General features: G+C 43.5%; 1 protein-coding gene across 1 annotated transcript; it reads left to right on the top strand.

The window, feature by feature from the left end:
• Positions 1–12,088: 12,088 nt before the first annotated feature.
• On the top strand, positions 12,089–45,541 carry LOC126259814 (uncharacterized). Its single transcript, XM_049956852.1, has 4 exons — positions 12,089–12,210; positions 21,782–21,959; positions 38,849–39,488; positions 45,416–45,541. Exons 1-3 carry the CDS (start codon positions 12,114–12,116, stop codon positions 39,483–39,485), a joined length of 912 nt encoding a protein of 303 aa, XP_049812809.1. The 5' UTR covers positions 12,089–12,113; the 3' UTR covers positions 39,486–39,488; positions 45,416–45,541.
• Positions 45,542–72,089: the final 26,548 nt, after the last annotated feature.

Genomic DNA, 72,089 nt, shown 5'->3' with positions numbered 1-72,089 from the left:
TGATGTAAAGTTAGTAACATTTTCATGGATGCAATTATTCCATTTCTTTTTCTAAGCAATTCTAAGTAAAGAAAGTAAGGCAGAAGCCATACAGATAATACAGTTTTTCTATCAGTAGATTTTAAGTTTTGTGCAAATGCAATGATTTGTAGTACGAAATAATTTTCTGTTTATGCATAGCATGTAGTTTGCAAACATAAACAGCAAGCTACTGTTGGTCATGTTTTTAAAGTGAAGTGATAAAACTATTGAGATTTTAGTCCGATAGTAGTGAAATGGCAACATTGGTCATAAGCAGATTCGTATTCTGCAGTAATTCTCGCGACTAATTTGAACGGTACACACCAGATTGTGTAAGGTAAACACAGTCAGTAATGTCCTTAGTTCCACTAGTAATGACTAAATTCGCATTACATACTGGAAAAAAACACTGTAAAGCTAGGCTTCACTACCGCAAACAGGCACGCAATGAAATTAATGTCACGAAGAACTATAAGACGAAAAGATTAGTAAGTTATAGAACATAAACACTATGTAGATCATACAGTTAGTACCTACAACAGAGTACATAAACTGTGGGATTTTTCTTTGAGCACATTTGTAAGTAACATGACACGTACCGGCAGAGGCTGAATCGTAATTTTGTCGATGGCAAACAGAACTCTCAGTGGTGAAGTAGTGCACGAAAATTTGCATTTCACGGGAGGACTCTTTATACAAGAGTAAAGAGAAATATGTGTTATCAAGAGACGTTATACGCGTGATAATACCATTTCGCCTGGTGAAATAAATACAAACACTTTGGACTAATGTCGAATATGGACAGTACTCTCAGTGGCAAGTGAACTTAATTTGTGTACTCACTCAGACGACAGCACTGAAGTGATGTGATGATCCGCTGAAGTGGAACACAGTGAAGTTTTACTTGAAACACGGATGGTGTCTATCGCGCATAAACTGTGGAACAGACTGTAGCGCTGGAACTTGATGGATGTGACGTTACGTGTGACTATTACACGCCGACGCGAAGCTAAGCGGTTAAGAAACGAAAACTTTGATAAAAACTTTGCAAACATGTGTAATGTACGGTATTCTGAGGACACTAATGGATGTGTGGAAATCGAAACTAACATGAACGTGTTTGTGCATTAACGGTGTTGATGTCGACAGACAGTAAAGAACATGGACAAAAACTATACATTAGACCCTTTTGTATCACAACGCTAACATGTACACTATGTAACCCACAGCTATGGCCGAACAAACTGATGTAAATTAGTGTTGCAAGTGATTACAACTACTTACTAATCAAAATTCTTTTTAGGGGTTGTGTATTAAAAATTGTGTTACTGGCCCCAATCTACGAATGTTTCATGCAGTTCCTGTATCCTGAGCTGACTGTATCCCGTCGGGCACAACCGGTCCAGATCTCCGCAATCTTCTTGCTCCATCGCAGATCGCCGTGGCTTACACAGATCTGTCAACATCGCGAGCACGCCACCCTGACCGCTCTACACAACAGCAACGGCGAATGCTGCAGCACGACTGACTTCGCCTACAATGCGTCGCTGTTACAACCGTCGAGCAAGAATGAGCAATGTTCAGCTGAGTGGTTATTGTAAACTGTTTAAAAAAGCACACGTATTTATGTAACGAAACCCATACGTTGATTCTTAAGTGTTTAATGTCAACATTTCAAAACTCGAACTAAAATCACAAGGACAAATAAGTGTCAAAACAGCTAATTTCCTACCTTAATGTTTTTATTTTTTAACCATGTAATTTGTTCATCCTCGTTACGTGTTCTAAAAGATCTGATTTTGTCAATGTGTAATGAGAAAAGATTACAAGCCAAAAAAGGAACTGGATGCCTATGCCTTTCCTTTAGTTTCGCCAGGTTCCGGCAAGATCGCACCCGAACGGGAAGGCAAATTACATTCCTGGCAAAGCTAAAACAGGCTCCAGCTCAAACGAATAAAATGATGAAAAAAAGGACAATCTAAAAACCAAAAAGTAATGAAGCGATGTAAATTTTAAAACTTTTTACAAAGACTTTTGACAAACTTTTAAAAATTTAGGGGGCTGTGTAATATTCCCCCAAGTGTTAGCGGATTTCACGACTGTGTGTTTTCGCGCAGTAGCGCTGACGCGATTTTATCGCAATAAACACAGCGATTACAATGAATTTAATATCTCTGTAATTATATTATCTATATGATTTTAAGCGAACAAGGACTCACAATCTTTTGTTCTCTCTCTTCCTGGTCAGGCATTGTCTGGTAAGATCATAAAAATTTTACGTGGTTTATGTTACGTAGAGATTTTTTTATTTGTGCTCATTTTGCATAATAATTATTTAATTTCATTGTGTTTGTTATTACGACTAATCATACCTTTTTTCCTCGGCTTTTTTCATGAATTTGATAATTAAATGTGGCTTACTTTGTGTGGGGATGTCTGTTAGTGAATGATCGCGTATTAACGGCACCAATCAGTGCAATACGTTTTATTTGCTTTCAGAATAGAACTTGCATCTAAAGTTTCACTTTTCACAAAACGAAGTCCGATAGCTTTTAGGCGTAAATCACGTCCCAAAATTATATTCGCCAGCAGTCAATCCCGGTAGGGAAGCCTAGCTAAAAAACAGAATGGACCGTGATGGTGGTAACTAAATTCCAATTTCAATGTTTAAAAAACATTTTTACCTGATTTTTCAAGTACATAATTTTTCTTGATTCAGACTTGTATTTCAGTTCAAACATTTTAAAGCCAGAATAATATAAAATTAAATAGTTTCAAAACCCAATAAATAATAAAAAACCACGATTAAAACGTTCTTGTTTTCCACTGTTCAAGAGCAATTCGGGGATGGCGATTGCATCTTTCAACACGATCAAGCACCTGTTCATAATGCATGGCCTGTGGAGGAGTGGATACACGACAATAACATCCATGTAATGGTCTTGTCTGCACAAAGTCCTGACCTGAATCCTATAGACACATTTTGGATGTTTTGGAACGCACCTACCGACATCGATACCTCTCCTCAGTGCAGCACTCCGTGAAGAATGGGTTGCTGTTCCCCAAGAAACCATCCAGCAACTGATTGAACGTATGCTTGCGAGAGTGGAAGCTGTCATCAAGGCTAAGAGTGAGCTAACACCATATTGAATTCCAGCATTACCGATGGAGGGCGCCACGAAATTGTACGTCATTTTCAGCCACAAGTCCGGATACTTCTGATCAGATAGTGCATTAAAAGATCTGCGCCACGAAGCATACGACGACTACTACCGTCACGCCTTAGCAAAAGATGTAGAGAACCCGATAATATTCTGATCCTATGTAATATCGCTAAGCTGATGTAAAGCGTCCATTCAGTCTCTTATTGAACTGTCTTCTGCGGCAGTTGAAAACAGCCAAACGAAAGGGAAAGTTGTAAATTTCACTTTCAAGAAATCGTTCACACACGAGAATCGCCCAAACATACCCCCATTTGACCACGAGACAGACTCTCGTATGGACTACATAGTAAGAAGCATCCCTTGTGTAGAGAAAGAACTGAAATATTTTAAAGCAAATAAATCACCAGGTCCGGCTGGAATCCGAATTCGGTTTTACAAAGACTATTCTGCGGCATTGGCCCTTTACCTAGCCTGCATTTATCGTTAATCTCTCTCCCACCACACAGTTCCAAGTGACTGGAAAAAAAGCGCATGTGACTCCAGTATGTAAGAAGGGCAAATGAAACGACCTGCAAAATTAAAGACCAATATCCCTAACTTCAGTTTGCCCCAGAATTCTTGAGCATATTCTCAGTTCGAGTATATTAAACTTTCATGAGACTCAGAAGCTCTTGTCCACGAATCAGCCTGATTTTAGCAAGCATCGCTCGAATTAACAAATTAATTTTTCTTATTTGCGTCTTACTTTAATGCCTCTTAGCTCTAATCTGCTCCCACTGATGTCAAAAGCATGTTTGTACGGAAATAAATTTTAAAGACACGCTCTATTTTCTTGCCTATTCGCGAGTTGCGTCTTCTACATTTTTCTGACGGGTGTCCTCAGGTCTTTTGTACAGTGCCTCCGTCTCGACACAGATATCGTAGCGAAAAGGGTTTTAAGATTATATGTTTGACATTATGTCAACAACTCTGAAGTATCAGGAATGCCAAGATTGCTTGTAAGTCATTTATTGAATACCGATTTCCGTAAATATGAGCTGTCTACATCGGATCTTGTAACATATTTACAGAAATTCATAATCTTCACAAATTTCCAAGTCACATAGTGAAGCATCATTATTATGTGACTTGAAAATTCGTAAAGGTCTCTTATGTTTGAAGATACGATGATGACAGTACAGATCTGTGGAAACTGGTAATCAATAAAAGATTTAAAAGCGGTCTTAGCGTACCTGATACTTATGCCTGTCTGTTGCAGTAATTATGCTGAGATGAAGAGTGCTGCACAAAATATACTAGCGTTGAGAGGTGCCTCAAATCAGTCTTAAGATTGACGGTCACAACAGCGTACGTAAAAGACTAACGTCGTAGGAACATCATCATGATATTTAATTTAATGTCCCCTGTGAACATTAACATTATATAGTAACAATGTTCAACAATAATTAATACAAAAGTATCTCAATAATTTTGGCGAAGGCGTCAGGGACCATGTTAGTACTCGCACTACTGGGTATCACACTTAATGTAGAAAAGTGTCAGTAGGAAGCTTATAAGCGTGTAATCTCTTTTGCTCTACCTCCGAAGGCAAATTATTTTGAGAGAGGACAGTATTTCACACGCACGTATTTCATTCCACCTCCATCTCTTGCAGTAATTTCATAGAAATCAAATGCCAAAAATTTTCGTTCTGTGTAACCACAGTCCACGGAATGGAAGCAAAGTACATAAGAAATGGACTTTGGCAAGAACTGTGTCTTACTATGCGTAAGAATCTCTGTAACGTAGTTAGAAAATGAATGGACTTTCTCTTGACGTGTTGGATGAGACTACAGAAAAGTATTATTTCCCTTTGTACTCTTAGTCACACAATACACAGTTCAGCAGAACTCTCTGGTCAGTGCATAGGACTCCTCACGATTTGATGGAGTGCACTGTAGAAGGAAGCGGTGTGCCCCGTATGTTCTCTTACTTCCAACTCAAATCTTTTGGATTGTTACGTAGCGGAATCTCACGGTTCGATGAGAAATCCACATTTATTTTACCTGCTGCACTAGTCTGCACCTGTTTTAATTAAATTGACGTCCAACACTCTGAATATATGCGGTTTTCCTTAAAAGATACTAATACCGTGTTTAGTTATGATAATATGTTAATTTTCTATTAGGAAGAACGTGCCTGCAACAGTCAGTGTTCGAGAAAATGTTGGGCGTAAATAAGAAAATAAATATGTAAATAAACAGAACTAAACTCAGTTTCCTTGGAAGTTTACTGTCAGTCTTTGAAGAGCTTCGGAAATTTTGTAAACAGTTTATCAAGGCGTATGGATTCTGAATACAAGCTTAAAAAGCTTTAACTGCCGGTAATGCACTGCAATCTTCCATGGAACGCCTTCAGTATTTTCATGCGGGTTGAGATTGTGAGTACAGCCAAGGGTCTAAGGATAATAAAGCACTCGCCACATATCATTGTACATGCTGCTACGCCTTTTAAGAGAAGCATTTTATTTTTCGTTTTGGACTGGGGCGCTAACTAAGCTTCTTGTGGCTTTGTGTGCCTTGCTACCACACAAAGTTTCGTTCTATTAATGAAGATTTAGCACCCAATGCAGGTCTTTATAAGACATAAAGCTATTGGTGTGACTAGCAGGACCGAACAAGAAGTTGGTCACGGATGTGCTGCAAAACTAATCGTAAATTAGTTTCAAATATTAGTTCGTTTGAAGCATTTTAGCTAAATCATGCAAGAATGTTAATCAGAATGGATGGTAAGGGGTTTTTGGGCTGCTTCAAATACAATTTCATCACTGAGCCAATTCACTGCGTCCTTTCCGCTATAAGGAAGATTTAAGAAACGAAAAACTGTTTATTAGTTCGCGAAGCATTTAGCACGCATACTCGTCATCGTTGAACACAGAGAGTATTGATGTTACTTGATGTGTAAAATTCAAAAGGTTACGAAAGCGTTTTGGTGATGAAACAACATAGTAATCAATCACGTGTAGCCTGCCAAAAAGGAGAGGTGGCGCACAATTCTCAATAGACAGATTACACTGCGGAATTGGCACTTGACTATGATGTTTGAACCAGACGGATCGTGAATTAGCTCTATGTCGGGGGTCAAACCGTGGAGCTGTTTGGCTCCAGTGTGTTAGTAGTCTAGTCTTACACTCAGCTATACTTGGGAACACTCACATGCGTTGTTAAGCTTTCCGTAGAATGGATGTGCCCTCTGTGAGAGAGTGTCATTGGAGTGTACTATGCACAGTGAACGGCATCGTCACTTTTACGACTGTTCGGTCAGAGATACAAAACATCCGGTGTGATGTCTCTAAATTAGCTGAAGTGTGATACTGGTGGACAGCGCTGCACATAGAATGTTGTTTGCACCAGGGAATAAATTATTGAGTGTACAGTGGCGCCACATTTATTTCCAAGATTGATAAACTTACACCACTATGGTAACACCCGGGGGAGGGGGGGGGGGAAAGGAAAATATTTCAGTATATTCTGAGTTAGCGACTTACACCTGATTGCAACCGGACATAATTTCATATTATGTGTGATGTGTAGTTTTTCATGGATTGACAGTAAGTAATGGCTATCACGGTGCAATATGGGGCGTAACACACTGTTCCTTCATACCTGTTGCAAGAGTCTGGATCGATTGCCCCAAGTTCTTTGTTGGTGTACCTGCTACTTGCACTCTCCTGACAAAAAACAATGGATCAGCATGAATTTGGTCGAATGTTGAAGAAATGTTGTATTTGTGTGAATTCCAGTTTATTGAAGTTAGGCTGACGGTGTACTGAGCACTGATGTCAAAAAATTATATTACAGTAAAACGTTTGATTAATTTCATTTTAATTAGTTTATTATTGATAAAGGTAGTGAACCTAGAGGTACAGAATTTGTTTCTTCAATTCCAGTCATTGATCACAAGCTGCTGTAAAACTAATGATTTTGGTCCATAATAACTATTTTCAGATACGTCAGGAGAGGGGAAATATACAGCTCTGGGAAACATGCAGCTTGTAAACAATAAATCCTAAAAATGAATGCATTTACAAAAAACATGTGCTTGAAATGTGAAGAAACATATCTGTATGAACAAAACAGAAGAAATTTTAACTGGGTCGTTGTAATTAAAGCGCAGCTACTAGTAGAGATCCACTGTGGGCTGCAATTATCATATGGCAATGAAACTTGGTAGATTTCCTATCCGTTAATGCGGAACCGATTTATGCCCGAAACAAAATAGCTTCAAATTTTAATCATCAACTGCAAATATGGTGTGAATGCATGAAAGATGTATAGGTGTATTTCCATTTATAATGAATTACGAACGGGACATGGGCAGAAAAGGTCAAACAAGCGAGAAACGCATAATGTTGATTTTATTATCAACCACCGCTTACTCATAATGAGCACCAGAGACCTCGACAAGATGCTGCATCCATAAAACGACGTGATCAACTGTTGCTCGCAGCAGAATCTGAGCTACGAGTTCCCATACAGTGGCCTTCAGATCAGGAAGAAACCGAACATGTCGATGGTAAACTCGTTCTTCTAGATACCTATAAAGCTATGCATCTGGAAAACCTCTGGAGATAGCTCGTTTTTGGAAGGTTGCATTAAGCAGATATTTCACCGGGCGAATGACGTGAGGTATTGCGCTATCTTGGGTAAAAACGGTCGGTTACACAAAGCTGCACTCTTCCAAAGCAGGATTCAGATGCTACAAAACTGGAAGTTTGTGGTAAGTTCCTATGGAACCAAACTGCTGAGGTCATCGGTTCCTAGGCTTACACACTACTTAAACCAACTTACGCTAAGGACAACACACACACAGTCACGCCCGAGGGAGGCCTCGAACCTCCGACGGGGGGCACATGCTTCACAAGGAGGTCTCGATTACGTGCAGACGTTACAGTACAATTGACAGACTCTCTGGATTTATTTTCAAAGACGAACGGATCGAGAATAAAGGTGTTTGTGAAACTACATCACACAGTCAAATACGGTTAGTTCAGTGGCTCTTCGTACATAACACGTGGTTTAACAGTACCCCAAACACGCCAGTTCTGGGACTTCAATGCACTCTGTAATGCAAAATGTGCCTCTTCAGTCTACAGAATATTGCCCAGACACATGCCATTAGCTTCGATCCGTGCCAGAAACCAAAAAAACAAATTCAGAACGTTGCTGCGGATCATGAGATTTCAGTTGCTGCGTTGCCTGGATCTTGTGCGGGTACCAGTGTAAAGTAGACGGCAAAACTTCCATAGCATTATACATGGCCTGAACGATTCTCTTGACACAGCACGAGCATTAGCACTGCCCGAGAAACGTGCCGCACGGTCAGTTGTAGGAACAGCAACCTCGTCAGTAGCTTCCTCCAGAATAGGACGCCTTCCTCTTCCAGGTATCACACCAAGCTCATCCGTATTTGAGAATTTTGTTCTCATCTTCTTGAAACAGGCCTTTGTCGAGACCTTTCAGTCCGCGACAATGTCTCAGTGCAGCACTGTAATTGCTGCCTTCCACTAGCAGTACACGGCCTCTCTTCTCGATAGCCATACTGTTGACTCTTGGTATGGCTTGTCAAACGGCAGTGTGGATGTCGTACCGTCAAGCAAAAAGTGCACAATGCTAGATTTCCAGCTGGTGGCCACAGTTGGAACTAATCCGTTTTCCAGCGTAAAGCGATTCCGCATTAAAGCGTTATGTATCTACCTAACTTCGCTGCCATACGATACTTACGTCCCACACTTGACCTTCGTGAGAAGCTGCAATTTAATTACAGCCACCCGGTATTATTCACCTCGTAAGATATGCGGAAAGTTAGCATCGCGTCGTCCGACAGGTACAATAGCACAGTGCAGGCCAGGTCACAGTGCCGGAGAATAATAATCTGAGCAGCAACGTGATTTTATTCTTGTATTCGTTAGCGCCAATCCCGACAGCTATGGGCGTCGCCTTATTCAAGGATTTGGCAAATATACACGAATCAAAAAAAGTTTTGAATCATCCCGGTTCCCAGAACTTCTGAAGATAGGCGTTGACTGTGGATATTGTATCATAGACACAGTGCCTTTGACTGTTCAGAGATGGCACTAAACCCGCCCAAAAATATAAACAACCATGCATGTGCAGCGCCTATTAGACGGAGGGAATCCGACAGCCGATTAGTTACAGTCATTTCACCAGAAAGGAGGTACACGGCTCGTGTTGTCTGTAGTTCAACTATGCCTAGGCGGTCAATACCGCGGTTCGATAGCGTCCACAATGTTACTTTGTACTAGGAAGGGCTCTCGACAAGGGAAGTGTCCAGGCGTTTCGGACATGGAGGAGATACAGAGAGATAGGAACTGTCGATGACATGCTTCGCTCAGGCGGCCCAAGAGCTACTAGTGAAGTGTATGACTGCTACCTACGGATTATGGCTTGGAGGAACCCTGACAGCAACGCCACCACGTTGAATAATGCTTTTCGTGCAGCCTCAGGACGTCGTGTTACGACTCAAACTGTGCGCAGTAGGCTGCATGATGCACAACTTCACTCCCGACGTCCATGGCGAGGTCCATGTTTGCAACCACGACAACGTGAAGCACGGTAGAGATGGGCCCAACAACACGCTGAATGGACCGCTCAGGATTGGCATCACGTTCCCTTCACCGATGAGTGTCGCATATGCCTTGAACCAGACAATCGTCGGAGACGTGTTTGGAGGCAACCCGGTCAGGCAGAACGCCTTATACACAGTGACCAGTGAGTGCAGCAAGGTGGAGGTTCCCTGCTGTTTTGGGGCGGTATTATGTGGGGCCGACATACACCGCTTGTGGTCATGGAAGGTACCGTAACGGCTGTGCGATACGTGAATGCCATCCTCCGACCAATAGTGGAATCATATCGGTAGCGTATTGCCGAGGCATTCGCGGTCATGGACAACAATTCGCACCCCCATCGTGCACATCTTGTGAATGACTTCCTTCAGGATAACAACATCGCTCGTGGCCAGCATGTTCTGCAGAGATCGAACATGCCTAAGACAGATTGAAAAGGGCTGTTTACGGACGACGTAACCCACCAACCACTCTGAGGGATCTATGCCGAATCGCCGTTGAGGAGTGGGACAATCTGGACGAACTGTGCCTTGATGAATTTGTGGATAGTATGCCACGACGAATACAGGCATGCATCAATGCAAGAGGACGTGCTAATGGGTATTAGAGGTACCAGTGTGTACAGCAATCTGGACCACCACCTCTGAAGGTCTCGCTATATGGTGGTACAACATGCGATGTGTGGTTTAATGAGCAATAAAAAGGGCGGAAATGGTGTTTATGTTGATTTCTATTCCAATTTTGCCGGCCGGTGTGGCCGAGCGGTTCTAGGCGCTTCAGTCTGGAACGGCGCGACCGCTACGGTGGTAGGTTCGAATACTGCATCAGGCATGGATGTGTGTGATGTCCTTAGGTTAGTTACGTTTAAGTAGTTCTAAGTTCTAGGGGACTGATGACCTCAGATGTTAAGTACCATAGTGGTCAGAGCAATTTGAACCATTTCTATTCCAATTTTCTGTACAGGTTCCGGAACTGTAGGAACCGAGGTGATGCAAAACTTGTTTTGATGTGTGTTTTTATCTTTGCCGCCGGATGAGCAACCTGCACCGCCGTCCTCAGTTACCTGAGGGAAGTAACTCCTTTACTCCACATATCTCTGAATTTTGTTAATTTAGTAATGTTAATGATAGTAAATAAAATGTTTTTGTAGTATTTCCTGAGATGAATATTGGAGAGCATTGCCCAAACGAGAGTGGAAAAACACCTAAAAACCTGAACAGGTTGACCGGTACCCCATCCACGATCGTTAACCCGCCGTGCAGATTTGTTTCGTACTGACTTACCTCCTTATCTCGCAAGCTAACTCGCTCCGCGTTAAGCCATACGAGCCTATTGAACAGCAACGTGAGCATCTTTGTTTAGTCATTTTTGCGTGCTGCAATTTCAAGTAGACTGCAGCTCCTCTTTCCATTTCTTCTTAGGACGCTCAAAATTTCCTTTCCCTTGAAGTATATATATATATATATATATATATATATATATATATATATATATATATATATATATATATATAAATTTAGGAATTTGTTCATTTGATATCCTTAAGATGTGTTCATGCCATTTTCTCTACACTGCTCTATTTTCTAATGTGTGCTTTTGACATCCGGTTTATTTGTGATTTCATTATTTTTATCCGACTGACGAGTCTGTAACCATGTCTGATGCTTCAATCGTCGTTCAAGTCTGTTACTCATACAATAGAAATGGTACACTACTAAAAAAAAAGTCAAACAGAAATAAATTCAGTTTATTATGTTTAAAATGATATTCGTTTGTGACACTTTTAAAGTGGCACTAAAGGTTATTTTGGCGAGTAAAAGAGGGACCGAAGTAGTAACGAACTGTTAACACTGCCACGGAACTGTTTAGTGGATTACTGGACTATATGGAGGACAGTTATGGAAGGAAAAGTGTAGATGAAAAGCGTAGTTCAAGCACTTGATTCTGTTAGTCAGATTCAGGAATGCAAACCAGAAGTATGGAAGGATTAACCACATTACTGTTTCTACGTAATTGACAGTGACGCAGTAGGCTACTTCTGTGCCTCGTAGACAGCTCAGTATGGAGCAACGTGTAGTGCGGGCTTCCCATGCGGAGTCACCTGAAGACGGAGAGTGCAGTCCTCTGCTCGGCCAGACTGAGTCAGCGCCGGGGTGCGTAAGCGCCGGAAGTGCACCTGAGCGCCGGCCCGCTCGCCGGAAGTGCCGCAGTCCGCTGCCTGCAGATAGTGCGCCCTGCTCCCGATACAGTATAAAGGGACCGCCCACAACAGGGGGCTTCAGCCAGCAGACAGGCAGAGCGACATGAGGTGCCTCTGGACGCTGAGACTGTTGGCAGCCGCCGCCGTGTCTGCACTGCGCGGGGCTTCGGGGCTGCCGGCGCCGGCCTTCCTCAGCACTGGTGAGCCTCCACCGGCGGGGTACGAGTCCCCACCGCTGAGCGCGCCTACTGACGCTTTAGTTTCTGCGCTGGTTTCTTGTGGCTCAAAAAAAAATTAATTTCTTAGACGATATTGGTTTTATACAGGGTTTCTCAGTTTCACAGTTCTTCTGTAGTGGTCAATCCAAGGATTGGTTTGCAACAGCTAGAGTTGTAGCTTGTCTCCATTCTGTGCGTCTTTCACCTTTTCTCTTCATTTCTTTATAGGTGTTACATCTCACATCTTTCACGATTTGATCCATGTACCTCAGCCGTGGTCTTCCTCTTGGTTTTTTCCCTCGACATATCCATCTGTGATTGTGTTCAGGAGTCCTTTATGTCTTAATAGATGGCCTGTAAATTGAACTCTTCTTTTAACAATGAAACTCCAGAAGCTTCTCTTCTCACTTGCTCTTTCCAGAACCACTTCGTTTGTGACCTTGTCGATACATTTTATTTTGAGCATGCGTCTATGGCACAACATTTCAAAGGAATTTAGCCTCTGGTCTTTCTCTGTCCCGAGAGTCCATGTTTCACACCCATAGCATTGGACATTCCACACATATGATTTCAAAAACCTTTTCCTGATTTCAAGGCTGATGCTCTTAGATGTCAAGATGTTTTTCTTCTTGTTAAAAGCAGCCTTTGCTTGAGCAATTCTACTTCTCACTTCTGCCTCGCTCCTTCCATCCCTGGTAATATTACTGCCCAGACAAGTAAATTTATCAACTTGTTCAAGCAGTTCATTGCCTAGATGAACTTGGACTTTCACTTGATCTTTTTTGTCGCTATTTTGTTAGATTCGCATTGGGCAGTGGGATATTTTAATTAAATTATATACTGGTTCTAAGCAATTACTACAAATCGTAGTTACCTCAGTGAGATGGTTGCAGTGGCGGCTGAACGGGTATCGCCCAAGCTATTTTTTCGCATTCATACGATACGGCAGTTTCACAGAAGTTTTACATTTAAATCTAAGTCGCAAGCCACCTAGCGATGCGATCTTTATATAGCACCGTCACTTCTCAGCTTCCCTGTTACACTCACGAGTGATTGCTGGTAAGGCTCCGTGTGAGCTCGAATCTCTCAAATTTTACCTTTATGTTTGTTCCACGAGGTGTACGTAGACGGAAGCAATGTGTTGGCTTACTCTTCTAGAAACGTACGATCTCTGAATTTTTGCAGTGCTGCAGAACTCTTGCAGCGTCTACACTGCAGAAGGATGAACGTGTTGGTGACGCTTTTGCCATTACTAGAAGAATCTGAGACGAATCGTTTGGATATTTCCTCTGTCAATCGGATCTAAGGTCCCAGCTTGCCGAAATGTGTCTTCAAGTATCGGTAGGACGAGAGTTGCCAGTTGAATTTTCAAAAATTCTACAGACTAATATTTTGTTAAATCCAAAATATCATTCTCTCGGAATAACTGTCTTGAATTCGTGTTTTAGCGACCGTGGAAGTTTGGAATATTTCATGCTCTGATTTGATTGGCACTGGGCAGTCGGATATTTTAATTAAATTATATACAGGTTCTAATCAGTTACTACAATTCGTAGTTACCTGGGTGAGACGGTTGCAGTGGCGGCTGAACGGGTGTCGCCCAAGCTAGTTATTCGCAATTCATACGTATGACTCACCCACATTTCCGCTTGAGAAACTGTCAATAACGTATAAAAAAGATTAGTGGTATTGAATAGTAAGACATGAGTCAGTTCTTAAACGAAAATAAGTAATTATCCTCACTTACAAGAGTTTAAAATTATACCTTAACAGACCAAGGCCAGCAGGAGCAAAGTTAACGAAGTTAGTAAAAAAAAAAGTCAGATGATTTAGAGATGTTGCTTCACAAATACTTCGTAATTTCGTCTTATTCTTATAAACTGTAAAACACTATCGATTCCTATTTTACATATAAGACTTTTTTCTTAATCATCAGTTGCCCATTGCACAATTAGGTTATTGTATTTAGAGAAAAAGTAATTTCACTGTCACAGGAAAAAAATACTATTACGTTGTTATAAATTCCTGAGGATTTTTCCAGTGAATCTGTCTTGCGTCCTCTCTATAATTAATTCTATATGGTCGTTACACTTTACACATTACATGTGCACACTCCTAGATATTTTGAATATGTGAGTGCTTCCAGCGCTTTTTTGACAATCGTGTTATTATACAATAATGCGTTTTTCCTCCTGTTCAAACGCAACCTGTTGCACTGCCGACTGCTAATCCGTGCACCGAAGATCGATCCTCTGCAAGTCTCTTTGCATTTCGTTACAACTTTATGGCCTTGCGACCTCGCAACAGCCAGTGAATAGTTCTGGTCCTTTAACACTGCCTTGGTGTACTCCCGAAGTTAATTCTACATCTGAAGATTTCTCTCTGTTGACAACGACGTACCGTTTTCTGCTTCCTAGGAATTGTTCAGTCCAGTTACAAAGTTGGTCTGTTATTCCGCACTCACCTATGTTGTTCAATAGATGACCGTGCGGAACTGGATGAAACACCTTCCGGAAGTCAACAAACAAGTCTTCAGCTTGACTGTCGGTATCGACTGCTTTCTGTCTCGTGGACAAACAGAGCGAGCTGAGCTTCATCTTCCACTAATCGTTTCATCTTCATGTAACTACGATATTCAAAATCCTCTATAATCTACTGTTTATTTTGCATATTCTTCACCTGTTCGTATTACTTCATTATTTGTTCCTATTATGTACACTTTTTACTGCTTGTGCCATCACTAAATTAAACATTCTTGGACGTCATATCAGGTATACCACCAACTTGTCACACTCAGATATACCATCAACGTCCCTCTTCTTCTCGTAAAGTCTTGGATAGATTTGTTTCCTCGCATAATCTTTTTGGTACTTGTTCATTTTGTACTCTATGTATCCATTTAATTACTAAAATTCGACGATAGCCCCTTATTTTAAAAACTTACAGTTTCTCCATATCCTTAACTCCAATGGCCCAAGTTTCACTTTCGTACAATGGTGCACTGAAGACGCACACCTTCATGAAGTATATCTTCATCTCCAAATTTCGTACAAGTACAGCCTTTTTACTGAAGAAAACCTTTTCCGCCTACGCCAATCTGCTATTGTTAAACTTAATTTCCTAGACAGGGGAATTATTTCCTTTACTCCTTTCCTATTTTGCTCTAGACTTTAAGTAACAAAAATATCTGCACTGCATTTATTTGTTAAACCGTCTCCTCCTTGCATGATATTTCTTACTGATGCAAGCTTATAAAGGTGTCGTTCTTTTAGTTTACTTTTATTTAACTTCCTTTCCAATGAATTACGTATCTTCACTTCACAACCCACATACAATGAAAATAAAATTAGAAAGGTATAAAAGGAAATGTCCATGTGACACTAATATTTCCAATTTACTCATAATCGTCGACTTTGTCAAATTTGATGGCAATTCCCGACATAATTGTAAGGGCGCGATCCTTTATCAATGAGAAAAGATACGTAAAACAGTTGGATGGGTTTCACAAAAATATTGTTTAGTGGTTAATCATTTCGTACTAAAATTTGGTAAATAGCCACATTAGTTAGTCATTTATAGCTCATAAATCCTCTATACTACTGTTGACTCGCTTGCAGAATATCTCAAGAACTTAAACACTTGGAAACACATGTTATTCATTTCACAATTATACACCTTTTTAGTAATCGTTAGGCTTTAAGTGGTCCAGATGCTGCTCTGGAGGCCTGACTATATACCATTCATTTGGTTCCTCAATCAGTAGCTTTCTGAGTTAAGAGGTGAACAGTGGTTGCAAACAATCATGCTCCATCAAGAAGGACATACTACTGTTGAATAGCTTCAGTCATTTGAACAGTGTCGCATTGTTGGCCTGCCAGAAGCTGGGTGGACATATTGACGGATTGCTACACATGTTGGTCATAGTGTATCGGTGCTGTGTCGAGAGGCACTCTGATCTCTCAACCGATGAGAGTAGGTTCTGTCTATAAGAGAACGATGAACATGCACGTGCATGTCCTAGACCTGGTGTGATGCCTATTCGCGACTGCATTCCCCCACGAAAACAGTCCCCATTCCAGTTTTCTGATGCGGGAGGCCGTCAGTTACAACACGCGGTTGCATTTGGTGTTTCTGCAGGGTAAAGTAACCTGTGCCCTCTACGTTGAACGGGTTGTTATTCTTTCTTCAGCAGGATGTGATGTGCTTTTCAGCGGGGCAATGCACGTCCACATATAGCTACTGCGCCGCAACATGGTCTTGGTGGTGTGCAACTGCCCTGGCCACAAGATTATCAATCTGTCGCTAACTGATACGTATCGGAAATGTTTTATTTGTTCGTGTACGAAATACATCATAAAATAAATAGCTACTAAAAATTCAAGTACATAATTTAAAATGCAAAATAGATATGTTTCTATAAAAACATACAAGTAAAATGCAAAGCATAAGATACATTTTGCTTGGTGATGGCTGCAGCCATCTCGGTATAATTCAGTTAGTCCTCTTGAGTGCACACTCTGGTTGCCCCCACTAATGGGCATCTTAGAAGCTGTTCCTCTGTTGGTGTTTCACAACAATTACACTTGTAAGTTTTGCGTAGCCCCACCTTCCCATGCCCGTACGACGTCAGTTCAACGTTTACCACAGTCGCCCTTTAGGTCGGAGCCTCTGATAAAGACTCCTGGATATTCTTCTTGCCATAATGATTTTGTGGAGGTTCCAGTTGGTTGTACTGGGTATATGAAACTTCGTCTGTGTACTGATGTATTGATACGACTGTTAAGGCACGCTTTACTGAAACATGTGTGTTTCATTTGGTCTGAATTTCTCGCATCACTTGTTAATAAAATGACCTTGTCCTTGACAGTGTTTTTCTCCGGCAGTAACATGTTTAACGAAGTGCAACTATGATTACATCGGGACAAGCGTGGGCGTATGCGACAATAGGAACCCAAGGTTTGCACCCTGACAGTTATTACCTGGCTTCGCAGAGGCATGAAATGCTCAAAACACAGCTTTATAGCACCATACAGGGTTCACATCCTGATGTGGAAAGTCTCGCCGAAGAATTGAATTATTTGAAGGCTCTTTTCCGTAAGAACAGGTAACACTGCACACTTCACTGAAAAAATACCACAGATGTAAACAAGACCTGGAGAAGGCTATAGATACCCCATTCGACGGCGCACTATTCAGGAAAATAGGACGCTTTCTGAAACACAAGATCTACTAATTAGTATCAAGGGAGACCTCTCACTGTGTAAACCTTACGTCTATGAAATCCTTTGCCAACGCGAATTTAAAAATATACTGCAGAATATTCGTACAATTGAATGTCGCTTCCGTGACCGCTCGACTAATGCTGCAAAATGTTTTCCTCTTTCGCTGCCTTTTGCAGTCGGTACTCGCAGCAGTAGCGCATATGGACCATAATATGGTGTGGTTATTTTACTGATTTGTTGAAATAATCTCGAAGGTTAGCTTTCAATGTTGTGGATTATTTACGATAAAGTAAAAAACGGTAGAGCAGCGAAAAGACCATGATATGCAAACAGTTTATGACCATTGGTCCACAAAACACAGCCATAAGAATCACATTATGTGTTGTTAAGGTCGTGCCTTATCTCTTCTGAAACCTGCTGAAGAAGACACCGTGACTTGTGTTGCTAAGGATTAGCCTTAACAGGAATGTGGACTTTCCGGAATTACAGAGAGAAATGAAAATCGATGACATGTTAAATAGGAGACAAATAATGTTGCATTAAGTTCTGATTAGCAAAACAGTGCAACATCCATTATAACGAGACCATTTTACTTCATAGTCTGTATCGTACTTTGTAAATAAATTAGACAATCACATACAGGAGGAAGGGGATCCGAAGTCACCCCTGATTATTCATATTTTTTGTTCTGTCATTTGCTTAAATCACACAAGGCAAAGTCTGGGATGGATCTTTCAAAAAGTCAATGGCTGGAGCTAGAATCCCGGCTCTTACGACTCCATCATCTAGGGGATACTAAACTCTGTTCTCGGTAACCTTGCTGCATAAAATTAGAATGAAACATCGAATTTCCACTGTAACTGAATCACTGTACATCTACATCTGCATCTACATGATTACTCTGCAATTCACATTTAAGTGCTTGGCAGAGGGTTCATCGAACCACAATCATACTATCTCTCTACCATTCCACTCCCGAACAGCGCGCGGGAAAAACAAACACCTAAACCTTTCTGTTCGAGCTCTGATTTCTCTTATTTTATTTTTATGATCATTCCTACCTATGTAGGTTGGGCTCAACAAAATATTTTCACATTCGGAAGAGAAAGTTGGTGACTGAAATTTCGTAAACAGATCTCGCCGCGACGAAAAACGTCTTTGCTTTAATGACTTCCATCCCAACTCACGTATCATATCTGCCACAATCACTCCCCTATTATGTGATAATACAAAACGAGCTGCCCTTTTTTTGCACCCTTTCGATGTCCTCCGTCAATCCCACCTGGATGCTAACATTACTTTACACTCACAAACATCACAGCCCTTATGTCTGTGTAACCTCCATGTTGTACACATTTTATATCTCCTATATAATCTCATTGTACTGTGGACGCATAGCCATAGCTTCACTATTAGCAACACTTCACAAAAAAGTTAATTGTTTGTTCACAAAGTAAATGCATTTATCCTATGTTTTCCATTTCTCAGAGTATGACTAATGTGAAGCTATTTATAATATATCCCACAATCTAAACAACTGCTACAATCAGTTCTTGCTAATGCTATTTTCGTATTTCATGTAAATACTTAAAAAAAATACATGAACCTGATAGGATTCAAACATGTAACCTCTTGTGCTACGGTCACATGCTGCGTTATCCGTTGCACCACAGAATCCCTGACAGATGCCCCTTCTCGTCTGAGTGTCTTCTACACAGTACATCAGCACTAAGTTTTACCAAGAATAATTTTTTTGTGCTTTGGTTCGTAGCTCATGACTGATATTCAACTATCTAGTTATAATGTAAGGACTGATTTGCAAATGTTCTACAATTCCTTAGTTTTGAGTGAGTTTAATGTATTTTTGGGAACAGAGAAAAGAATGTCCATTGTTGCACATATCGCCATTCTAAATGGGTAGAGCATAAACGACCAACTTTCACATGGCTTCCACTATCAGCATTCACAAAATTCCTTTCTGTTGTTGCTTAAAAGTTGTAATTGCATTTTTCATCACTAAATAGCTCAACTGTTTGCAGCAAAAATATGTAAAAACCTCGTTACTTTGTCTAACACTCCTATGACGCAAGTATAGTGTCGTCTTACTCCTAGCCTGTGACTTTACCAGAGCATAAATTTTTTAAGCTTTAATTACATAAAAATGACAGACATTTAGTGAGAATACTGACTGTAAACGCTATTTAAATGTTATAATCAATCAGAATAAAACCATCTGAACCACATTTTAACACAGAAAAATACCCTATCAAATATTTTTACGTGTCGCAGCATGTGGGGTACAGAAAAATTTATTTTAACCAATACTTACAAGCTGTGGAGAACTGTGTGTACACAATTTTGATGCAGTAAACGGTTACCTCTACCGATTCAACTACTTAAACTCATCACTTTACATTATTTGAACTTTACTAAACAGCCCAAGATATATGTTCCAGTTACATCAGCAATTAAAATTTAAATGTGTTTTCACATCACAAACTGATGAAATTTTAATGGTTTGCTTCTCCTTGTGAAAATAAGGGATCCAAACTTTCGCCAAACTTCTCGAATTTTCTGACCCCTTAAAATTACAGTTATGTGAATACGTAAAAATCACATAGCCTTCCACTTCACATGGCTTCCACTATCAGCATTCACAAAATTCCTTTATGTTGTTACTTAAAAGTTGTAATTGCATTTTTCATCACTAAATAGCTCAACTGTTTGCAGCAAAAATATGTAAAAACCTCTTTACTTTGTCTAACACTCCTATGACGCAAGTCATATGAGGATGTCGCGATAAATTTCTTTCTTATCTAACTTTTTCTTCCGTTTACTTATTTTATTCTTTTTTTTCTAATGCGGAGAAATCAGTCTGCATTCCAACATTACGTAGTCCCACCGTTTAAGTATGTCACCTCGGGGAAAAGCAGAATGATTTCTTTGAAGAGACCGGTACACAATATTCCTCTCCCGCTCTTCCCCAAATGAGAGAAGGCCTGTTATTCTTTAATAATGTCAGCATCCACCGGAAACTAACCACTAACCTTTCGCATTCGTTCCTTAGACAGGAGAGGAAGAGTTCCAAGAAAGTGTGCCCGTCATCACATGTCGACGCAGGAAATCGATCAGTCGGGCGTATAAGCATATTTCGTGTAACATACCCAGTTGTTGAATAACCCTGTTACACGATTTGACAAGTGCACTGATACGATACCGATGGACAGTTTCTTGTGAAAAAGGTCGATAGACTGCATGCAATCGAACATTGTCAGCACCTGAAACATCTTCTATTTGGTCTTTTCAAAATTCGTCCGCTTTTTATATATACGCTGGTATTCATGGCGCTAATCTGGTTAAGGTACTGCTGGAGGAATGAACTTTGAGCTGTGACCATATCCACGCCTTTGTAATTTGTTTCTTATCGATGATTCTTCTCTTAAAACCTATACCGATCTTCAGCAGCTCGTAGTTTCATAATTGTGCATCTTTCTGCGTCATGTTCCTAACACAATTTTCCATTGTTCTTGGCAGTAGTGTAGTCGCGCTGTTTCTTGCATTTAACGGTAGTACGAATTTTCTTATGCCATTTGTATAGTATTCCTACTACACTTTTTGTATTGCTAAGTCTTATATGTCCTGTTGAGCCAGTCCCTATGCTCCTTTACAATACTGTGCATTTTATTCGTGTTATCACTGCTTGTTCTTAACACATTATGTACTGAGTAAGCTATGCGCTTCTTTAAAGAGGTGTTTTGAGTCTCATTTACTTTCGTGCTATATAGTCTGCTATCGTTAGTATTACCATTCATGACCCACGCAATTTTATTCCTCGTATGAATTATTTCTCGCTTTCATCGCTCCTTTTCGACACGCAAGCCAAACTTACCTGCGATAATCTGTAAACATGCTCTACACTCTCCACGATACGATTTTGTCTTTCATGTTCTTCCATGTATGTTACTGTCAGTTGCTTTTGGTAGGTGTTACAAATAACTCGACTGATTTTGTACTTTGTGATAGGATCAGGATTTTCGAGGTATCACACTCTGCTGTAGTGTGGCTGAACGAAGGATCATACGTACTATGAAGATATCTGAATATTTATTATTCTCTCTTCAATTACTAGCCACGAATGTAGAAGTGCTCCGCTGTTATATTTTATTTCTGGAACCAAATATCTTCACCAAGCAGATTTTAATTTTTTACCTGCCATTCAAAATAATCTTATAATGGAATTCTACAGCGTATTTAAGTGAGGTAAGTAAATCGTCAAGCTCGTTTATTGGAACCCGTCACGGGAAAGACTGACTTAGAACCCGGTGTTCCAGGTGTAGCGGTTGGAGAGGAGATGCCGGCGTTAGCGTACGCTGGTGCGGGGACTTTCCATAATGGGTTGTACACCACAATGTACGACAACTTTGGAGAACCTTTACATAGCTTCTGGCCTTTGGACGGACTCTGGAACGGCGCAGAACTAGCTCCCTGGCGGGCCACGAATACTTTCAGGTATCGTATGAAGAACGCTCTGGGGAATGGATTGTGCGGAATTAATGACCGACTACAGGGCTATGGCGAATCATCCTGGTTTTGGAAGTTACCACTTTTTTCTTTCTTATCGCCGAAACTAATAGACAGCCAAGCTACTTTTGAATGTTAATTCACGATATCTTATTTTATAGACGAATTTCTCTCATATGCCTCACCGTTATAGAAGATTAATTAGAAATTACAGTTTTTCCACTTCTTGAGCTTTGAAGTATACATTCCTTTTAATGAACATCATGAAATTTTTTTATCTGTTGCGACACAAGCAGACGCTACCTAAAGACTTATGGTAATCGCACCTGATAGGCACATAGCAGAACCGAATGGGATTCTCTTTGTTTTATCTTTTCCTGTTTATGAGAAGTGATTATGGTGCAGAATAAAATTTATCCCACAAAGCTTCCTATTATATTAATTTTTGTGTGTTATCTTACTTCTACAGTGTGTTTTATTCTGTTTCTAGTGAACAGAAGAAACTGTGGTTTATTATAAGAGATAGATCCTCATATTGTAAAACACTTTGGTAGCCTGTTTCTAGAGGTATGAAGATAATACCGTTTCGTTTCAAAATATTTTTAGTTGTTATTGCAAACATTCGACGTAGTACTAAACTACCCTGTCTACTGAGAAAAGTTACCAATTTACTTACATTCATAAGTAAACAAATGTTTATATTTTGCGATAACTGTAGCTTTTCCTTTCCTTCTCGTTGCGTTTACACAAAGAACAATAATCTGTATTCTCTATACTGCTACCCGAGTCGATAGACAAATCTTAACTCTTTGTCTCCTTTTTTCCTTTCCTCCTTCTGTTCTTCCAGAACAAAGAAAAAATTAATGAAAATAAAAAATGGTAATCGGGAATTTGTCATTCGAAACTTGATTGCTTCATAAAATAGCACGACTGTCCTTAAGGCAGAGAATATACATAAAGCTTAAAGTATCAAGAAAATATGTGTGTATACAGGGTGTAAAAAATTATGTATGTAAAGTTTTAGAGTGTCAAAAGGTTCACATATCTCTAGTGAAGAACATGCGGCAGTTCTGTACGAAGATTTTTTACACCCTAATCAGAAAGTAAGTGTACTAGATTTGTATATTTTTAGAAACAGTATGTACGAAAAAATACGTATACTGTTGATATAATTATTGACTATTTTTGCAAAAATCGCCATCCCGTTCAGTGCATGTGCTGAGCCGTGGCAACAAGATTCTTTGAGCTCTCCTCGAAGAACTTTCCCATCAGCTCCTTCCCCCACATCCACTCACGTGTGTCTTCACGGAAGTGGAACGGTGACAATCTGCAGGCGCCAAGTCAGAGGAACACGGGGAGTGGTTTAGAACATCCCAACCAAACGAGGCCAATAGCGTCTTGGTGGCTAAGACCGAGAGAGAGAGAGAGAGAGAGGGGTTGTGAAACAAGCACCCTCCTTTTGTCAGCATTCCGCTCCTTTTGTTACGAACGCTGCTTCTGCTCTTCTTCAGGGTCTCACGATATCGTTGTTGACTGATCTTCCCATGAGCCAGAAATTCAAGCAAAATGGCGACTTAGGGTTCCCGAACACCGAAGTCATAATTTTTTGCCCGATTTTTTTTTTCAATTGTAACTGTAGATATGGGAATTGGAGTGACGCCACTGTGACTACTGTCTTTTCATCTCAGGCGTGTAACGAACCGCCACGTTTCATCTGGAGTCACAACAGAGCCTACAAAATCTTTACCTTCCCGTTCAAGCCGCCCAATAAACTCGCGCTTGCTGTTGACCCGACTTTTCTTGCGCTGCTCTGTCAGCTGTTTTCGGATCAATCTTGCGCACAGTTTCTATTAACCCAGTGTTTCTGTGAGTGTCTGGTATAAGAGAGTTTTGTAGTGTTGTGGACACATCAGAGGAGTTTGATCCACTTCCAATCGGCGGTCTTCAGGATCACTTACCTAAATTTTTTGCATCAACTCAGCAGTCAAGATGGAAGGCCTTCTGCTCTTCTATTCGTCATGATCGTTTGTTTTGCCTTCACTAGACTTCCTACACAACTTAGACACATTAGTTCTGTTCATAACACTTAAGTTGTAAATCCTTCTGATCTGCGAAAAAATTTCTATATGTTTTATTCCTTCCGCGAGAAGGAACCGTATCTCAGCAAGTGGCTCTCACTTGGCGGGATTTCTTACCATCTTCCACACAACTGGACACTCGTACAAACATGTTCCTGCGATGCTAGCTCTGGTCAGGGTCTCCCCCGCCACACCCTCTACAACTCAGTGTTACCGACCCTCAAAAACAAAAACCGCAGCCTGTTGTAGTCACAATACACTCACTTGCTGAACATTACATATACATATATTCTTGGGGCTACAGTTTGGCACATATACAAGAAACCCATGAAAATGCATAAATCAAATAACATTTCAGGTAGAAAATACGACTGGTAAACTTTTCAGGTATGGTATGTACTTTCCTCGCTTATTTCAGCATTCTGCTCGATGAACGCTAGGTGGGAGCCGACGAAGAGCTTCCTATTATGTGCTCGATTGGATCAAGTTTTACGGAAGATGATGACTTAGATATTGTTGAACTCCAATTGTTCGCCCATAAATGTGCTATGTGCGGGCAAGTCGCTGAGAACGATTTTTTCACTTCAGTCTTGCGCCAATGATCGAAAATGTCCAGTTGACGGGGCCGGCTGTAGATAACTTTTCCATACGAGTGGTGTCACCCCCTCCTCACTCTTCCCTCTCTGGCTGTAGCCCGCGTTAGTTCATGTTATGCACTGTACACACGTGGGCACCCTCTCAGTCGGCCAGAGTGGTCGAGAGGTTCTAGGCGCTACAGTCTGGAACCGCGCGACCGCTAGGTCGCAGGTTCGAATCCTGCCTCGGGCATGGATGTGTGTGATGTCCTTAGGTTAGTTACGTTTAAGTAGTTCTACGTTCTAGGGGACTGATGACCTCAGAAGTTAAGTCCCATAGTGCTCAAAGCCATTTGAACCATTTGAACCCCCTCTCAACTTGACTCCCCAAGCGGCCGCTACTGTTACGCGTCTTTCACGAAAACCTTACAACTGTGGCACCTCTGGAGTCACTCTCCTCCTCGCGCCTCAAGTGGCGACTGTTATCGCCTGAGCATTGAACAACCCCTGCCAGTCCGTCAAATATCTGTATATCGATACTGTCAACTTTAGATTCAGCAGGGAAAAATGAAGGAGGACGTAAGGGCCTATGAGTAAAACTGCGTGGCTAGTCATGTTTCATCTCTTCCCTGAAAATCCTTGCATGAAGGGAACAGCTATTTCTTTCAAAACGTGTAGTTCAAATGTGTGTGAAACCTTATGGTACTTAACTGCTAAGGTCATCAGTCCCTAAACTTACACATTACTTAACCTAAATTATCCTAAGGACAAACACACACACCCATGCCCGAGGGAGGACTCGAACCTCCATGACTGCAGCGCCTCAGACCGCTTGGCTAAGCCCGCGCGGCAAAATGTGTAGTAATAGTCATCATCACGCTCATAAAGCTGCAACGCCTTGAAGGATAAATACAAAAAAAATCACATTGGTTGGAAGTGTACTACATGCTTATACATGCAAATTATTAACATTTCAGCGCAACCGCAGAACGTAGGTAGGATTAACGCACTCTGATATAGAAATAACATGTGGATGTTTTTTGTTTGTAAGAAGATCATGTTATGCTTCTTGTAAGTAGGAGAGACATCAGTCAACACTTGTCAGAATTTGACGACAGTATGATTGTTCCCAATCGTAGCTGCTGCTTATAGCTGCGCAATATTGTTTCTTGCGTTGATCGCAACCCGAAGACTTTATGAGAAAATATAATCGACGGGTCTTAATGAACCATTTGGGATCTTAACAGCCCCACACAACTAGCGCCAGAGGGGACATACTGCTCTATCGGCTGTGTACGATAGCGCAGCCATGTCAGTTGCGTTGACTCACAAAACTGGTTTGTTTGTAGCAAGACATGTGTCAACAAGAACAGTGCGACAGGAGCACCGGAGAGCAATAGGGAGACAATATTGCCGCTTCACTTGACGTAGCTGTAGAAGGAGGCATGACAACAGTAGCGCACCCAACAACACCAGTACTGCAGAGAGGAGGGGCACCAAGGCCTTGTTTCAGACGAGCCTAGGACCAGCGTGCAATATCAGGATAAACATACACCCCCTTGAATGAATCACAGGTTCCGTAACGAGTTCTGTTTTTACGAACAGATAACGATCATTCATCTCTTACTCTTCAACTTCGTCCAGGTGTTTACAATGTTTCGATAATTGTGTTTATTTAACTACACTGTCTACGTTACACAGTTTTGGAACGGAGGATGCAGAACGCAGATCTGATTTGACCGGCATTATTTACTTCCAGAAAGGTCTGACAATGTATTTGAAAATTGCTGTCAATAACAGTTGAGTTTTATGTGTCCATTTATGGAGTCAAACCCCAGTGAACGCACTATATAAATACATTTTACAATTCCGTCTTTTTTAATCACTGGACCTTGAAAGGTCGTAAAAATATAAAGTATAACGTTACTGGAACGGATGACCGTAGCCATGGGGGATAATGTTTCCGCCGCATTTGTGCTGTGCGATATCGATAAAATATTTCCAACGTTCCAGCGCTCTAGCAAAGCATTCTATTATGATACCCTTCTACGTTATTTATTGAGTAAGCTGCAATCCTAATGGCCTGTAAACTGTAATTTTTCAGCGAGTTACATAGTGAGCGACATTGAATTTTTAGTTATACAACCGCCTCTGCTTAGCTTTGGTGTTTAACGTTACATCGTTTAATTAACTGTCAGATCATTAGAATTCTATGAAATGACACGTCATATTCTGCCAGGTTTCGCTTCCAAGCAATGTTGGTTACAGATTCTCGTAATTGCATATTTCTCTAGTTGACAAAGTTTTTGTCATAACTTTTAATTGCTATTTCAGTTCTTTGTTTAATAGCTGACGGAACGTACTACAATTTATAAAGAGCAATGCTTTACCTGCACAAGCTTTCTAAATCCACATTTATCACGTAATTACTTTAAGATCTGTAGACATGCTATGCCATATTCGAAAATAATCGGCAGAGTTTAACAAATTCCAATAGGTTTTTAACACTTCCGTTTATTATTTTACTTATTTAGATATTCAGTATCAGCTAGCGTACCAATGTCGTAGCATCTAAAAATCATTGCTTTCTCTGTATTCATATCGGCACAGCTAATTGTTCTTCTATAAAATCGTCGTTTGTGGGATTGCAGCTCGAATAAAAGAGTGGTATCTTTTAATGAAACACAACTGGGCATGGATCTAAGCACATCTACTATCGGTGCTTTCCGACCGCTGTGCTCCTCTATCCAGTATCTTCGAATACTAAGGTGTCCTTCCCAGGATTTCAACATCCGGTGTCTTCCACAAAAGGGAACCTCTTATTAAAATGCTAATTGTTTTGTAGTCCTTTATGTTTTACGCAATTTACACGCCATATCAATCATTCTCAACTGATATATCAATTACAAAAGCAGTTTTCCTTTAATTTTCTTTTTTACAATAATAAGGACGTATTGTGTTCCACTTGTCTGTTAGAACTATACGAACAGCATATAAGGAGACGTAAGTATTTTGGACGATAGGTGATTCTATTTGTAGTATGGTGTTTAAATTCTATCAGAATACAATGAAGAGCCGAAGAAAACACCTGCCTAATATGTTATAGGGTCCCTGCGAGCACGCAGAAGCACCACAACACGTAGGGGCATGGACTCGAATGATGTCTGAAGTAGTGTTAGAGGGACCTTACACCGTGAATCCTGCAGGGCTGCCCATAAATCCGTAAGAGTGCGATTGAGGTGGAGATGTTTTTTCAACAGCACGTTGCAAGGCATCCCAGATATACTCAATAACGTTCATGTCTGGGGAGTTTGGTGGCCAGCGGAAGTGTTTAAAGTCAGAAGAGTGCTCCTGGAGCCCCAGTTATGGACATGTGGGGTATCTCATTGTCCTGCTGGAATTGCCCAAGTCCATGGGAGTGCACAATCGACATGAATGGATTCATATGATCAGACAGATTGTTTATGTGCGTGTCACCTGTCAGAGTAGTATCTAGACGTATCAGGGGTCCCATATCACTACAACTGCACCCGCCTCACACCATTACAGAGACTCCATCAGCTTGAATAGTCTCTTGCTAACATGCCGGCTCCATGGATTCTCACACGTTCGTACGCTCGATACAATTTGAAACGAAACTCCTCCGACTAGGCAACACGTTTCCAGTCATCAACTTCCTAATGTCGGTGTTGACGGGTCCACGCAGTACACGACTGAGCCTTCGGCTTCTAAAGCCCATATCGATGATGTTTTGTTGAATGTTTCGCCCACGCTGACACTTGTTGATTGCCCAGCACTGAAATCTGTAGCAATTTGTGGAAAGGTGGCTCTTCTGTCACGCTGAACGATTCTCTTCAGTCGTCGTTGGTCCTGTTCTTGCAGGATCTTTTTTCGGCCGCAGCGATGTCAGACATTTCATGTTTTACCGGATTCCTGATATTCACTGTACACTCGTGAAATGGTCGTACAGGAAAATCCCCGATTCATCGCTACCTCAGAGGTGCTGTGTCCCATTGCTCGTATGCCGACTATAACATCACGTTCAAACTCACATGCAACTTGATAACTTGCCGTTGTAGCGGTAGTAACCACTCTAACGACTGCGCCAGACTATTGTTGTTTCATACAGGTGCTGCCGACCACAGCGCCGTATTCTGCCTCTTTACGTATCTCTGTATTTGAATACGCATGCCTATACCAGTTTCTTTGGTGCTTCAGTGTATATCTAAAATAGTAAATTAACACCTACTTTTGATATGGCATTACAATCCAAATCCGTTAAGTCTTTGCAATATACTCATGTAGTATGTTGAGTAACTGACTGTGTCTGTTGAGATAGTCTTCTTTAAGTGAGGTGTTTGCAACCAGGAGCGATCCAGTTTCGACGGGAGAACCACGTGTCTTGCATTTGTCGTTTAGGAGAGAGAGTGTCTGGGACAACTTTTGATGGTTTAACGTGCAAAGTATGTCGTTTCTATTTGCCAACGTGAGTCTCTGGTCTCCTTGCGAGTATTAGAAATTTAGCGGGGTATGGTTTTGAATGACATCATTCCTCAGTAACAGCTGGTTTTGTCTAACGAAGTTCAGTAGTAGCGGTCGGGTTGAGTTACGAATAAATTTTATCTTTATTTGATATTGTTTTCAGTAGTTCAGACGTTTAGTCTTTAGTATTGAAGTAGTTCGAAACTAACTCAATCTGCTTTGAACACTTCTTTTGCATACCAGCTATTGCTCTGACAACTTTGCTGTTTCGTTTCCTTTACCCTTCCTCTCGCCTTACTGCATCTTATAAGGTATTTCAGGTTGCTGGATTCTATTTCCGAGTTGTTGGTGGATCTGAAACTGTATTGCTGGGCTGTGAAAGTACGTATTACACTTACTGAAGCATCTTCTGAGACCTCGATACCTATCAAGCAGAAGAAACCATCAGCGAAGTTCCAGTCGGACAATATTCCAAGCATACTAAGTACTCTGTATAAATGCCATGTGATTCTACACTTCTATGAACACTCTGACGACATTACTCGTTGAAACCTGGAAGTAGCTTGTACTTTGTAGACAACATAACTCTTCTACAAATGTGATTTAAAATTGTAAGCAGTGTCAGACCAACATCTTATTTATGTCGAATGAGCTCTGAATACACAAGGTCGAGGAAACACCTAATAATGTCAGAAGAGAGAACAGCAAGGAACCTGAACCCGAGCAAGAGTTTTCAGATAACCATAGGTGAGAAATGCACCATTGTGGAACCAGCGGGCTGTCAGTGGAAGTGTGTACAATGAAACTAACCTTGCCCCAGCCCCCTATATATATACTCCTGGAAATGGAAAAAAGAACACATTGACACCGGTGTGTCAGACCCACCATACTTGCTCCGGACACTGCGAGAGGGCTGTACAAGCAATGATCACACGCACGGCACAGCGGACACACCAGGAACCGCGGTGTTGGCCGTCGAATGGCGCTAGCTGCGCAGCATTTGTGCACCGCCGCCGTCAGTGTCAGCCAGTTTGCCGTGGCATACGGAGCTCCATCGCAGTCTTTAACACTGGTAGCATGCCGCCACAGCGTGGACGTGAACCGTATGTGCAGTTGACGGACTTTGAGCGAGGGCGTATAGTGGGCATGCGGGAGGCCGGGTGGACGTACCGCCGAATTGCTTAACACGTGGGGCGTGAGGTCTCCACAGTACATCGATGTTGTCGCCAGTGGTCGGCGGACGGTGCACGTGCCCGTCGACCTGGGACCGGACCGCAGCGACGCACGGATGCACGCCAAGACCGTAGGATCCTACGCAGTGCCGTAGGGGACCGCACCGCCACTTCCCAGCAAATTAGGGACACTGTTGCTCCTGGGGTATCGGCGAGGACCATTCGCAACCGTCTCCATGAAGCTGGGCTACGGTCCCGCACACCGTTAGGCCGTCTTCCGCTCACGCCCCAACATCGTGCAGCCCGCCTCCAGTGGTGTCGCGACAGGCGTGAATGGAGGGACGAATGGAGACGTGTCGTCTTCAGCGATGAGAGTCGCTTCTGCCTTGGTGCCAATGATGGTCGTATGCGTGTTTGGCGCCGTGCAGGTGAGCGCCACAATCAGGACTGCATACGACCGAGGCACACAGGGCCAACACCCGGCATCATGGTGTGGGGAGCGATCTCCTACACTGGCCGTACACCACTGGTGATCGTCGAGGGGACACTGAATAGTGCACGGTACATCCAAACCGTCATCGAACCCATCGTTCTACCATTCCTAGACCGGCAAGGGAACTTGCTGTTCCAACAGGACAATGCACGTCCGCATGTATCCCGTGCCACCCAACGTGCTCTAGAAGGTGTAAGTCAACTACCCTGGCCAGCAAGATCTCCGGATCTGTCCCCCATTGAGCATGTTTGGGACTGGATGAAGCGTCGTCTCACGCGGTCTGCACGTCCAGCACGAACGCTGGTCCAACTGAGGCGCCAGGTGGAAATGGCATGGCAAGCCGTTCCACAGGACTACATCCAGCATGTCTACGATCGTCTCCATGGGAGAATAGCAGCCTGCATTGCTGCGAAAGGTGGATATACACTGTACTAGTGCCGACATTGTGCATGCTCTGTTGCCTGTGTCTATGTGCCTGTGGTTCTGTCAGTTTGATCATGTTCCTGGGACAATGAATTCACGGTGTTCTTATTTCAATTTCCAGGAGTATATATATATATATATATATATATATATATATATATATATATATATATATATATATATTTATTCTCTTTTTGGTGCTATAGAGACAGGACAGCTACCTCTACCGTGGCGTGGTACACTTGAGAGGTAATGCCTGCTGATCCGACAGATATCGTCATGAAAACATCACTGTTAAAACATTCATTTCTTGTTCAACTACACAACTCGGAGGAGCGGCCCTGCGGTATGCAGCGTTGTAGCATCGTGCGGATGGTGGAATGGTGATGGCAGCGACTCAGCGAGGCTGATGACCACAGCAGCCCACAATGCTGACTAGAGGCTTCCCATCTACACAGGAGGGAGCGTGCCGAGGCACACATGATCACGCCGTGGACCTAGCGTGGATGAGACGGGTCACAGCAGCAGAAACAGCAGCAGTAGCATCCACTCACATGGGAAGGAGCATGCAGGAAGAATTTGCCTGCACAAGCGAAAGTGGCAGAACGGCTGCATTGCTGTAGGTTCCAACTGCAGGCCACCAGGTGGCCCGTCGGTTGGAGAGAACCAAGTCCACAGCTTTGGTTTCAGTTCGAGCAGCAGCGCCCCAGCTAGGTTCAGCAGAATCCAGAGGTGGAGACTGGTTGACCTACGTAGACACATAGACCATCGCAGGTCCCCACTCGGAGTTGGTGGCTTGCAGACTACAAAAAAATGGTTCCGATGGCTCTGAGCACTATGGGACATAACATCTGAGGTCATCAGTCCCCTAGAACTTAGAACTACTTAAACCTAACTAACCTAAGTACATCACACACATCTATGCCCGAGGCAGGATTCTGCAGACTACAATACTACTAGAAATAATAGTCTTTGTACGGGCTAGGCCAGTCCTTGGTTTGCTAAAACCACGGTTTCTATCAAGTAAGCCATAACATAATTATACAGGGTGATTCAAAAAGAATACCACAACTTTAAAAATGTGTATTTAATGAAAGAAACATAATATAACCTTCTGTTATACATCATTACAAAGAGTATTTAAAAAGGTTTTTTTTCACTCAAAAACAAGTTCAGAGATGTTCAATATGGCCCCCTCCAGACACTCGAGCAATATCAACCCGATACTCCAACTCGTTCCACACTCTCTGTAGCATATCAGGCGTAACAGTTTGGATAGCTGCTGTTATTTCTCGTTTCAAATCATCAATGGTGGCTGGGAGAGGTGGCCGAAACACCATATCCGTAACATACCCCATAAGAAAAAATCGCAGGGGGTAAGATCAGGGCTTCTTGGAGGCCAGTGATGAAGTGCTCTGTCACGGGCTGCCTGGCGGCCGATCCATCGCCTCGGGTAGTTGACGTTCAGGTAGTTACAGACAGATAAGTGCCAATGTGGTGGCGCTCCATCCTGCTGAAATATGAATTGTTGTGCTTCTTGTTCGAGCTGAGGGAACAGCCAATTCTCTAACATCTCCAGATACTGTAGTCCAGTTACAGTAGCACCTTCGAAGAAAAAGGGACCAAAAACTTTATTGGCTGAAATGGCACAGAAAACGTTCACCTTAGGCGAGTCACGTTCATACTGAGTTGTTTCCCGCGGATTCTCAGTGCCCCATATACAGACATTGTGACGGTTGACTTTCCCGTTAGTGTGGAAAGTTGCTTCATCACTAAACACAATCTTTGAAACGAAAGATTCATCTGTTTCCATTTGAGCAAGGATAAAATCACAGAAATCGATTATTTTAATCTTATCAGCTGCAGACAGTGCTTGAACCAATTTCAGACGATAAGGTTTCATAACTAACTTTTTTCGTAGGACTCTCCATACAGTTGATTGTGGAATTTGCAGCTCTCTGCTAGCTCTGCGAGTCGATTTTCCTGGGCTGCGAACAAATGCTTGCTGGATGCGTGCTACATTTTCACCACTCGTTCTCGGCCGTCCAGAACTTTTCCCTTTGCACAAACACCCATCCTCTGTAAACTGTTTATACCAACGTTTAATACACCACCTATCAGGAGGTTTAACACCATACTTCGTTCGAAATGCACGCTGAACAACTGTCGTCGATTCACTTCTGCCGTACTCAATAACACAAAAAGCTTTCTGTTGAGCGGTCGCCATCTTAGCATCAACTGACGCTGACGCCTAGTCAACAGCGCCTCAAGCGAACAAATGTACAACTAAATGAAACTTTATAGCTCCCTTAATTCGCCGACAGATAGTGCTTAGCTCTGCCTTTTGTCGTTGCAGAGTTTTAAATTCCTAAAGTTGTGGTATTCTTTTTGAATCACCCTGTAGAATCGAGGAGTTGGTGGCTGGCAGACTGCAATACTACTATCAAACAGAAATGTTTATATAGGCTTGGTCAGTCCTTGTTTTGCTGAAGTTGATTCGAGGTGAAGCCATCAGACCGCCAACTCCAAAGTCACTCTGCCTTTCTGCTACGTCAATGATGTTATGACCCTTCTCCCTCTGTTGTGGTGGGCAATGTGATAACTGCTTGGCATCTTCTGGCAGTACTTTCCATATCATAAGGTAGCCCTTGATGCCTCTTCAACTGATCAGCCGGAAGTCACCCGCTTCCGCTGTCTCTTGCATTTGCAGTGGCGGATCATGGGCCTAAACCCTGGGAAGGCCAGGAAACATATTGGAAAATCCCCATTCCTTCCATTGTAATGCATGCGTACCCAACGATCAAAAATAATGACGATGACGACCACGACCACCACCACATCATCGTCATCATCATCATCATCATCATCATCATCAATAACTACTACTACTAATAAGTCGACGACTACTAAGATTACGACTAGTAGTACTACTACTACGAGTACTATTACTAATAATAATGATACTGATACTCACTTTTATATACAAACAAACTGGTAGGTTGGGTGTGTGAGCGTTGTTACTTGTAAAATAAGTTAACTCGACGGTTCTTCTTCTTCCCACATCTTTCGATGACATCTTCTTACAATATGTCTCGGCTTTGAAGTATTCGCAGTGCTCGTTTTTCTATTGAATACAACCAAGAGCTGACAAGCCATCCTGGGCTATACGGCTTCTGAAATAAATTTTTACATGTTTCAGACAAAAAAACTCCTTTAAACTAAAGCACTTGTTGCAGAAAGGGTAGCAATTAAACGAAATAGTTTGAATGATTTCTTTTGATTGCTTCTCCAGACTTACAGAGTGAAACTTTTCTTTGTGCTGGGAAGACAATGCAGTCTCCAGCTCTACACGCAGCTGCGGGCGACTGAAGGACGAACCATTTGTTTGTGATACTGAATCCACACCGTCTACGGACAAATGCTGAGTGTTACTAGCGTACTGAGTAGTACCGACAAATTTTGAAAAGGGCTGTTTGTCATAATGTGAAAAATCTTGTTTCCATTTGTGGTACAGAATTATCCCGTACCTTGAGGTACACCCATTTGTATTTTGACATCAGTGGATTGCCAATATATTCATCCTTTTAGCTCCATTCATGGAAGATTCAGGTTGGGAATGGGTCGTGTGTTTCGTAGAACTTAAAAATTCGATCAGTTTATCTCAATTTCTTATGCTTCTCGTGCAAGTTACGTATTCTGAGACAGTTCTGTTGAAAAACTGTGCATCAGTTTTTTTCCTCGCGAATGTTGAAATGTGTTTTTAAAAACACAGAGAAGAAAAATAAAGTTGAAGTCGAGGAGACTATTTTTGAAACCGTAGACTTCTCTCGTAGTTGTTGCACTGAAGTCTGAACTGTCAATTATTTCACTTAAAACCTCAGTTTTCTCCAGACGATTTTCGTGAATTACATACTATTCTGGAGTTACAGTTCCACCTCTTTTCGCTATTCGAAGGAATGCGTTTACCAACCACATTTGCGAGAATTCCTGTCGGTTTAGAAGATACGGTAGAAAGCAGGCATATCCTGAAGAGCGGAAAAAAATCCTTACTGGTTTTATACAAGACCAACTCTGTTGAAAACTTAATTTAAAAGATGTGCGAAAAGTGACTAAAAAGAACTTGGGGAGGGAGGGGGGAGGTAATTACACGGACTGTAGTTTTCAGGTCATTTAGTTTCCTATCAGAGCGAAAGGACCTTCATAGATTTGGGCCACTAGTTTGTTTTTCATATCCTATCTCTGAAACATGCCACTCAGAACACTAAGCAAAGCAACTTGGCTAAAATCATGAAAATCTTGAAAATGTTCTTAAGTGTCGCCTTTGCTGGTGGACTATAAAGTCCCACAATAATAGAGCATTTGACTTGTCCAAAACGACTGTTGCATCGTCCACAATACAATGTGTAAATTCAAAAATGGACTCTGCTATACATTCAATCAGTTCATTCTCCGTAGTTTTTGGAAATCCACGAAACTACCCATTTTCTTCCAGAATGCTTTAAAATCTTCCGTTTCCATTTACCACAAGTTCTGGGATTATAGGAAACTTGGGTCTCATCATGACGTCAAAGCTATGTAGCTCCTGTTGCACAAAACACTTGTGATTTCTGTTGGCTTTTACTTCATTGTTGTGGCTGGTTTTCATCACTTTATGGCGTTCATGAAGGAGCCCTGAAATACTAAACGCTTCTTTGATTAGTTCTAGAAATGAAATTAAGTTGCATAGATTGTCTTTCAAAGCAGAATGCCCTGCTAAACCTCTATACATTTTCTTGAGATCTTCGAAAGCCTCAGCGTATGACACAGGTTTTCTTGTAGTTAAGAGCAAACATGAGCAGCAGAACAATTTTCCTTTTGTAGAGCGAGCACGCAACAGCTTGTGCTTTTCATAATATGTAGTTTGGAATGCACGTGTTTTGAACTTGTCATTCTGAGGTGTATATGATGAGTAATACTTATGATGTACTCACTCGAAAGCGTTACATGAGTCCTTTATCACGCAAATTGAGTTTTATGTAGGTCTACGCAGTTTGTTCAGTTCCACCTTCATGATCGACGGGCCTTGCGACAAAGTGTCATTTGTGACAGTCGTACCCAGGTGGAACACTCCCGCAATGAGTTTGGTGGTGTACTGTGAAATACTGAGTATTGTATGATGCTTCTTCAGAAAATCCAGCCCTAGCATTGCGCAGTAGCGCTCAGTTACGTGGGGAGATACTTCCATATATTCTCGAAAATTCTTTGCTCCAATACAGAAAATGAGCAATCTTGATTCCAATGATACCACATCATGGTCGTATACTCCACGTAATTTGTTTTTTCGTCTCCAAGACGTACAGAATGAATGCCGACATTTGAGTCTGTACGTATGTCCCATTCCCTTCACCATGCCCACCAAGAAACACTTCACCTCTGCATACGCCTTAGAAGCATTATGCCTTACTGGTACCGCCGTCTGGCAGATGAATTTCCGTTGGTTTTTAACGGATCCTGACTCCGACGTCGCCCAGTGCTTCCTATCCTTCGCCCGACGTCCTGCTGCCCCACACCCACAGCATTGAGGTGGACTATATTGTTTCCGAATGTGGCACGCATATTCATATCTATACCACTTTGATGCTCAGAAAAGATGCTCTGTTTATCCGGCAACCGAGTCATCATGTCCGCTTCTCCCAATTGCGTAGCAACCGCACTAATAACAGCCAGATCCTTTAGGTTCTCCATTCATACCTTCCCGGACACGTGCTTTACCTCGTGCTGAATAATTTTATGAGGCTCCACATTCTGTGTTAACTCATACATTTTCATATTAGTTTTCATAATTCTATCTAATAATGTTTCGACCGACTCCTTTCGTTTCTGAGACAGCCCATTGAGTTATTGCCTGAAGAATCTGACACTAATCTGCATGCAGTAGCGCTGATAGAGTCCTTTCTTGAGTTACTGAAATGTGAGCACCTTGTTCAACCGCACAATATTCATGACGTTTCACCCACAATCTAACTTGGTTGTGTCAAACTTACTTCGTTCAACCAACGATCCAGACTAGCGGTAGCTTCTAGACTGTCAATAAATGCTGACACATCCTCAATCTCTTTATAAGAAAAAAGATACCACTATACTAGCGTCAATAGAGTCCACAGGAGGAACAGGTACATTGACGAAGCATTTGCCTCTAGTATCGCAGCTAGTTCACCCTACCTATGCACATTATCAGCTGATGAAATCTCCCCTTGCCTTTGTAACACGGCATTCCACGGAGTTAAAAAAATGGCTCCTAGCACTAGGGGACTTAACTTCTGAGGTCATCAGTCCCCTAGAACTTAGAACTACTTAAACCTAACTAACCTAAGGACATCACACACATCCATGACCGAGGCAGGATTCGAACCTGCGACAATAGCGATCGCGCGGTTCCAGACTGTAGCACCTAGAACCGCTCGGCCACTCCGGCCGGCTCCGAGAGTTCGACCATCTGTTTAGCCAAACTGAAAGACGTGCGTATAGCTTTTTTTGGCTAGGAGTTCGTTGCTGGAGAGTTCGGCTGTCTGGAGCAAATTTTATTTGACGCAACTTCGGCGATATGCACGTCGACGATACTTACGTCCAGTCCCAAGCGGAAAATCCCTGTATCGGACGAGAATCGAACCCGTGACCGAGAGTAAGGAACGATAAACACAAGATCACGACCTGCTGACTACCCAAAAAAGGTTCAACTGCTTTTTGCGTCATGATTGATTTTTGACGTTTATGCAATATCTGCTTAGCAACATTTATACCTAAAGTAATTACACATTAATTAGGGAGGGACAGATTCTATAAAATCTTGGGCGTAATTACAAGAAACTGATATACAGTTACGATGGATCACAGCCCATCGACACTCTCAGCACTGATGTGCCTCATGTCCATAACGTCGGCACGTACTACACGGTTGGTGTAGTAGGCTAGGAATGGTCAGTGTTGTTCACGAAACCAATTCATGACAAGTAACAAGGCCAGCCGCTGATTTTTAGGATTTTGGTCTACAGTACCCATATACCCGATTTTTTAATCTTGCACAATGCATGCAAATGTCGCACGTTGGTGGTGGTCACAGTTGATCACTCTTGCCAGTTCTCGAGTACACCGACATGGCCCATCGTGGATTACTGCGTTTAAACGATCTTCTTCAATCCTCGAAGGTCTTCCTGATTTCAAACAAACGTCATCGAAACGAAAAAAAAAAATTCTTGCCGTGCTCTGTCGAGTGGCATTATCCCTATCCACGGTGAAAATGTTTCTGGCTGTCTTCGCTGCTGACACCCCTCTTTTGAACTCAAACAGAAGGATATGGCGGAAATGTTCCGATTTCTCCATTTGACAATCAATTTTCTAGAGTCCACAATTACGCTCATTATTGCAAATGACAAAATGCTAGTCCGTAAACTCAAATGGCAACAGTGAACTACAGATATAAAAGGAAACTGGTAAATAAACCAATACCAACCGGAATACCAACACGAAAAATGCAAAAACGTTACGAACTTACGCCTAATGCATTCGTGTTAATGTGTTGTTCTTAGTTCATTCATGTTATTGTTCATGACCGATGCACATGACGATTAATTCACGATTTCTTATCCATTGAAATAACTGATGTTTACTTTGGCAGCACAAACTGGAAACCGGCCGTCAAAAGAAGAGAAATTCCGACTCAGAGAGCTCCTATCGATCTCAGAACGGGCTACAGATGCAGGTGGGAAGTCCGTCCAGGGAATGCAGCTGTGAGCGTTCCAGTTGGAGCGGCGTGTAGTCATGTCCTGGAACAGCCTCAAGAACATCCGTCTCCTCACAACCCCATCAGGGAAGAAACAACCATCTCTGAAACCGATGCTTCTGCCTCCACATATACGACATCTCTGCCGCCGCATCTCGGGGAAGCGGCCCAGCTGGTTATGCAGCACCCAGGAGGTGAGGTCGGTGACCAGCAGGCGGACGAGCCCGTATCGGCAGAAGATGAACTGGACGCGCAGGACACGAAGGACTCGCCGGACACTCATTCCAGGCACCGCCGCCAGGTGTCTCGGCTGGGCCGACGCGGCGCGTCCTCGTCCGCCGCGGCGGCCGCCGCCTCCGCTTCATCCGGACCCTGGGGCTCCTCGGCTTCTGCAGCCGCCGCCTCCGCCGCCTCCGGGGGCCGCCGGTCCCCTGCCTACGGCCGCTGGCGCCCAGCCTACGGCTACGGGCGAGGTGTCTACGGCCAACGGCCCGCTTATGGTCGCCCGTTGCCCGGGCCTTTCTATGGTTAAAAGGTAGGTTTCGCATCTCCAGCATTCAAAAATGGTACAAATGCCTCTGAGCACTATGGGACTTAACATCTGAGGTCATCAGTCCCCTAGAACTTACAACTAACCTAAGGACATCACACACATCCATGCCCGTGACAGGATTCGAACCTGGGACCGTAGCGGTCGCACGGTTCCAGACTGAAGCGCCTAGAATCGTTCGGCCACACCGGCCGGCTCTCCAGCATTCATTCGATCATGCCGTCTTACGTGCAGGAATAGACTTCAACTCGCAGTTATTTACGTAAAGAGTTTCCGCAAATACCTAAACCGCTGGTCATTAATGTTGCAACACCAGGTAAGATTAAAGCGATATGCACATACACAGATGGCGATAGTATCGCGTATATAAGTCATAAAAGGGCAGTGCTTTGGCGGAGCTGTCATTTGTGCTCGTATGATTTCATGTGAACAGGGTTCCGATGTGATTATGGTCGCAGGACAGGAATTGACAGACTTTGACCGCGAAATGGTCGTTAGAGCTAGACGCTTGGGACATTCCATTTCGAAGATCGTTGGGGAATTCAATGTTCCGCCGGCCAGGGTGGCCGAGCGGTTCTAGGCACTACAGTCTGGAACCGCACGACCGCTGCGGTCGCAGGTTCGAATCCTGCCTCGGGCATGGATGTGTGTGATGTCCTTAGGTTAGGTAGGTTTAAGTAGTTCTACGTTCTAGTGCACTGATGACCTCAGAAGTTATGTCCCATAGTGCTCAGAGCCATTTGAACCATTTTTGAATTCAATATTCCGATATTCACAGTGTCGGGAGTGTGCCGAGAATACCAAATTTGAGGAATTATCTCACACTATGCACAACACACTGATCGACGGCCTTCACTTAACGACAGACTTCAGCAGCGTTTGCGTAGAGTTGTCAGAGTAACAGTCAAGCAACACTGTATGAAATAACCACAGAAATCCATGTGCCACGTACCACAACGACCCCGTTAAGACAGTGCAGCGACATTTGTCGTTAATGACCTATGGCAGCAAACGACTGACGCGAGTGCCTTTGCTAACAGCACGACATTGCCTGCAGTGGCTCTCCTGAGCTTGTGACCATATTGGTTGTACCCTAGACGACCGAAAAATCGTGGCCTGGTGAGTTGAGTCCCGATATCATTTGATAAGAGTTGATGGTAGAATTCGAGTGTGGCGCAAACCCCACGAAGCCATGGGCCCAAATTTGTAACAAGGCACTGTTCAAGCTTGTGGTGGCTCTGAAGTTGTGTGGGCTGTGTTTACCTGGAATAGACTGGGTCCTTTGGCCGCACTGAATCGATCATCAGTTATGCTCTGCTACTTGGAGACAATTTTCAACCTAACAGCGATGGAATTTTTATGGGTGATAATGCGGCGTGTCAGCGGGCAATAATTGTTCGCAACTGGTTTGAATAATATTCTCGACAGGTCGAGGGAATGATTTAGCCACTCAATCGGCTCGACATGAAAGCCACCGAACATTTATGGGACATAACAGAGAGGACAGTTACTGCACAAAGTCCTGCAGCGGCAACACTTCCGCAACTGTGGACGGCTATAGAGCCAACATAGCTCAATATTTCTGCAGAAAACTTCTGCAGAGAGCTTAACCAGCCGCGTGCGGTCCTGTATTGTGGCAGTTATGCCGAGCATTTAAGACATAAACTGAGGAATAGCCGTCTATCCCGCCTCTCAACCATATTCTATTTTGCAACTTTTTTGCTGTTTTTGTTTCTCGCTTATTCGATAATATTTCAATCAAATTTGACGTCATTCTGACCAGTGGTCCTCTTTTTAACACCTTTCTGAAACTAGAACTTTCATTATAATATTCCTGTACATGAGAATTAGAATCACTGACTATAATTAATGCTGACATAAAAAACACATGCTTACATGTATATGGGTGTATACAGGGCTAAACACCTAGCACTTGCACCGCATATATTATTGAAATGATGTGCTGTTGATGTGAGGTTTTCACAGAATGGATTGACAGTCCGCGGATCGTGCCATTACTCAACAGACAGACTGTAATAATACTTAGTGAATTTTGTGCAAAAGTAAACTTTTTAAATGTAACAATTCCTATTAACATCAACAAACTAAAAGTGTAGTAAACTAGAATGCCAGTGGTTTTTGTTGCAGAATTCTAGTGCGAGTCGTTTACGAGATACCGTATTGTGCGAAGATTTCACACCGGCACTCGTTCGTGCCATTCAACCTGCGTAGTTGCTAGGTACGATGTTATGTTCGCTTACAGTGTGTGTGTGTACTCTGTGAATATATTGTGACTTGCTTGACTTGCTAGTCAGCTAGTGCGTGACAGTTCAAGCAGCAAGTCGTGAGTGGATGATGGGATTTACCAATGCGGAAAAAGCCGATATGGTCATAGTGTATGAAGAGTATAGAAAGAATGAAGTTATTCCTGATACGGTGTATGTGGCAAGATATCCCAATACACGTCAACCACCTTGACAGTTATTTATCAACCTCCTCATCCAATTACGTGAAAGTGGTAGTGTAACACTTAGACAGTTTAACAGAAGGTAACAAGTGACGAAAGAAGAGAGGAAATTAATGTTCTTGCTGCTGTTACAGTTGATCCACACGTTAGCTCCAGCGCAGATTCAGGCAAGTTCCCTATGCATTCTTCATCGACATAGATTCCATTCCTATCACATCTCTCTCCATCGAGAGTTGAATGGAAATGATTATGAGAACAGTGGTAAGTCCTCTACGTGGGCACTAAGGCAGGATATTCCTGTTGTATCACGTGTCTTGCTTAGTGATGAAACCCCATTCACCAGTCATGGCAAGGTAATCCTCTAGAACATGCACTATTGGTTTGTTGACAATCCCCGTTGGCTTCGTCAGATGGAGTGTCAGAGTCCAGGAAAAGTAAAGGTGTGGTATGGAATAGTGAACCATCTGCTCATAGGTTCGTTTTCCGTAGACGGGCCACTGAACTAGTTCAAGTATCGCAATAGCAGCCTTCTAAAAGACAGTTTTCCATGGATGCACTACAGACGAAGGGAATCTATGGTTCCAACATGATGACTGCCCAGCCCACGGTGTAGGAAGTACTACAGCGTGTCTTCGCGTAATCTTTCTACATCCTTGGATTGGTTTCATAGGACCTGTACCTTGGCTGGCCCACTACCCGTATTTGACGTCTGTAGAATTTTTTCAGCGGGAGAAAGCTGAATGACGCCGTTTACAAAGACCAACGAACTACACCCGATGATATATTCAGCGACATATTACTAAGCCTACTCGGACATCTCCACTGAAATGCTAGCACGTGTAACCCGTCGTTCCACCAGAGCGAAAGCGCGTACTGGAGTTGCCGGTGGTAATTTTGAACGCAACTTGTGATGCTTAACTACCTCGTTACTGGTCAGAATTCACATAGGTAGTGGATGAACTTGTGTTGTTATTTAGTGTGTGCTAGCACAGGTATTGTGCAAGCGTCGGTGTGGGAACTTTTCAGACTACGATATCTCGTAAGCGACTCGCCCGAGAATCCTGAAACAGACATCACTGACGTTCTAATATACTTACATTCAGTTTTTTAATGTCAGTAGGCATTGTTCCATTTCAGGAGTGCATGTCTGCACAAAAATACACTTTCTACGTATTATTACAATATACTGATCGGCTAACAATGCGAGCCCCTGACTACCAACCCACTCTGTGAAAACCACACATCAATAGCACTTGCCATTTCCGTAATATCTGCGGTGCAAGTCTTAGAGATTCACCCTGTATATAGAAATACTGCTTAAACCCACTGGCAGTAAGCAATGACATACATAATGCGTTATAATAAATTGTGCTCCTAACCCCACGAAATCAGTTAGAACTTAACACACTTTCCTTTTTACACTCTGACAGATGAACTACAACCATTATAATGCCGAAAACAGCACATTAAGACACTGAAAGATTAAATGAAGCTGGGAAATAGAAAGTCAACTAAGGTCACTATTGCAACAACAATCCACAGAGACACACACAAGTGACTCCATTGTGACAGACACGAAAGCTGAAAGCGTTTCGTATAAAAAATTTTCTCGACGGATTAAATTTTCTACAGTGCTCCAATCACAGTGCAGTGAACGAAGTAGGGAACTACCGCCGGTTTACGGACAGCTGCTGTTCGAGTGCCACTTGCCCGAACCTTCAGGCTACAGCATGTTCAGGCTGAGGTCAGCTCAGATGCAGCATACCGCGTGTGTCTTCTCCAACGGGCCAGAAGGTGGAAGCATCGAACTTGGGTGCCTTAAGTTGACAGAAGGCAGACAATGATATCAGGATTATATACAACACAAAGAAAAACATTGCTCTCTCCAACAAAGCACTTGAATCACAGTTGCTAACAGTTTTGTGGCTCATTAGATTTAAAGACACTAAGTGAGAAACACACATTGAGACATTGTATGCAGCACTCTCATATGGAGTTAGAGGGGCATGCCACATACTCTAGCACAGCTCAATAGCACTCGTTGCTAGGTAACATCGTTTCATGGAATATGATCGTGACGGCTCTCTATAGTAAGCCATAATGAATAGATTACCTCAAGCAGACGACAATAGTACAGTAGAATCCACTTGTAAATAAATAGCCACACTGCAGTTTCTTCGGGGTTGTGTGTTCTTCCTTTAAATACTTGGAAACTGTGAAGGATCTTTTGCACAAAATATGTGCTCGTATTGTCTCTAGATAAGTAATTTGTACGTAAGATGCTGTAGCACATGGAGGCACTTTTTCGCTGAACTAAAGAGACTAAAACTGGGAAATTTATTTAAATTTGGCACTAAAGAATAGCTATTGCATCAAAAAGCTCTTTTCTTTAATTATACATCTAAGTTTTGTAGTACGGAAAGAAGTCGTACAGTAGGCTCCTATCATACCGAGGCTGGGCAATGCTAGACGCGCCAAAGGTAAAGTAACTCACTATAAGGCCCATTGCGGTACTTAAAAATGCAGCTTACTAAGAGTATAAAATAATTTTGCCGTAAGTACCTGATCTATTTTAACCTGTAACGAATAACAAGAGCGATCTCCCTTTGTCAGTAATTTGTGTGTTGTTCGACTTATGCGACCTCCATTGCTTTTCTGTAATTATTATCTCCATTCTCAGCCCACGACATGCAAAGACCAATCTTAAACATTTTCATCGTCGTCCTCGTCAGATCTGTTGTACTTAGCCCCAGCAAAAATGGTTGCAGTCTTAAGAGAAGGAACCATTCTCCTTTTTTATTGTTTTTAAAATGGTGTATCAGATTGCTATACCAATTGCGACTTATAGATCTTTACTGTTATTGTCAACCTAAATCCAGTCACACGTTCAGGAAAACTTATTTAATTCTCCTTCAGCCAATACTGACTAAAAGCTATTCGAGGCTTTGTCTTATTTACCAGAGTGTTATCAAGAGTTACGATACGACGTTATGGTGCATAGCTTTTACAGAATACAGAAATTTATGTATCTTTCGGTTATGTTACAAAGATTCCGTAAAAATCTCAATCAATGGTATATGACGACTGTCGCCAATTTCTGAATTTACCTTACATGGTTTTCCGGTACGTAATAAATGCGAAAAGAATGCTACATGTTTCTAATTGTTCCAGTATATCTTCAGAAGCGAACAGAATGAAAAGATCTGAAATGACTGGCTTGACCTGGTGTGCACTTAATTGCTAAAATTTTCTACAATTTACACACTATTTTAGAAATAGCACTTTCCAACTTAGATCAGTGAACCGGATAGACCTTTTGTCAGCAGAACTAGCGATAGACAACAGCAGGTATTAGTATGTCATTGCGGCATCGCAGGGTACTGTGCATCACACAGCATTTAATGCAAAATCTATTTCGTTAAGTGAATGAATACTTTTGTTACAGGTTGATGCCGCTATGCAAGTCAGCAAAAGAAAGGCGATCCGATTGGCAGCACCATGGTGTCTATGGACAATATTTATTTTTTTTACTACTTATTTTTCTGCATAATAAATATTTATGTTATTTCGTACAAAAATAATTGGCATTCTGTTACACGTACAAATGAACCTAACTCCGGCCCTAAAATGTGAAATTGTACAGGACGCCAAATTCACACCTGACATGTACCATGTTTGTGTTTACTTACGGCTACACGATCTGAAGTTTATATTGCGAAATCGGGTTCAAGCTAATTCAAGTTCATGTGGAAGTACAGTTTTATCTTTGCTATTGTCTCTAGTCTTAAAACATTCACTGCGAAACCAAGTAACATAATTAGTTATTTAGACGGAACATAAGTTCACGTACAAAATTACAGGTTATACCCAAACAGTTTTGGAGGCATTTTAAATCACAACGTGTTCTCGTGTGCTCCGCTTTCCAGAACAGAGCAACAGACAGAGCGGAAGGTAGGTCAGAACCAGTCGGCAGAACGATTCTAGAATCTCAGTACACTGTTGTATACAGCACAGTCAGTCGATTCGCATGGCGGTCTCTTTTGCAGATTTGGAAAAAGCTTATATTTCGAATGACCGAACTATCATCTTTAGCGTACTACACCGTAGTAACTACATCAAAGTGGTGAATATAACACAACAACATGTTTATTCCAACAGATTTTATTAAAATGGTTCAAATGGCTCTGAGCACTATGGGACTCAACATCTTAGGTCATAAGTCCCCTAGAACTTAGAACTACTTAAACCTAACTAACCTAAGGACATCACACACACCCATGCCCGAGGCAGGATTCGAACCTGCGACCGTAGCAGTCCCGCGGTTCCGGACTGCAGCGCCAGAACCGCTAGACCACCGCGGCCGGCTTTTATTAAAATATAGCGTTTTAAAGTAATGTTAATGTGCAGTATCTCCGAATCTTTCGAAGTACAGAGAACGTAAGTCAATGTGATGAACTATCTGCACTAAATTTCAATATGGTGCTGGACATGATCACGGAACGTGGCAGAAAAAAACACCTGGAACAATATAGGAAAAAAAGTGAACTAATTAATATCAAATGCTATTGTTTTGTTGATGAGCTTTCCAGACACGCCATAGGCAAGAGTCATGAAATCTCTATCGAGATGTGCCACCAAATCTCTCAGGAGAAACAAACTTACATGAACTCTCAGCAGGAAGACCTATGATTTTTTTTTTTTTTTTGTGGTTTTCGGGCGCACAACTTCAATGGTCATTAGCGCCCTGACTACTCTAAGAATGCACCGCGAGGCACAAGTTGACAACAACAACTAAAAGGGAAAACACAATAAAAGACAGACTGACAGGCATAGGATTAAAAAACATCATCAAATGTCCTTAGCGAGGTTTGTCAAATTGATAAAACAAAGAACACGAGCAGCTGCTCGTGGGTCATCCGCTAAAATGGCATCTAAAGTAGTAAGCAGGTTAAGATCGAGGCGCAGTGTTTTAAGATCGGGACAGGACATTAAAATGTGACGAACTGTCAGCAAGTGCCCACATGGGCAGAACGGCGCCGGCGCAGCCGTCAGCAGATGGCGATGGCTGAACCGGCAGTGTCCAATTCTTAACCTTGCTAAAACGACCTCCTCCCGCCGAGAAGGGCGTGAGGAGGACGTCCAAGCCACGGGAAGAGGTTTTAAGGCCCGAAGCTTGTTGTCGGTAAGTGCAGCCCAATCGGCATGCCACAGCGACACAACGCGCCGACAAATGACCCTGCTAAAATCGGACGAAGGGACACAACAAGAAGCTGTCCGAGGCTGGAGGACCGCAGCCTTGGCCGCGGCATCTGCAGCTTCGTTCCCAGGGATACCGACATGGCCAGGAACCCACATAAAGCTAACCGGCGTACCGACGTCCACCAGCTGCTGAAGAGAGCGTTGGATCCGGTGTACGAAAGGGTGAACCGGGTACGGATCACTGAGGCTCTGGATGGCGCTCAGGGAATCTGAGCAGATGACATAAGCAGAATGTCGGTGGCGGCAGATGTACAGAACAGCCTGGTAGAGGGCAAAGAGCTCAGCTGTGAAGACCGAACAATGGCCATGGAGCCGGTATTGGAAACTTTGTGCCCCGACAATAAAGGAACACCCGACCCCGTCATTGGTCTTAGAGCCATCTGTATAAATGAAAGTCATGTTGTTGAACTTCGAACGAAGTTCCAAAAAACGGGAGTGGTAGACCGAACCGGGGGTGACCTCTTTTGGGAGCGAGCTGAGGTCGAGGTGAACGCGGACCTGAGCCTGGAGCCAAGGTGGCGTGCGGCTCTCGCCCACTCGAAAGGTTGCAGGGAGTGAAAAATGAAGGTGTTGAAGGAGGCGACGAAAGCGAACTCCAGGGGGTAGCAAGGCAGAGACATACAACCCGTATTGAAGGTCAAGAGAGTCGTCAAAAAAGGAACGATAAGAAGGATGGTCGGGCATTGACAGTAGCCGACAGGCATACCGACAAAGCAGTATATCGCGCCGGTAGGTGAGTGGCAATTCGCCAGCGTCAGCATGAAGACTCTCTACGGGACTGGTATAAAATGCTCCGATCGCAAGTCGTAAACCCCGATGTTGTATGGAGTTGAGGCGGCGTAAGATGGATGGCCGTGCAGAGGAGTATACGAAGCTCCCATAATCCAGCTTGGAGCGGACGATCGACCGATATAGACGAAGTAGGACGGTTCGATCCGCTCCCCACGACATACCACTGAGAACACGGAGGACATTTAAAGAACGGGTACAACGGGCGGCCAAATATGACACATGTGGAGACCAGCTAAGTTTCCTGTCAAAGGTAAGGCCTAAAAATTTGATTGTCTCCACGAGTGGGAGAGCAACGGGACCGAGTCGTAAGGACGGTGGGAGAAACTCTTTGTAGCGCCAGAAGTTAATACAGACCGTCTTCTCGGCAGAAAAACGGAAGCCATTGGCGACACTCCAGGAGTAAAGACGGTCAAGAGAACGCTGAAGACAGCGCTCCAAGACACGTGGACACTGCGCGCTGCAATAGATGGTAAAATCGTCCACGAAAAGGGAGCCTGATACATCAGCTGGGAGGCAATCCATTATTGGATTGATCGCGATGGCGAAGAGAGCGACGCTCAAAACTGAGCCCTGTGGCACCCCATTCTCCTGGCGAAAGGTGTCGGACAGGACAGAACCCACACGTACCCGAAACTGTCGATCCATTAAAAAGGAACGAATAAAAAGAGGGAGGCGACCGCGAAAGCCCCACGTATGCATGGTGCGGAGAATGCCCGCCCTCCAACAGGTGTCGTAAGCCTTCTCCAAATCAAAGAACACAGCCGCGGTCGGGCGCTTCCGCAAGAAGTTATTCATGATGAAGGTCGACAAGGTAACCAGATGGTCGACAGCAGAGCGGCGCCTTCGAAGTCCACATTGTACATTGGTAAGTAGGCGTCGAGACTCGAGCAGCCAAACCAATCGAGAGTTAACCATTCGCTCCATCACTTTACAGACACAGCTGGTAAGCGAGATAGGTCGATAACTGGAAGGCAAGTGCTTGTCCTTCCCCGGCTTAGGAATCGGGACAACAATAGACTCGCGCCAGCATGCGGGAACATGTCCCTCAATCCAGATGCGATTGTATGTACGAAGAAGAAAACCTTTACCCGCAGGAGAAAGGTTCTTCAGCATCTGAATATGAATAGAATCAGGCCCTGGAGCGGAGGACCGTGATCGGCCAAGTGCGGTTTCGAGTTCCCGCATGGTGAATGGGGCATTATAACTTTCACAATTCGAGGAGCGGAAGTCACGTGGCCTAGCCTCCTCGGCCTGTTTGCGGGGGAGGAAGGCAGGGTGGTAATGAGCGGAGCTCGAAACCTCGGCGAAAAAGCGGCCGAAGGCATTGGAGACAGCCTCAGGGGCCACAAGGACTTCATTCGCGACCTTCAAGCCAGAAATTGGGGAGTGGACCTTAGTGCCAGATAGCCGGCGCAGGCTACCCCAGACAACAGAAGAAGGAGTAGAACTGTTGAAGGTGCTGGTGAAAGCAGCCCAGCTGGCTTTCTTGCTTTCTTTAATAATACGACGACACTGAGCACGTAATCGTTTATAATTAATACAATTCGCCACTGTAGGGTGGCGTTGAAAGGTGCGTAAAGCACGTCGACGAGCACGTATAGCGTCCCTACATGCTGCGGTCCACCAGGGGACCGGTACGCGACGTGGAGAAGAGGTAGGGTGAGGGATGGAATATTCAGCAGCAGCGAGAATGACTTCCGTGAGGTGTGCGACCTGACGATCGCAGCTTGTGAAGGTTTGATCCTGAAAGGTCGCCCTGGAAGAGAAGAGCCCCCAGTCTGCCTTGGAGATGGTCCAACGAGAGGAGCACGGAGAGGGAGTATGCTGCAGGAGATGGATAATACACGGGAAGTGGTCGCTCGAATATGTATCAGCAAGGGCATACCACTCAAACCGGCGTGCAAGTTGGGGAGTACATATAGAGAGGTCTAAATGGGAATAGGTATGAGATGTGTCCGAAAGAAAAGTAGGGGCGCCAGTATTGAGGCAGACAAGATTGAGCTGGTTGAAAAGGTCTGCTAACAAGGAGCCCCTCGGGCAGGATGCTGGAGAGCCCCAAAGAGGATGGTGGGCATTGAAGTCTCCAGTTAACAAAAATGGTGCAGGTAGCTGAGCAACAAGTTGCGTCATGTCTGCCCTGGTAACGGCAGATGACGATGGAGCGTAAACGGTACAAAAGGAAAACGTAAAAGTGGGGAGAGTAATGCGGATGGCAACTGCCTGCAGGCCGGTGTGCAACGTGATGGGATCGTAGTAAATATCATCCCGGACCAGCAACATAACCCCTCCATGAGCTGGGATACCTACCACAGGGGGTAGGTCAAAACGCACAGAGGTGTAGTGTGCCAAGGCAATTTGATCGCATGGGCGTAGCTTCGTTTCCTGGAGGGCTACGACGAGCGGACGATGCGAGCGGAGCAGCAACTTCAAGTCCTCTCGGTTGGAGCGAACGCTGCGAATATTCCAGTTAATAAGTGCCATCGGAAGAAAAGGAAGATGAGAGAAGGGGTCACCTCGAAGGCCGCTGAGGGCCTGGCTTCGAGCGAGCACTGCCGCCGCTATCAGTAGGCGGACAGTCATCGTCCATTGGTTCTATAGGTTCATCGGCCATCTTGGGAAGATGGCCGGGAGGGGGAGCTTCCTCCGCCGGTGAACGGCCAGATGTTCGGCTACCAGCGGTGCGGCCAGGCGAAAGGGATGACGGCCTGGGGCGGCAACCGCTGGGTGGCGCAGGAGAAGAAATGCGCCGTGGCGGAGAAGGAGAACTGTGCTTCCTATTAGCCTTCTTGGATGGTCGTTTGGTGGAAGTACCGGACGAAGGCTGGGAGGTCGAGGTACGTAGGAAGTCTGCACGGGACGGTTCCTTCTTGAAGGCCCGTGCATCTGACTTCTGGGTCTTCGTCTTAGCAGAAGCTGATGAAGGGGCTGGTGTCGGTGGGGTGATGGGACGAAGAGGAGACGTCGACCGCGCTATCTTAGCACTGGCCGAACGGACGACCGTGGTGCTGAAGGTCAGATCGCATGTCTGGGTTGCTACCTCCCGGGTAGTCCGAGGAGAGGCGAGGACAGTGCTGTATTTCCTCGCTGGGAACAGCGTGGGCTTCCTACTAGCCAATAGCTTGCGAGCAGCCGAGGTGGACACTTTCTCTTTGACTCGAATTTCCTGGATACAGCGTTCTTCCTTATAGACAGGACAGTCGCGGGAGGATGCGGCATGGTCACCCTGACAGTTCACACAACGAGGAGACGGAGGTGGACAGTCACCCTCATGGGCATCCCTGCCACAAGTGACACATTTAGCCGCATTGGAACAAGACTGTCGAGTGTGATTGAAACGCTGACACTGGTAGCAGCGCGTAGGTGTCGGGACATAGGGGCGAACAGAAATAACCTCGTAGCCCGCCTTGATGCGCGATGGCAGCCTAACACTATCGAAGGTTAAGAAAAGTGTCCGGGTCGGTACAAGGTCATTGTTGACCTTTTTCATGACCCGATGGACAGCCGTCACGCCCTGCTCAGCGAGGAAAGATTGAAGCTCCTCGTCAGTCAATCCGTCGAGAGAGCTACTATAGACTACACCACGAGACGAATTCAAAGTGCGGTGGGCCTCCACCCGGACAGGGAACGTGTACAAGAGTGTGGCCCGAAGCAGTTTTTGTGCCTGAAAGGCACTCTCAGTTTCTAGTAATAAGGTACCGTTACGCAACCTGGTACAAGATTTGACAGATCCGGCTATGGCATCTACGCCCTTCTGGATAACGAAAGGGTTGACAGAGGAAAAATCCTTTCCGTCCTCAGATCGAGAAACTACGAGGAACTGTGGGGCAGGCGGTAGTATTTTTGTCACTGTTGGCTGGTCACGTTTCCGTTTGTGGGTCGAAGTCGAAAGCGATGGAGTAGAATCCATTGCGGAGGAATCCCCCATGATTGCCAGCGTCTCCGATGGCGCGCTCCTTCCTTGTGGGGACCCTCTCAGAGGGCACTCCCGCCTTAGGTGAATGTTTACACCTCAGGTCACACCTCCCGAGAAACAGACGGAGGGACCAATCGGCATGGTCAGAAGGTATCAGCTCAGGCAATCACCCCTCCCCGGGCCTGGCCTTTACCAGGGGGTACGCGCGTGCCTTACATGTCTACCCAGGGCGGGGACTTACGCGTTACCCCGTCACCGGCTACGCGTGCGAACGCGTGGGTCGGCCTTCAGACACGCACAGGGAGGAAGGAAGAAGAGGAAAAAGAAGAGAGAGGGAGAAAGAGGACAGACTGTCTCAAACGCCGAGGCGGAGACCAGAGAAGGCAAGGAGAAGAAGGCAATGAGAAAGCAAGGAGAAGGAGGCAAGGAGAAGGCAAGGAGAAGAAGGCAATGAGAAGGCAAGGAGAAGGCAAGGAGAAAAAGGCAATGAGAAGGCAAGGAGGAGTCAAGGGAAAGAGTAAGGAAGACAGTGAAGTGGAGAAGAGCAAAGAAAGGAACCAACAAAAGGAAGGAAGAAACGAGAAGTGAAAAACCAAAAAGACCACGATTATAGGTCGTGAAACCGTCCGTCTCCGGACGCAGGCGCTAACTACCCCCGTGAGGGGGATGGACTCCTTTTAGTCGCCTCTTACGACAGGCAGGAATACCGCGGGCCTATTCTAATCCCCGGACCCGCAGGGGGGAGACCTATGATGCCTCGTGGCGAGATGGGGCGATATCGCATTGGCTAAACACTTGAATTATTGAGGTGAAATTACTGTGAATATCAGAGAGAGAGAGAGAGAGAGAGAGAGAGAGAGAGGGAGAGAGAGAGAGAGAGAGAGAGAAAGACAGACAGACAGAAGTTAGGCAGACAATTACTTAGTGGACTCAATGATTAACCTGGAATATCTACAACAGTAAATTCCTTTACACCAAAGCCAAACTTCACCGCTACCATACAGCTGTTCTACCAGACGCACTATGCAGTACAGATACCATCAATAATAATCAATGTCAGTGCCATCGTAATAGAACGGCAGATGTGGAAAATATTCGACCCCAAGGTACAAAGCATGGTTAAGCAAAAGCTGAGTTGAATTCCGTAAAAGAACGGAACAGAAAAGGCATCTGAAATTTTACCCACATACAGTGTAGCACAAATGGACTCCTACGATTCACACACAAAATCTTTAAGATAAAGGACCCAATAAATTATTGGTTAGTCAAGGCCCAAACTGATACAACCCGCTATTCATTCGCTGGAAACTATAAGAGTTAAATACAGACAGCAGATAGACAATCTTCCGTCCACGCCAAAACATCTGATTTGAAAGGAATCAAATTAAAAAAAGTATGCACTCTAGAAAGACGAAAATTTTACAGAATAAAGAAGAGTTGCAGGAGAACTAGAAGATTAAGGCTGACGAGTAGTTGTACGTACTATTTGTAAGACCATACTGAAACAGATTTTTGCAGCAAGAGGAATCCACGCTTCTTAGAATTTGCTGTTTTGCATTAAAATTCGTTGGCTGACATATTTCAGGGAAACACTACATCTGAATCGTTAAGAGGGCAATTATAATTGCGTTTAACGTAAAGTAAGACAACCAGAACTTTGATAAATCTAGTACAATCCTTCAAAATGGTTCAAATGGCTCTGAGCACTATGGGACTCAACATCTTAGGTCATAAGTCCCCTAGAACTTAGAACTACTTAAACCTAACTAACCTAAGGACATCACACACACCCATGCCCGAGGCAGGATTCGAACCTGCGACCGTAGCAGTCTCGCGGTTCCGGACTGCAGCGCCAGAACCGCTAGACCACCGCGGCCGGCTAAACAGCTTTTGGCTCTGAGCACTATGGGACTCAACTGCTGTGGTCATAAGTCCCCTAGAACTTAGAACTACTTAAACCTAACTAACCTAAGGACAGCACACAACACCCAGCCATCACGAGGCAGAGAAAATCCCTGACCCCGCCGGGAATCGAACCCGGGAACCCGGGCGTGGGAAGCGAGAACGCTATCGCACGACCACGAGATGCGGGCACAATCCTTCAGACACACAAGTAACACAATACTTCGCTAATAATGTAAATGGCGTTCGCTAGGTAAGGTAAGCTGTTCACTTGACAATTACGAGTACCAACAGCAAAAGTTAGCAATCGTGGCGCCTTTACATTTACGGAATGTTGCCGTTAATAACTGGATTCTCGCAAGAGGGAAAAAGGAAAAAACGGGAATGTTGGGTCATTAAAGGTAGAGTACAAATTTAAATGAGGAGGGCGCTCTATGGAAGCAATAACTGGAGGCATTTTTCACGTTACGTAAGACGTAACTGGCCAGAACTGGTATAAAGACATTCGGTGATGGCCTTGTTAGAGGAACTAGCCCGGCATTGCCTGAAGTGATGAATGTAAACCACAGGGAACCTAAATCTGCGTGACTGGATGACTTAAAATTACTTTTTTAAATTTTACAAGCCGTTATATCTATCACTAGTCCTTCTGGTTGTTTAACCCGATAAAGGATCTGAGCTCTGAGCACTATGGGACTCAACTGCTGTGGTTATCAGTCGATAAAGGATCTCAGTTATGTTTTACAGTAGTACTGATGAATTACAAATAGACATATTCAATCTCAGATGTCTTAATTATAGTGTGAATAACTAACATTTGCTTTTCTTGCTTTGATACTTCCTACAACAGTGCTGATAGCACAGGAGCAGGGAAACGTGTCTTTTGATCGTAACTGAAAAAAGAAAGTTAAGATATGATACTGCTACTTAAAAAGCTGTATTCAACACCGACAACTAGTAATAACCAAACTACATCTTCCAAATCATACATGACGATACCGTAGTTATAGTCCAAAGGAAAACATCTGGAACTTCTACCGCTGCTGGTAATGTCGATTCTCATTGTTCTGTAACCACTGCACTATCTCACTTGATGTACACATCTGGAGAGGTTCTGCATCAATATGCAATGTGTACCACAATGACTCGTTGTTGTTTAAGCCCTTGCATTTTTTTTCGGTAGTCTCTGGAAAACAAATACTTCTTTCCACATCTATGCAACGTGGTGAACGATTTAGGAGATTATTTGTGTACTTTCGTGTATTCATCTGAGTTGGTGATTATTTCAAAATCCACGCAATTTCGACGACCGACCCAGTCGTATTCCTCAGATGCTGCGAGTTACGTTACTATGTGCAATCGCTACCTGGGCGTCAGGCACACTGTGATGTGTTGTTGACGACCAGCACCCGCTACGCCCTCTGAAGCTTTTTATTTTTTTACCAGAATCCACCCCATTTGCGTTTCCAGTCCTGGTGGAAGAGATGTCCGGCGAATATTTAATGAATTGAGTTCCGGACGCCAAGGCTTGGTTAAACTGAAACAGCCATCACAGTTTATTAGGTTTTTAGACTTCTTTAATCACACAGTCCCAGAAACTTGGAATCTGCGTCACGATACTAATCTTACGTATTTCACTGTATGATTATATTGTAGGCAATGCTTGGTGACAGCTGATTTACTTCGTTGTTTTAACCGGGTTTGTCATTAATGTTCCTTGCGCATGTCCTTGACTGTTGCAATACCCCAATTCAAACGAGGTTCAAATGGTTCAAATGGCTCTGAGCACAATGGGACTTAACATCTGAGGTTATCAGTCCCCTAGAACTTAGAACTATTTAAACCTAACTAACCTAAGGACGTCACACACATCCATGCCCAAGGCAGGATTCGAACTTGCATGCGTAGCGGTCGCGTGGTTCTAGACTGAAGCGCCTAGAACCGCTCGGCCACACCGGCCGGCGTTCAAACAAGGCATGTGACATAAACACTGAATGCGGGTACATACCTAACTTTCACTGACCAATGTAGCTATCCCCTACGTTATTCAGTTCGTACATTATCAAGCAGTAAAGGAAACTAAGGAAGAGTTTTGAGAAGTAATTAAAAAATCAATGAGAAGAACTAAAAACTCTGAGTTTTTCCGATGACATTTTAATTCCGTCACAGATAGCGAACGACTTGGAATAGCAGTTGAATGGAACACGTAGTGCCTTGAAAAGAAGTTATAAGATGAACACCAACAAAAGTAAAACAATGACGATCGAAAGCAGTGGAATTAGATCAGGTAATGCTCAAGGAATTAGAAATGGAAATAGATGAATTTTGCTGTTTTGGGCAGCAAAATAACTGATGGCGGCTTAAGTAGAGAGGATATAAAATGCAGAATGGCTGCAGCACAATAAACGTTTATGAAAAATAGGAATTTGTTAACATTGAAATCTAAGTCTTAGGAAGGAAGCCTTTCTGAAGCATTTGTGTGGAGTTTAGTCTTGTTCGGAAGTGAAACGTGGGCAATAAATAGTTCAAACAAGGAGAGAATAGGTACTGAAATGCGTTGCAAGAGAAGATTGTTGAAGATTGATGGGTAGATCGATTAACTATTGAGGAAAAATTATGGCTCAACTTTACTGAAAGAAAGGATAGGTTGACAGAAAACATAATCAGGCTTGAAGACATCGTCAGCGTTAGTGGAGGTTAATGTGGCGCGTGGCAGTTGTAGAGGGAGACCAAGGGGTGAATACAGAAGCAGAATCAAATGAATACAGGCTGCACTAATTATCCGGAGATATGAGGCATGTGCAGGATAGAGCAGCGCGAAGAGCTGTATCAAGCCAGTCTTTAGGGCCAAAGATGACAACAAAAACAAGACATCTAAGAGATTCCTGGCTTTTCTCTATGTTTTTGAGTTTGAACCTTTCCCTCAGGACGAAAAGTGGGAATGTGGGAAAGTCACATTTACAACTGTGCTCCCTTCGTGCAAGTCAAATGCAGATCTACGATTCTTTATGATTTACTTAGATATTCATTTATTTATTTCTTTACGATTTTCTTTTAGTCCGTTATCTAGAAACAAGAGCGGATCATATACTGCACGAGTAAGTACGTATATATGAGTATAAAATATAACATAATTTCGGATGAGTTAGTATAACTAAGCATTATACTGTCTAAGAAAAAAGTACACAAAATATATACTTAAAATATAAATAATTCTGAAAATCTACATACTACCCTTTGTCTATTTGATGCACAGTTATAATTATGCTCGACTGGAATCCAGAAGTCACATGCTGCCGTTCTACTCTACTACGCTACAATGCTACATGATTATTTTCTAATTTATAATTCTAGACTACAATATGCTGCACAACTAATCTCTGCACTACACTCTACTACTATTGTACTTGGTAAGAGAACGAAACTAGGTGACTTATTTGTCTGGAGCCTTAGAGCCTGGAACATTGAGGGGCTACTCAGTATTCAGAGGGGCTGTACCGCTGAGCTGCCAAGGCGAGATTCGTAGATGGCCGTCACGATGTCAGGAAATCCTTACTCGTCGTCCACGAGGCTTATCTCTTGGCGGCTTCCAGAAAGTTACAGCAGGTGAATACTCTTCCTTGTTGCGTGTCATTGTCATTATCTTGGATACAGGTTTCATGACCAGTCTCCGTGTTTGAAGAGTAACACCTAATCATAGGAACAAATTGTAGGAAAGATGGACGATATGTAACACGCATAACACTAAGAAGCAAGTCGAAAAACTGATGTTTCCTGAACTGGTAGGGATTTACGATCTGGGAGTAGCAAGACACCAAGGAAAAATAAAATGTCAGCGCAACCTATGGGGTTAAATGGCTCTGAGCACTATGTGACTTAACTTCTGAGGTCATCAGTCGCCTAGAACTTAGAACTAATTAAACCTAACTAACCTAAGGACATCACACACATCCATGCCCGAGGCAGGATTCGAACCTGCGACCGTAGCGGTCACGCGGTTCCAGACTGAAGCGCCTAGAACCGCACGGCCACACCGGCCGGCCCTATGGGGGCTATCCGAATTTGACTCTGTTTAACTGAGCGAATAATACCCCCAATACCGTTTTCATCAATTTTGAATAATAGAAATTCTTATTCTCAATATGTGGTTTACTAACATACGGAAATGATAATAAATTTAGGTATGGTATGTAATCAAATCACAAATTTATTAGTTAAAACAGGATGAGCAATGTTACTAACCTAAGACATTACAACACCAATCAAATAAACTGCTTAAACTAACTGCCTTACCATTGGCACAATGGAAACTGTTCCTTATCGCGCCCCTTTCTGTAACTTATGTTGGTTGCTACTGGTCACGCAAGTCGTTGTTCCGCTGAAGCTCCACCTAGACGGACACAGAATCAGAGAGCTCAAGCAAAGAGCTAGTGGAACACGTACTCATTTACAATTACAGTGCCCTATTTTGCCAGCTGTTTGCGCTAATATACCGTAATTCAGTGTGAAGATCACGAAGGTCGTCCCAGACACCGTTGTGATGTCTTTCCCCTGTAAAATCTCGACTTTATCTAAAAACGTAGACGCGATTTCCATCCGAAAACTCCTGACTGTATGTTGCTCAATTGCGGAGTCCGTCACGAGTCGATACACAATGTACCTGTACAAATGCGAGGAGTAGTTGGTAGACTGTTGCATTCGATCGCCTCAAGCAAGCACAAATTTCTCTTTTCAGAACAACAGATCTTTCTGCCTTTGTGAAGATGTGTGCACTAACTCTGAAAAATTGGAGAGGGATTACAAGTCGCAATGCCTGCAATATCTCCAAACCTAACTACACTCCTGGAAATGGAAAAAAGAACACATTGACACCGGTGTGTCAGACCCACCATACTTGCTCCGGACACTGCGAGAGGGCTGTACAAGCAATGCTCACACGCACGGCACAGCGGACACACCAGGAACCGCGGTGTTGGCCGTCGAATGGCGCTAGCTGCGCAGCATTTGTGCACCGCCGCCGTCAGTGTCAGCCAGTTTGCCGTGGCATACGGAGCTCCATCGCAGTCTTTAACACTGGTAGCATGCCGCCACAGCGTGGACGTGAACCGTATGTGCAGTTGACGGACTTTGAGCGAGGGCGTATAGTGGGCATGCGGGAGGCCGGGTGGACGTACCGCCGAATTGCTTAACACGTGGGGCGTGAGGTCTCCACAGTACATCGATGTTGTCGCCAGTGGTCGGCGGACGGTGCACGTGCCCGTCGACCTGGGACCGGACCGCAGCGACGCACGGATGCACGCCAAGACCGTAGGATCCTACGCAGTGCCGTAGGGGACCGCACCGCCACTTCCCAGCAAATTAGGGACACTGTTGCTCCTGGGGTATCGGCGAGGACCATTCGCAACCGTCTCCATGAAGCTGGGCTACGGTCCCGCACACCGTTAGGCCGTCTTCCGCTCACGCCCCAACATCGTGCAGCCCGCCTCCAGTGGTGTCGCGACAGGCGTGAATGGAGGGACGAATGGAGACGTGTCGTCTTCAGCGATGAGAGTCGCTTCTGCCTTGGTGCCAATGATGGTCGTATGCGTGTTTGGCGCCGTGCAGGTGAGCGCCACAATCAGGACTGCATACGACCGAGGCACACAGGGCCAACACCCGGCATCATGGTGTGGGGAGCGATCTCCTACACTGGCCGTACACCACTGGTGATCGTCGAGGGGACACTGAATAGTGCACGGTACATCCAAACCGTCATCGAACCCATCGTTCTACCATTCCTAGACCGGCAAGGGAACTTGCTGTTCCAACAGGACAATGCACGTCCGCATGTATCCCGTGCCACCCAACGTGCTCTAGAAGGTGTAAGTCAACTACCCTGGCCAGCAAGATCTCCGGATCTGTCCCCCATTGAGCATGTTTGGGACTGGATGAAGCGTCGTCTCACGCGGTCTGCACGTCCAGCACGAACGCTGGTCCAACTGAGGCGCCAGGTGGAAATGGCATGGCAAGCCGTTCCACAGGACTACATCCAGCATGTCTACGATCGTCTCCATGGGAGAATAGCAGCCTGCATTGCTGCGAAAGGTGGATATACACTGTACTAGTGCCGACATTGTGCATGCTCTGTTGCCTGTGTATGTGCCTGTGGTTCTGTCAGTGTGATCATGTGATGTATCTGACCCCAGGAATGTGTCAATAAAGTTTCCCCTTCCTGGGACAATGAATTCACGGTGTTCTTATTTCAATTTCCAGGAGTGTATATCTAGGCCTCCATTAGCAGACGAGACACTACGTGCTTACCCAGTACGACATCAGAAAAAGCCTCGTCCCATACCTCTCGTTGCCGCCAAACTTTCCAGTTCCTCTCACATGTATCCCTAAGCGTTTTTGGCCAAGCAGGACTTTGAAATTTCGCGCATTTCTCCCACCTTTCATGGGCGCGCCGTATTTGTTTTCCGTTCCAACCGTTGTAGAGCCGCAGCGTCGAGAAGCTGTCTCTCTCTGCCTCGCATGTACGCACTCTCTCTCTCTTTCCTTCCACCTGTCTCAGGCTCGCCCGGTTCCCCCGCGGCCACAGGTGACACTCTGCCAATAAAGCAGCCGCCGTGTGAAGCTCCGGCCAGCCGCCCGCCACATCGCTTGTTCTACAGCTCAAAACAGCTCTTGCCTGTGTCCGTCCAAACCATCTTCCCAATGAAAACAGGCAAAGTTCTCAAAATCTTACGTGCCAGTATGAACCTTGGTTTTGTTATTAGTATTATTCCTCCTAATGGCTATACCTGTCCGTATGGCATTTTTCATTTACTTTCTGATTCAGTCTTTTGTAAGGTTCTTGAATCTGGCACCTTACATCAGTAGTAAAATTATCTATCTATCTATCTATTCCAGAGACCTAGTTTGGAAACAAATCATTAGGTTCTGAGAAATCCCCAAAAATTTATCATAGTTCACTCAAAGAGATTCAAAATACGCATCGGCCAACAGGTGACACAGGAAATAATATACAAGACGATTCAGCTGAATCGCGCTGTATATATACACGTTTGTGAAGCAGGGAATACAGAATATACAGCAACATCAGTAAATACCAAAAACTAAAAAATGTTTACACGCACAGCTAAAATCCAAGCACTAGTTTGGACAATCAGGGAAAGCAGAAATTTGAGTTAATTTACACGTTTGTGAAGGCAGACTTTTTCATCAATAAAAATCAGTTACATGAATGACAGACTTTAAAAAGCTGACGCCGACAAAAAATTTATAACTTCATGCACAGGATAATGAATCAGCCTATTTCATGAATATGTCTGTTCATAGAAAGTAGAGAATTTAAAATGCACACGACCGTAAAGCAAACTGTGGGGTTTACCAAGCACTTTTATGAGCTACGAATTCTCAGACAAGCGAAGCGGCTGGAGCATACAAATTAGGCAAATACAGTAACTAATCGATTTTGGCCGACCTTCTATTCAAAACACACACACAGTGTAGAAATTCTTGCTGTGTTATACAACACAATCATGAGGACATACAACTGACTCCATTTGGTTTGGTAGTATCAGATAAGAGAATAAATATTAAAAGGCACTTAAATACAGGAGGTAACAGACACTTAACCCTTAATTTAGTAAACACATACGCCTCCTGAAACCTATACCCTCTTACAGTTAAATGAGTATTTGTCTGAGTCAGATTATTATGGCCAGGATGCTGATACATAATGGCATCGGCCAAACATGGCCTGTAGAAGAATCTTAATCAGTTTGATGTCAAAATAACAACTGATACTCAAATGTGATAGCACACGGAGGCGAATCCAGACCAACACTACAAAAAAAAAAGTGTATGCTCGAAGCCCAACTCTAGATTACAGCTCGTCACGCCACAGGCAGATATAGTTGCAACTCCCCAGTAGATGAAGGCTCGGTCCGCAAAGTATACATCAACAGCACTAACACGATGAGCATCGTCCGCCCCCGGTAGCTGAGTGGTCAGCGCGACAGAAAGTCATTCCTCAGGGCTCGGGTTCGATTCCCGGCTGGGTCGGAGATTTTCTCCGCTCAGGGACTGGGTGTTGTGTTGTCCTAATCGTCTTAACTTCATCCCCATCGACGCACAAGTCGCCCAAGTGGCGTAAAATCGAAAGACTTGCACCCGGCGAAGTGTCTACCCAACGGGAGGCCCTAGTCACACGACATTTATCAACGATGGGCATTCAAAATGGCTCTGACGCACTACCCGACCACAATATTGTTGCACTTGACCACCCATGGCCATTATCAGAAAAACGAGGTGATGTTACAATAAACCAGTAGAGACTACTGAAAACGCATCGCATTGTGAATGATTCCAAGACAGATGTGCATATATTATCAAGTGGTTTATCGTGACTTCGTGTAATATCATCATTAAAATCACGACCAAAGAGAGTCCCATGTGCAATAATATTGTGGTAGCCTAAAGCAAGCTGTCACACTACACAAGGTCCCACCAAAACTACCAGACCCCAGCAGACCGGCCGGCCGCGGTGGTCTCGCGGTTCTAGGCGCGCAGTCCGGAACCGTGCGACTGCTACGGTCGCAGGTTCGAATCCTGCCTCGGGCATGGATGTGTGTGATGTCCTTAGGTTAGTTAGGTTTAAGTAGTTCTAAGTTCTAGGGGACAGATGACCTCAGATGTTAAGTCCCACAGCGCTCAGAGCCATTTGAACCATTCGTCTCGATAGCCGCTATCAGAAAATAAGTCCCAAACTGTAGCATACCATTCAAAAAAACAAAGTTGACCTTCGTATCTCAGAAGCGCCCCCACCTAGCAACAAAAAACCAACGTCATATTATGGCCCCCGTTGTCCCACGCAACTTCAGTCCCACAAACCTTTCAGCTACAGTCGTACTTTCGGAGATATTATAGGTGTCAATAGTTAGTGACTCACCCTGTATATCTGCAAGGTATCAACGTGAGCGTGCGGCTTACTGGTGACTCGTGGCAAGATCACATGTTCTCTAACTGTGAACCACGTATATCCTTCTTCTGCACTTTATGTGTTGCCCCAGCCTGAAAGCTAGGATTCCCAGCCATTGATGTCCAGTAGGCGACTACGCCTCATCCATTAGGAACTGAGACGTAAATTGCAAAACAAAGAACAAAGAGGACAGGTCAGTACTGTTCATTAAATAAATGAAATGGCACGCTCAAAAATAAACCGACGTATGTTTCTTCTTGCTGTGATATACTCGTGGTGGGTTCAGAGAAAAAGAAGCAGACGGTTTGGGGTTTGCGCTGTTCTTTTAGGAGAGCGCGGCAGCTATTTGCTCACGTCGGGAGTCTGCGTGGCCGTATCTGCGTGCGCGGCTCCAATTTCACGGTCCGCCGGCGACAGCGGTCCGCGAGTTCCTCGGCGGCCACACAGCGACGTCTGCTGCGGTGGCGGCGGCGGCGGCGGCGGCGGCGGCTGCCCAGTACGGTACAGGCGTGACGGCTGGAGACACCGGCACCGGCCGCGGCTGCTGCTTACAGCCTTTGAAGAGGTGCAGCGCTCGAGAGGCACTAATCAACGCTGGTGGATATTAGCTGTGGTCATACCCCTGGCCAGGTCTTCGTAAAGGCACTGGAAACGTGGACTAGGCATCAGGGCAACGTATCAACTTTCATGCGGCTATTGCGCCACCTCCTGTCTTTTGGTAACCCTTTAATCTGTTTTGTATCCACTACGACCAACATCCTTGATAATCTGTTTTAGTTTTTAGCACGTCCTCGTACCTACGGTAAAAACTAAAAATCAAGTACACCCTTTTAGAAGATTCAAATTTACTCAAGATTTATTGATGGAACAGAGCATACGGAGTACATGAAATTATGAGGTACCAGTATCGAATTTAGTATGTGGTGTAGCCTCCACAGGCGACAAAGCAAGCGCTGACTCTGGCATCAAGTCGATCATACAGATGGCGAATACTGTCCTGCGATATGTTACGCTAAGCCTGCTCGACTTCTCCACGTAGTTCTGTAAGAGTTGTTGGCTGACGAGTCGCACGAGTCACTTCTCACCCCATCATATCCCACACGTGCTCGGTTGGAGACAAGTTCGAAGATCGTGCTGGCCAGGGATATTGCTGCACCTCTTGCAGAACACGTTGAGTTTCACGAGAAGCGTGCATGCCCATAGTCCCACAGGTGATAACCAGTTTGCAACGGTTCGTGCTGACAGTCGCGGTTCACAAACCCTCTCACCTGGGTTGTGGTAGATGTACCATCTGCCACTGCTACCCTTACAATATGATGTTCCTGGCGGGCAGCTGTGCTGCGGGGACGTTCAGAACCTCGTCCACGGGTGTGAGAATGTTCACGTGAGAGCTGTCACCAGCATCAGAGCGCAACTGACGCACCAAGTCCAACTTGTGTGGCATTTCTCCGAAAAGACCATCCCGCTGCTGGGAAGGCCATAGTTTGACCCCTTTCAAACTCACAGTTGGTTGCAGGATGCATGTATGTATCTCCGTGACATGGTTGTCTTGTTGCTTCACTCATTCACAGCACACTGAGCCTTCTGGCAGTGAGCATTCCCTACTAAAGGGTAAACACAGATGGCGCTCTAGTAGCTATGCCATTGTACTATCTGTTGGCGGATGACGTTGAAACCATTGCAAGTACATTTACTATCCACAAGGCGGCATATGTTGCCATCGGATCAAAATCAACATCTTTCCATATGCTTTAATTCTTTTTTCCTGCGATTTATCTTCTATGTTGGTTACTGTTACAGTAGTTTGCTCCAGCATCATTTCTTATCTACTAATTGATAAAACTATTTTTTTCGTGATTTACCTGTCAATAAAACTTGGGATAAAACTGGCTGAAGCTGAAACTCGGGAAAAAGTTTTGAGTTTTAAAGAAATGTAGCAACATCTGAGATAAAACTTACTCTACGGCTGATCGTGGAAGGTAGGTTGCAGAAAGGTAGACCTGCTTTACAGCATCTCTAGATTTCGAGAAATTTTGACACTGTTCACTGGAATATCTGGAAATCTGAAGGCAGCAGATATAAAACACAGGGAGCGAAATGTTATAATAGCACCTCCTCCTCTTGTACTTAAACCTTCTATAGTGGCTATAAGTGATGTCCTCTTTACAGTTTTTAGTGATCTGCTTTTAAACCCGACATTGACTAGGCGCAGTGGATAAAGTACAAATTCAACTGACTCACTGTTTATTAATGAAGAGTGCAGCTTTATTTTATACGTCATTTATATATCTTGGCTGTTACTTTTTGACATTGAAATTCTTTCAGAGACCACAAAGGGCTTGGAAGAACGACTTGAAATGGATAATGTGTTGGAACGAAATTGTAAGATTAATATCAGTGAAATATGGATAGTTGTAGACATAACTCAATGATGGAATTAGAAAATGAGGCCCTAAAAGTGGTGCTTTTCTATTTGGATAGCAAAATATATCACTATGGCCCAGGAAGAGATGATTTAAGATGCAGAGTGGCAGTAGGAAAAACGGTGTTTCTGAAGAAGATAATTTGTTAATATTGAATATAAATCTTATCGTAGTTACGCAGAGTTGAAGAGATTTGCACAGGATAGACTAGTGTGGAGACGTGTATCAAACTAGTCTCTGGACTGAAGACCACAATGGCAACAATAACATTTAGCATCCCTTTACAGCAGAATGCCCGGAATGGCTTTATCGTTTGCGAGCTGTAACGCCTATGGGGCCAGAAGTAACGTCGGATGGCAGTTGAGAGCAGGTCGAGGTCTGGAGCCTGTCCGACCACCACGCCAGGGGTGGGTAGGGAGTAGCTTGATGAGTGGATTCCAATCTGACACCCATGGATGTCAGTAAAACAGTAACCAAACACCAAAAATTAATTGTTCATGAAATACACAGCTTGAAGTATTGACATTCTAGGTAACATGCGTCGATGGGATGACTTGAAGGAGGAATCCGTCCGGTATGTGCTGACCGAGGGACAGCTCACAGGTACAGCAGTGGGGTCAGATCCAGGGACGTCGTAAGGCCATTGGCCCTTCGCAGCTATCTAGCAGTGTTATCAGCACTGTCCAATGCGGCTAGCAGGTTTGAAGTCAGTGGGCAGGGTGTGCATGGCCACGCTGTAGACTGTAAACAGGGAAAACACCCGCCAGCAGCAGAGTCTGCCAGGTATGCATGAAGGCTTGACCCTCATGTTAATAGAAGAGCAGCTGCACATCCCGCATGAGAATTAGAGGCCCTTAGGATTGAAGACAGCAGCAGTTGTAGCGGGGCCCTCCAGTGGCCTACTGGTCAAAGAGGCCTAAGTTTTTCTCATCAGAATCAGAAAAGATGATAACACTGAGGCTAACATTGTATAAGTATCCACGGTGGTACTTGCTGTTCCACAGACGCTTGTTGACAACTAGATGAGCACATGGCAGACCAACAAAGATCTTCAATTGGGGTGATTGCCAGTAGACTGAGATATATCCGCTGGAAACTAGCAATATTTATACGAGCCTGGACGTAAGACGAAACTGATATCACCTGGCCTGCTTTTCCCTTATAGTGAACTTCCCTGAACGCTTCGCGATTTTCCAACTAAACGTTTCAGGCGCTCTGGCAGGTGTACTGAATAGTTACATTATGTCCAGCTTACATGTTCTTTATCAGTTGTGTATCGTCACCAAACTTCTTGATCAGTTGTGTATCGTTACCAAACTGATGGAACCTCTCACAGAACCTCTCTTCATATGACGTCGTTTTGCTGCATTGTCACCATATGGTTCAGTGCCCTGGACATGGTCATTCCTCATCACTTCTCCCCTCCGTGCCTTCTCGCGTTACCGGCCAAGACATCTTGACTTTTACTTGGCTGCTCAGTGATAGTATTTTGCGGTGCAAAATGGCATTAACATTGGTATTTGCTCACTGCCACTTTTTGTTTTCTTCGAAGCTTTTGTCACTGACTACAGTTCTATGCCCACGTTAAAAAGCAATGGAAGGATGGGAGGAATATTAACGTCCGACAATGACGAGATTATTATTGACAGGGCACGAAATCAGACTGGGGATTCAAGAAGAATGAAATCTGCCATTCCGTTTCAAAGGTCCATTCTACCATTGGGCCTAAGCTATTTAAGGAAATTGCATAAAACCTAAAACTGCGTGGCCACACGGAGCTTTGAAAGGCAGTCCTCTGGAATGTCAGTCAAGCTTCTTACTCCTGTCCCACTTCCCTCGGTAAAACAACATTGGGTACAATATAAAAACCTACCTTACAGTTCTTAACATGATCCTGTCATTCGAAACACGTAGATTGTTATTAAAGTAAATAAAACTGTCAAAAATGTGATGAGATTAGATTAGATTAGATGTAGTATTTGTTCAAGTAAATCCATAATGGGGAGATCATCCAGGATGCAAAACGTGTCAAAAATAAGAACACAGAATAAATATTTACAAAGAAAACCAGAGATGCCAAAGTACCTCCTTCAGATCCCAACTTAAATGGTCCTCTTAAATTTGGAATCAGTCAAAAAGTGTTGAACATATTATCATTTAAAAGATAATAACAAACTTGACACAAACTTGTAAATGGCTAGTACACCAGGGTTCATTTGACGATACACTGAAGAGCCAAAGAAAATGGTACACCTGCCTAATGTCATGTAGGGTACCCGCGAGCACTCAGGAGTACCGCAACACGATGTGGCATGAACTCGACTAATGTATGAAGTAGTGCTGGAGGGAACTGCCACCATCAATCCTGCAGGGCTGTTCATAAATCCGTAAGAGTACGACGAAGTGGAGATCTCTTCTAAATAGCAAGTTGCAAGGCATCCCAGATATGCTCAGTAATGTTCATATCTGGGGAGTTTGGTGGCCAGTGGAAGTGTTTAAACTTAGAAAAGTGTGCCTGCAGCCACTCTGTAACTCTTATGGACGTACGGGGTGTCGCATTGTTTTACTGGAATTGCCGAGGTCCATCGCAACGCACAATGGACATGAACGGATGCAGGTGATCAGACAGGACGCTTACGTACGTGTGACCAGCCAGAGTCGTATCTAGACGTATCAGGGTCCCATATCACTCCAACTGCAGACACCTCACAGCATAGAGCCTTCACCAGTTTGAACAGTCCCATGCTGACATGCAGGGTCCAAGGATTCATGAGGCTGTCTCCATACCGTTACACGTCCATCCACTCGATACAATTTGAATTGAGACTCGTCCGACCAGGCAACATGTTTCCAGTCATCATTAGTCCAATGTCGATGTCGATGGGCCCAGGTGAGGCATAAATCTTTGTGTCATGCAGTTATTCAGGGTACATGGGTGGGACTTCGGCTCCGAAAGCTTATATCGATGATGTTTCATTAAATGGTTCGGATGCTGACATTTGTTGATGGCCCAACATTGAAATCTGCAGAGATTTGCGAAATGGTTATACTTCCGTCACGTTGAACGAATCTCTTCAGTCATCCTTGTTCCGTTCTTGCAGGATCTGTTTCCGGCCGCAGCGATGTTGGAGATTTGATGTTTTACCATATTCCTGATATTCACGGTACACTCGTTAAATGATCGTACGGGAAAATCCCCACTGACTCGCTGTGCTGTGTCCCATCGCTCGTGTGGCAACTGTAACACTACGTTCGAAATCACTTAAATCTTGATAGCCTGTCATTGTAGCTGCAGTAACCAATCTAAGAACAGCACCAGACACTTGTTGTCTTATATAGGTGTTGCCGACCGCAGCACCGTATTCTGCGTGTTTACACATGCATGAACCAGTTTCTTTGACACTTACGTGTACTTAGGCTTCTGTACCTATGCATGGTTAGACAGAAAAGACATTTCACGGAAGTTGTTACAATGATCTCATTACTGCAATAAATTTGTACGAAATTCAGATTCTACGAAACATTCGCATTATTTGATATTACCAACAACATCAGTCGGCCCTGCTAAGAAATTCATTACTGGAGTTGTAGGAGTTGTCCATCAACAAATCTTCTAGTTTTTTCTTAAACCGAACTTTATTAGTAGTAACACTTTTATGGCTGCTGGCAAGCTACTGAAAATATGTGTTCCTGAATAATGGACACTTTTCGAGACCAAGGTAAGTGACTTTAAATCATTGTGAAGATTACTCTTGTTTCTAGTATTGATACCATGAATTCAACTGTTGGTTAAAAAAAGATATTTTAGATAACTTTAATTAAGGAATAAATATATTTAGAAGCATTAGTTAGCCTACACAGGCCTCTGCAAGTTGTTCTTAAATTCACACCACAACTGATTCTCATTACACGTTTTTGTACTAGGAAAGCTTTAGCTTGACTTAATGAATTACCCCAAAACATTATCCCGTATGACATCAAGGAATGAATGTAAGAAAACTGTGATGCCGTTTTTATTTTTACATCACCCATGTTTCACAACATTTGCATTACAAATATAGATTTGTTTAGGTGCATACTGCAAGTTAAATTTATTATCAAGCTATGATTTGAAGAATTTAACATTGTCAACATCTTGCATCTGCTTGTTGTCATATTTTAGGCATACACTGGTGGGAAACCTCTTACAAGTTCTGAACTGTACATGGTGCGTTTTTTCAAAGTTCAGTGACAGAGAACTGTCTAGGGGCCGTTATTAATGGTCATGAATATTTCACTGAGACTATATTTCATTTGAAATTGCAATATTTGTATCATCTGCAAACAAAACAAACTTCGCATCTGGTAATGTTACCGAAGAAAGTTCATTGATATATACAAGCAAAAGTAGTGGCCCTAAGATAGGACTTTGTTGTACACCACATGTAATTATTTCCATGCTGTAGGGTGCCTGTTAGCTTAATACACGTCTCTTCCCGGTTGGCAAACTTTGATTCCTGTTAGAGACATATGATTTGCAGCATTACCTGTTGCACCGTAATATTCTAATTTATCAAAAAGGATGTTCTGATTTATACAGTCAAATGCCTGTGACAGATCTGAAGATATAAAACAGCCTTTAATTCATTTCCTAATGAATTAAGTGCGTTCTCGCTTCGTGTGCAGATAGCCTTCTCAGTACTGAGCCCTTTTAAAAGCTGTACTGTAACTTTGGCAATATATTATTAGTTATGAGATGGTTAAAAAGCCGATTGTATATTACCTTACTTAAAATTTTCGAGAATGCTAGGAAAAGTGAAACTGGACGGAAATTTTCAGTACTTCCTTACCTCTTTCTAAAAAAACGGCTAACTTTAAAGTATTTCAATCATTCAGGAAATGTTCCACTGACAAACGACTAGTTATACATACAACTCAATACGTTGCATATTCTTTTTAACTTTGTTAATACTTTATCAATGACACTAAATTTTTATGTTATTTTAAAGATTTTCTGGAAGAAGCAACCGACTATCGGACTAAACTATTAATTGGATCGTTTTACCGAGCCCCCGACTCAGAAGATGTAGTTACTGAACAGTTCAAAGAAAACTTGAGTCTCATTTCAATTAAGTACCCCGCTCATACAATTATAGTCGGTGGTGACTTTAATCTACCCTCGATATGCTGGAAAAATTATACGTTTAAAGCCGGCGGCAGGCATAAAATGTCATCCGAAATTGTACAGAATGCTTTCTCAGAAAATTATTTTGAACAATTAGTTCATGAGCACACTCGAAGCGTAAATGGTTGCGAAAGCATAATTGACCTTTTGGCAACAAATAATCCTGGACAAATGGTATTGTGACGAATACAGGGATTAGCGACCACAAGGCAGTTTCTGCTAGGCTGAATACAGTAACATCTACAACCCTCAAAAACAAACGCAAAGTGTATCTATTTAAAAAAAGCTGCTAAAAATGCTCTTAACGCCTTTTTAAGAGACAGTTTTCACTCCTTCCGATCTGATCATGTAAGTGTAGAAAAGTTGTGGAATGTTTTCAGAGGGATACTATCCGCAGCAATTGAGAGATATATACCATATAAATTAATAAGTGATGGTACTGACCCCCCATGGTACACAAAATGGGTCACATCGTTGTGGCAGGAGGAACGAAAAAAGCATGCCAAATTTAAAAGAACGCAAAATCCCCAAGATTGGCAAAGTTTTACAGAAGTTCGAAATATGGCGCGTTTTCCACAACGAAATTCTGTCTCGAAATCTGGCAGAAAACCCAAAGAGGTTCTGGTCATACATAAAGCACACCAGTGGCAAGACGCAACCAGTACCTTCACTTCGCGATAACAACGGTGAAGTCACTGATGACAGTGCCACTAAAGCAGAGTTATTGAACACGGTTGTCCGGAACTCCTTCACCAAAGAAGACGAAGTAAATATTCCTGAATTCCTGTCAAGAACAACTGCCAAGATGACAAACATAGAAGTAGATATCCACGGAGTAACGAAGCAGCTTAAATCACTTAATAAAGGCAAGGCCTCCGGTACAGATTGTATACCAGTCAGGTTCCTCTCAGAGTATGCTGATAAAATAGCTCCATATTTAGTAGTTATATACAACCACTCGCTCACAGAAATATCCGTACCTAAAGACTGGAAAATTGCTCAAGTCACACCAGTTCCCAAAAAGGAAAGTATGAGTAATCCACTGAGTTACAGACCTATATCACTAACGTCGATTTGCAGTAGGGTTTTGGAACATATACTGTATTCAAACATTATCAATTACCTCGGGGAAAACGATTTATTGACAAATAGGCAGCACGGATTCAGAAAACATCGTTCTTGTGAAACACAACTAGCTCTTTGTACTCATGAAGTAATGAGTGCTATCGACAGGGGATGTCAAACTGATTCCATGTTTTTAGATTTCCAGAAGGCTTTCGACACCGTTCCTCATAAGCGTCTTCTAACCATACTGCGTGCCTATAGAATATCGCCTCAGTCGTGTGACTGAATTCGTGATTTCCTGTCAGAAAGGTCACAGTTCGTAGTAATAGGCGGGAAGTCATCGAGTAAAACAGAAGTAATATCCGGCGTTCCCCAAGGAAGTGTCATAGGCTCTCTATTGTTCCTGATCTATATTAAAGACATAGGAGAGAATCCGAATAGCCGTCTTAGATTGTTTGCAGATGATGCTGTCATTTACCGTCTTGTAAAGTCATCAGATGATCCAAAAACGACTTGCAAAATGATTTAAATAAGATATCTGTATGGTGTGAAAAGTGGCAATTGACCCTGAATAAGGAAAAGTGTGAAGTTATTCCCATGAGTACTACAAGAAATGAGCTGAATTTCGATTACGCGATA

Source organism: Schistocerca nitens, chromosome 5 (assembly GCF_023898315.1).
Source record: "Schistocerca nitens isolate TAMUIC-IGC-003100 chromosome 5, iqSchNite1.1, whole genome shotgun sequence".
Classification (NCBI taxonomy): Eukaryota; Metazoa; Arthropoda; class Insecta; order Orthoptera; family Acrididae; genus Schistocerca; species Schistocerca nitens.
Note: the sequence above shows the minus strand (reverse complement) of the source record. Positions and strands in the feature narration are given on the sequence as shown.

Coding starts and splice junctions, on each gene's coding strand:
- LOC126259814 (XM_049956852.1), top strand. CDS start 12,114: ATGAGGTGCCTCTGGACGCTGAGACTGTTGGCAGCCGCCGCCGTGTCT. Junction 12,211..21,781: donor GCCGGCCTTCCTCAGCACTG/GTGAGCCTCCAC, acceptor CCGGTGTTCCAG/GTGTAGCGGTTGGAGAGGAG. Junction 21,960..38,848: donor CGGGCCACGAATACTTTCAG/GTATCGTATGAA, acceptor TTACTTTGGCAG/CACAAACTGGAAACCGGCCG.